The sequence below is a fragment of the Arachis ipaensis genome, chromosome B9 (genome assembly GCF_059453495.1).
Source record: "Arachis ipaensis isolate K30076 ecotype BB chromosome B9, ASM5945349v1, whole genome shotgun sequence".
NCBI classification, from domain to species: Eukaryota; Viridiplantae; Streptophyta; class Magnoliopsida; order Fabales; family Fabaceae; genus Arachis; species Arachis ipaensis.
The window spans coordinates 10,281,899-10,344,058 of record NC_142444.1 but is presented as its reverse complement, the minus strand read 5'-3'; the positions used below and the strand labels follow the sequence as shown (position 1 = coordinate 10,344,058).

Here is a 62,160-nt window from a genome sequence, read left to right as displayed (position 1 = left end):
CTCCCATTCAGGAGTTCAAAGCTAGTGTTGGACGCCCAAAAGGGAGCATTAACTCATGGCTCCACTCAAGCTCAGCCCAAACACTCACCAAGTGGGCCCGGAAAGTGAATTTTCGCACTACAAGACTAGTTTATCTTATTTTCTGTAATTCTTAGTTAGCAGACTAGTATATATAGAACAAAGATCACCCTTGTTAGAGATCTTTGCCCATTCGAACCTTTTATTATTATTTTCTGTACAGTATGAGTCACTAACCTCCTAGGTTAAGGCTAGGAGCTCTGCTGATTCTTATGGATTAATAATATTACTATTCTATTTCAATCTATGCTTGATTCTATTCTAAGATGTATCTTCGTTCTTCATCCTAATGGATTAGGAGTGTAACTTGACCGTCATTCCTATTCACATGGGTTCTTGCGAGTCCTTGATGGGATAGTATTGAACCACAAGCTTGATTATACATATCTTAGACGGCTAATCCACGACTTTGTTGGGGACTTCTCGAGACATCAGTTCAGCAGAGGTATGGGGCGATTAGGGCCTTTGTGGTATAGGCTAGAACCAAGATGCAGCATTCTCTGATCCGGAATATTTGACATTTTCTGTGGTGCTTTGAATAGGACCACCAAGGGAATGGACTGCTAGAGCTTCACCTCCGTTCAAATTGGATGACCACTGACCCGACGTTTGATTTGAAACAGAGGAGATTAATGACCGTTGACCCGACGTTAATCATATACAGCCTGCCATGGAATGAATCAATCAGAAGTTGGAGTAGATGATGAGAAAAGTTAATCCAGAAGGAAGAATCATCTCCGAAGTCTCAACGGTTCTCATACCATTGATTTCACACCTATTTAGTAACGTTTTATTTATTTATCTGTTTTGTGTGTTTCTTGTGATAACTATATTTTCTATCCGCCCGACTAAGGTCTGCAAGGTAACCATTGCTTGCTCAAACCAACAATCTCCATGGGATCGACCCTCACTCTCCTGAGGTATTACTTGGACAACCCGGTGCACTTACCGGTCTATCTGTGCGAATACTGCGGACCCAGTTTCACGCATCAGTCATCGTCCCCAGCAACCCCCTGCTGCATAATCTCTTGCGAGACCGTCTGCGAGCTGGGAATAGGAGTCACCAGAGGAGTCAACTGGGAAGATCCCTCAACACCAACCTCCAGAACATCAAGGAAAGCAGCCTTCAGTTGCCACAGAGTCGTCAATTCATCAGCCATTCCAACTACAATACAAAGCAAACAAGAAAAATGATAAGTTACAAGATCGGTTAACCAATAAGGGAAAAACTCAAAGAAAAACAAGAAGACCTACCAACATAAGATCTTCCCGCCTCGGGATCCCCCATCACGTCGCGAACGTTCAGTGGTCGGTCCCCAAATAGCACCCACAAGACGTCGATGATCTCCTTACTTTCTGGAGACAGCCCCTAATAAGTCACCCTCGTCATGTAGGAAGCCTCGGCCCCAAAATTCCAATAAGGGCAAATCAGGCGCTCCTCCTCCGGTGAAAGCCAAAAGGGGCGACAACCCTCAACAGGATGAACCTTAAAATACTCTGACTTGAACCCATGAAAAGAATCTTCGAACAAGTAAAAAATTTGGCGATTCGTCTGAGCTCGAGAAGAGATGTACCCTTTCCTATGTTTCCCTTCCTTATGCTGAATAGTCAACAAAAAGAGAAATGAGAAGACTTCAACCCGAGCTGGAATCTCCAAAAATTTACACACCAACTCGAATGACCAAATAGCCGCTTAGCTATTCGGATGTAGTTTAGAAGGGCCATTTGAAACTAAAAAAAGGCATCCGAATCCCTATCTTAGTAAACAATGGTACATGCACCCAAATCCAATCCAAGACATGAGGGGAATGCAAGTTGAGATAGCAGACCCTCTTGTTTTCGTTGGCGAGCACCAACTCGTACTGACCCGTTGCCTCACCACCTCCTAACACGGCTCCTTCATCACAAAGCCTCTGGAGGTCCTGCTCATCTAGTCGAGAAGGCATGCCCGAGACTTCAGACGTTACCCAATGGTAACGGTTCGGCACGCCCCCTACCAAAAAGATAGGACCCGGATTCTCCTGGACTCCCCTCCGTCGCACCATACCTATATCCAAATAGGTGCATCGTTGTCAGCCCACTACCTAGAAACACAGAAATAAAAAAATCTGCTACCCATATCAGACAACTACCAAAACCTCTGTTGAAAACCTAAAAGGCTACACCTAAAACGTAGTAACTGTCCCCTATATTTCCCTTCTTCGCCATGAAGCAAACAAACCAAAAAGGACAATGCAAGAAGTAGGAAACAAGTAAACAAAATCAAAGAGACGAGGAAGATGGAAGCACCAACCTAATTTCAGAAAGTAGTAGCAGAACGAAAGAAGAATCAAACGCGACGAAGCCCTTCAAGAAAATCAACCAACTAATGAAACAGAGCACTGGAGAAGGACGCAGGGAATGTTCGCACAGAAGTAGTTAAAATGGAGAAAGAAGGAAAAAAAGGGCGGTTATGGTAAGAAGACGAAGGGAATAAAAAGAAAAACCCCAAACATTTCAAATAGCAAAAGACAAAAGGGTAAAAAAGAAAATACGCAACCTCTCTCTTCTCATTAAGCATCATTATGACACCTTGAAAATCGCAACGGACAATAGAAAAAGCAACATGCAGGAGACAGGACGGCGGACGGTGAAGAGCCTCGCGGGTTCCCAAGGTCCTCAACAAACACGGCAATCACGCCACACCCTCCATGGCGTAAAACCCGTGAGACCCCATCACAACGAAACAAGCTTATTCAGCGATGAGACTAAGCAAGCATACTCTGCTGCTCAGGGACAACTGTTCCAGACTTGATCCTTGGGTCCCAAATTAGAGCATATACGACCCGGTTATCCGGCGGCCCAGAACGGCCTGGTAGCCGCAAACCCCTAACCAACACTCAAGTTCAAATATTTCTCTCATCTTAAACCGATAAAATAAGATAAGATAACAACACAAACTATATAAGGGAGCCAAAACCTCCCCCAAGTACGTTACACACATTTCTAACCCTCACATGTGCCTCTTAGATCCATTCTGACTTAGGCGTCGAAATGTCTTTGCAAGTACCACCTCTACCACTCCAAGAGATCTGACTCGTCATCACCAAAGCCAGCTAATCTCCATCCTATCTCAACTCGTATTAGTGACATCTTATATAAAAGCTAAATTCACCATTTATTCCATAAATTACTCATTTAATTTGATATTTGTAATCATATAATAATTATGCACTCATAAATCTAATTAAGTTTGTCATAAAAAAGAACACTGTTAATTTTTTAGTGAAGTTACATATATTTTCTTATTGATCAGAAATAAATTTACTCAAGTAATCTAATTAAGTTTGTCATACAAAAAAAAAACAATGTTAATTTTTTATTGAAGGTTATACATATTATTGATTAGGAGAAAAAATATTTATGGCTCTAATATATGTTGACTATATTGATAAATTTAACATGAATTATGCTCCTTTCTATATTAAATATATAAGTAGTGTTTATTTTTAAATTTTGTTTTTCTACAAATAAATATTCATTTAGAATTGATTGAACATCACTCCTTTTCTTTTGTCAGTTATATCTACTTATATATAGTCCTTATTAAGAGTACTCTAATCAATCTTAAAATAAGTGATGAGAGAGAACAAATGGATAAAATAAATAGAGAGAGACTCATTAATTACCGAGTTAAATTAGTATAGAAGTTAATTTTGTAATCCTTTTATAATTTCCATAATTCCAACAATTTAATTTTTTTAATTTAATTGAAAAAATTTTAAGATGAACACTTATTTGAGAGAGGAAAGAGTAACAACTTGTTTAGTTACTTTTTTATGTATTTAATTTGAATTATTTAATCTAACGTGCTTTTGGTAGTTACACATACATTATTTGATAATGAAAAATTGGACCCTTATTGATAAATTTCTAATAGCAAAAATGCTATTGTTAGTGTTTGCTGTGACTGTTTCATTCATTTTCTAAAGCAACTGATCTAATCCTAATAATCATGTTTAATTAAAACTAATGAATATATAATGCTCCAAACGATAAGAACATGATGCTATAAGGTACATGCACAATTATTTAATACGTAATGTCATTTTCCTATATTGATTATTTAATGACAAATCAATAATAATTGGTGATGTTTAATTGAATACTACATACTCCATATGACTATAATGCCCCACTTTTTATTGTTAATGTAAATGTTAATGTTGAATTAATATATATATTTGTACTTAAAATTATTAGTGACAAAATTTTATTTTATTCTTAATTGGCAAAAACATATACACAAAAATTATAGTAAAATATGCTGTGTATATTTAAATTTTAACCAAAATTTTATTTTTTTATTTAGTAAATTCTTTTATATATTATATATGAACCATTAAGAGTATTATTCTAAATAATTAATAACAAAAAAGTGTATGTATTCTTAATAATAACATCGGGTGAATATTTAAATGCATGCAATTATAGTGACGGATCCAAAAAATTAGTAGTGGAGGCGAAATATATATAACATATTAATATGATAATAATTTTTATAATAAAAATATTATATTTACATAAAAAATTAGCTATTAAATTATCTACTATAAATTTGTGTATAAATACATATATCATTTAACTTATTTTTAATGTGTATTTTGTATTTCAAAATTTGTATTTTAAGATTTATTCTGTACAAGTGATTATTTTATGTATACGTAGCATAATTGTTGTTATAATTATATTTTGTTATTGTAAAATATAATAAGGTTTCAAAATATCTAATTACAAATTAAAATACTAAAATAATAGTTTAAATAATAACATATAATTTAAAATTTAATTTTTTATATTTCATATTTTAAAACCTTGACAATATAATTAAAATGTCTTTTTTTTTGTATATGTCGTTAAACAATCATTTAAAACTCAACTTTCATACAATTAACTCTCGACGATATTCATATTTGAAAAAATTCATTTAATTAGTGTAGTTATTATGAAAAAAAACTAAAGCTAATTTTAAAACAAGAAATACAAATAGATAGATAATATTCTTTCGAGTCGATTTTTAAGAAAGAACATCAATCTTATTTAAATTTGAAACTTGATCATTATAATGGATATCTAATATGAAGTTCTCAAATTGGCTATTAAGTATCGAAAGTTGAATAAAAAATTATTGTAGGGTCAAATTTAATAATTTAATGAGGGCAAATAAATATTATTATTATATACTACTCAATAAAATTTCAAATTGTAGTGGGGACACTTACCTCCACACCCTAAAAAGTGGATCCGTCCCTGCATGCAAAGCTTTAATAATGACGGTTTATAGCTAGTTATTAATGGATTGTTTTGTATTCAAAATGGAGTTTGAATCTTAGATTGTTTTATAGCAGGATTAACTCATTTACTCTATTAAATTCAAATTTTTGTGAGAATCAAATTGGTCAATAAATTGGTGAAATGACCGGTTCAATAATTTAGTGGTCTAACCATAATTCAATTGGAATTTAATTGATTTAATTCAATATAAAATAAAATTATAAAAAAATTAATATATAATTTTTAATATTTAAATTAAATAAATTTTTAACTAAATAAACACAGAAATCACATACAGTATAAATTATATATAATAAAATAAAACTTCAGCCATAAAAAAATATACCATCAAATTTTTTATAAATTCTTATGAAGTAGATTTTCTCCAAAAAAAAATGCTTGTTGTAATTATTAGCGTCAATGTATGTAATTTAGTTTTTCAAAATCAATAAAATTATTCTAAAAAATTTAACAAATTAAAGTACCATCAACCATTAATAAAATTATTTTAGAAATAATAAAAAAAAGAATAACAAAAGAAGCAGCAACCAGAATTTTAAAAGAAACAGCAACTAAAATTTCTTCTGTTAATCAATAGAGTTACATAGTTAATCAAATTGAAATTTTTTTTACAATTACAACAAGCAAAATTTATTCTATCCAACAATCAGAATCCAAAATATAAAAACAGCAAATCATAATCATTATAATTAATAAAATAAAAAGATAAATTGAACTACCGAAGAACTCATGAAAGAGGGAGAATAACATAATTAAACTGTGTCATTTTTCACGATGGCAGAGAGAGACGGCGAAGAGTCCACAACGACAAAGAAGAACGTTTGCACTTCGCCGTGAGCTCGACAGAGATTTGGGATAGAAAATAGAGATGGGCGAAGACGACGAGGACAGAGACGAGTTTAGGGAAGCCGACGACGACGAGGACTGAAATGGCTTGACGACACGACGAGGACAAAGACGGTGACGCCAACAACGAGCGAGCAGACCTGGCGATGCAAGGAGAAGGGATCCAAGAGAAGAAGAGGGGCGGCCAACTACAACGAGGACAGAGGCGCCGGGCTTGACAACACCACGAGGACAGAGAAGATGACATTGCTGCTGCTGATGGCGGCGCTGGAACTGAGTTAGGGTTTTCTTGGTTTTCTTCTGAAAGAGAGAGAGGGGCATTTAGTTAGGGTTTTAGAGATAGGGGGTAGTCGGGTAGGTTTTATGTGTGGGGGGAGGGGTTTGGTTTTTTATTTATTTATTTAAACTTTTGAAAACTATCAAAAAATTGACCGGGTCATCGGTTAACTGTTGGTTCAACCGATTTTTTTTATCTTTTTTTTGTTAGATGATTTTTTACATCAATCGAACCGGCCAAAAGATTGATTTTTTATTAATCCGGTCAAATTGGTCAATCCGATTTGATTTTTTGAACATTGATTATATTGATAGATTTTTGTCTCTAAAATTGTATTCATTTAAATTTTAGAATAAACAAACTGATTTTAATTAACCAAAAAATAATGAGTAAAATAGATTAATATGCAAATTAAAAAGTTAGTCCATTTAATTTTTTTAATTGAATAAATAAGTCGACTATTTTATTAACCTAAGTTGGTTAATTATATTTTGATTATTGTAACATGTTTATTTTTCACTGAGTTAATACTTAAAATGACCCTTAAAATTTAACCCCCCGATTTAAGTTAGCCTTCTAATTTTCAATTTACCCAAATTGTATCCTGAAACTTTAAGGCCAGACTCAAGTTGACCCCTCCGTCCATTTCCGTCACTAAAAATATGATGTGGTACGATTAAACAACGTCGTTTTGTTATTTGTGCCTAAACAACGTCGTTTTACTTCTCTCCCCCCTTCTCTTCTTCTTCGCACTACAAAGGAAACGGGAAATAGCGGCGCTTCTTCGAGTGATTTGCGGACCGCGAAATGGGATTCCAGCGGTTTGTTAAGCGTCGCCTATTAGGGGGTGGTTATATGATTTTGCGGCGGTTCTCAGGAACTGCTGGCACAACCGCCGCAAAACCCAAGATTAGCGTCGCAGTGTTTAGCGGCGGTTTAAAACCGCCGCGATCTGAAAATCTGTGATCCACACAAAATGTTCGGCGGTTTGAAACTGCTGCTGTTTAATGGCCACGGTTTAAAGACTAATGCATTTACCGGCGGTTTGAAAACGTTGCTGTTTAACGGCCAATGTTTTTTGAAATGTAAATGGCGGCGGTTTAAAACCGCCGCTATCTCCTAACCTGAATTTTCAAATTTCTAACGGCTAGTTCGCAACCGCCACTATTTTCCGGTTAAATAGCTGCAAAAATACTGTTTTGTACACTGGCAATCCACGCTGTTTTTTATTTCAATGTACATTTTTTTTCGTTTTTTTTATCGTTCTTAATATTAGTAAATTAAATTATTTAAAATCCCGAAAAATAAATTGCAGGGTAAATGACAATAGCAAAACCATTAATTTAATTAATATAATTATCCGAATATCAACAAAGTGTACTCCTTACTAAGAGTTGCATAATCAACAAAATAAAAATGTATATCTAAAAGAAGAAAAGGTTCCACAATCCTAAGATCTACTTTCTATTCTGTCCCTCCAACGCACTCATCCATCCGGCGACGTCTTATGGCAGCTTCCTACCTTGCCCTTAAAGTAGACATATCAAAGCATTCTCCATTGCCTGCATCCTGACCTTCCCAGCTGCTACTTCATCTTCCACTGCCTGTCTTTTGGTCTTCTCGGCTGCTACTTCATCCTCCACTGCCTGTCTTTTGGTCTTCTTGGCTGCTACTTAATCCTCCACTGCCTTCCTTTTCAATTTCTCTGTTGCCAACTCTGCTTGTAGTTCAAGCAGCACCCTTTGGGTCTCCTCCCTTTCAAATTAATGAGTAAATCTCCCATCTCCCTCTTCCTTCCTCCTCTTTTTCTCACCCTAGTTGCCAGCACAATCACCAAACAAAACTCCTCTCATTTAGCAACATGAATATTATCATACTTGAAAATTCCCTCTTGTAATAGTTAAATCCAAACCATGTCTAAATCTCCCACTACCCTCAATTATCCTTTTCCAACCCCATCACCCTCCACCACCACCCTCCTCACCTTCCCTTCATCCACCACTCCGTTGCCATCCCACCACCCCTTCTTCATTTTTCTCTTCTTTCACCTCCTTAGCTATAGAATACTGCAAAGAAAATTGGACCATCTATAGCTTCACTTGCTTGCTCAATTAGAAATTAAAGAGCTAAATTGAGTCAAGAATCAAATTTCAGGAATCATTTTAAATAGGAGTAAGTATTGTTTTGGTCCCTAACGTTTAGGATCCGAATCAAAACCGTCCCCAACATATTTTTTTATTTAGAATCGTCGTTAACGTTTTATTTTGTATTAAAATCGTCCTTTTGAATAAAATAATTTTTTAAAAGACAATAATACCCCCAACTGCACTACTGTTCATTTTGCATTCCCTACCACCACCGTTCATTCTGCATTCTCCACCACTGCCACCCCCCTTATTTCCACTATCAGCCATCCGTTCATTTTGCATTCCCCACCACCACCATTTATTCTACATTCTTCACCACCGTCACCCCCTTATTTCTACTATCAGTCATTTCTTTCCACAACAACAATAACAACAGAACATACATTCAAATTCAAGAATCCATTATCAACAATAACATAACATTCAAATCAATAATAACACAACATTCAACATTCAAAGAATATTCAAATGACATAATGGTGGTGCTACTGCCACCACCGTCAAAAGAAGAGAGAATGCAGAGGGGGAGATAGAGAGAGATCGAAATCGTCAATCAGAGAGAGAGAAAAGAGAAGCAGAGACTTAGAGAGAAGGAAGCATCGCCCGATCCTGCATAAGCAACTCGCGGAATGAAGACCTTATCCATCCCTAAGTTCTTCCTCCTTTCTCATCCTTCGCTACCGCTTTCCTCCAGAAGCTTCTACTCAGTAACTTCCTTGAGAAGCTTCTAGAAAAAATGTTTCCAGAACCGTCTTTCCTGGATCTGGTACTCTTGTGTGGCAATGGCTTAATGGCCTTGATTACAGTTTCCGAAGCTCTCTGTAGAACCGACAAAGAAGAAGAAGAAGAAGAAGAAGAAGAAGAAAGCTTGGAGAGAGAGAGAGAGAGAGAGATATTGCAGAGAAGGAGAAGCAGCACTGGTGTGGATCTAGAATCTCAGATCTATTTTTGGGAAGGAGGAGTTGGAAAAGAAAAGACTTGTTCTTTAATTTACATATGTTTCTTAGTAATTTTTTATTTTTGTCAAGGGTAAATGTGTCTTTTTATTAATAAAAAATGGTTTTAATAATAAATGAAACATTAAGAATATTTTAAATAATCCAAAATAAGATTAGGGACGATTTTGATTTTGACCCTAAACTTTAGGATCAAATCAATACTTATCCCTTTTAAATATTAGTTATTTTTCACCATTATTAATATTAGCACCTTCTTTTATTAGAACTTTGGTGCAATCACACACTTTAAGATATCTATAAGAGGAAAACGTGTTTAGAACTTTCTGGCTATAATGGATCTGTTTGGTAAATGTTGGATATGGTTTCCCATTTATGATAATTGGCTTCTTAGACTTGTTATATAAAAGAACCTTAACGTTATAGATATTGAATATGTATGACTCATCAAATGAGGAAACGAAAAGAGAGAGATAAAAAAGAAGAGACTAATAAGAGCTTTTTAAAAGAAATTAAACCATGCTAATTTATTGGTTTCAAATGGCACTCGGAAACCATAATTGTGGCGATATAATGTTATTATTGATGATTAACTATGGATGTATTAAGTGTGAGTTTGATATTATTATTGTTGTAAAGTGGCATTTAACTATTTATATTAAGTTTATGCTAACATTTGTGTGAGATAGAAATTTGACTAAAGACTAACAAGAATCATGTTTTTACAAGGGATTTTGTTGGTTATTAAAAAAGTTAGGAACCAAATTGACTTATTTAACCAAGTTTAAGGACAAAAATAACTATTAAGTCTAATTTAATGAGAATAGTCATTTTAATATACCAAAGATTCTAATTTTAACAAAATAAATTTTATATTAATTTAGTTTTGATAAAATCAATTTTCAAATTAAATATTTGCTCCATGTGATAAAATGACCTAATTATTAATTTATTACTTTAAATGATTAAGCTATTTTGTCAAAAACAAATGTGAAGTCAAAATGGCTATTTATCCCAAATTAATTTATTATTTTCTTCTTATTTTATAGATACTTCTATTTTATTTAATTGGAATAATTCTTATTTTGAAAGAAACAATATCTTTAGCTTAATTATTTTATACAAATACTGTTTCATTCAGAATTTTGTTTTGTACATTTTGCTGTGCATATATAGTATTCCAAAACATAATTGTGGCAGTGTATATTATTTTCTGGCAAATAATGAGTGATTAGATGCCACAACTGTTTTGTCTCTGTTCATATTCAGCCCCATATGTAACCAGAACTGGCTGCAGTAATATCATATATAATATCTTTCATTTTTTAAAAAATATAGAATCACAAATTGAATGTGATGTCATGATTAATTGCAAAACCCAATTCTTGTCATTTTCCCTTTATCTGAAGCTTTAATTTGTTCCATCAATTCTCTCACAAATTGAATATATATTCTTATTCGTATTTAAAAAGTTTAATTATTCTACCGATTTCTATAATTTTATCAAATTTTTAATTAGATCTTTATATTTTTTTCTTTTCAATTGAATCTCTATATTGTATCAGATTTTGTAGCTAAATCCCTACCATAACAAAAATGTTAAAATTAACAGAATATTCTACTAAACTATACAAAATATTCAGTCGAATGTTAGGTATATCCGTTTTGTTTCACGGAATATTTCGTCAATTCCAACATTTTTGTCACGACAGGGACTTAATTACAAAATCTGATATGATATAGGGACTCAATTAAAAAAAAGTATAAGAACCTCATTGAAAATTCAGTAAAATTATAAGGACCGACAGAGTAATTAAACCTATTTTAAATTTAATCTATCATTTTTTTCCATTAGTATTAGGTGAATTATTATAAATAATCTCTCTTACTTTTAAACACTCAATTAGTCCGAAAACATGGAGGGATCTATTTATATGGTGGTAGGACCGTGGCACATGCCCTAGCTAAATTTTTGTAGTTTTGGTTAGCAATTTATAATGATTTAATTAATTCTAATTTCTTAGTAGATTCTTCAACGTTGGAATGTATATCTTAATATTTACAATTTATGATTTTGATGAAAACTACATCTTAGAATGAATTGAGGCATATGAAGCCACGAAGGGAAGGAATAATTAATGATTAGTCCTTGATAATTATGGTGAGAAATTGCGTGTTAATGTGGTACTTCTTCAATTATAAATCACTAATAATATTATTAGCAAGATTACTTGTAATTTTGTTGGAACAAAAAATTAAATTAAGAGTAAGATGTATGTGTAATTTGTGAGATGCCATGTTTCAAAAATTGAAGTTTTGGTATCTATTTGGTTCTCTCTTGTTTCAGAGTGAACAAGAAGATACCCACAATAATTATTGAAGTTTTGAAAGAGAAGTCAAACCAGAATTATTATTGACAATATCTATATATCTATCATCATCTATTTGGATGAGGATTATATTCTCAATGATGCTTTCCAGCTATATATGTTGATTTAATCAATTAATTAATTAATTATATTTATCAATTAAAATCATAGTTGGATATGTAAAAATAAATATTTTTAAAATTAAAATATGAGTCTAATTTTGATATTATATTTTTATGTTGTTCTTTTCTTTAAACACTTTTTGTATATCATTTTATTTTTTTATTATTTTAAATTAAAAAAGTTACTTTTTAGTTTTTACGGAACACTATATTTCGATATATTTATCAACAACATATCAAGAATTTAAACTGACCATTTTTGTAAATGGTAGGAATATATTTGAATCATGCATACTAATGGTCAACATTTTTGTAGCAAAAAAAATGTAGTATCGTCATATTTACATTTATGTAATTAAAGATGATAAAAAAAATATATTTGTATCAGAATATTCCAACTTTGTATAAAACAGTATCGTCACGTTTATCCCATGAATAAGATTCAGGTGAAATTGTAGCTAATTATGATTAACTTTGTAACCAACTTGAACTTCAAAGGAAGAATATTCTGATCAGCTATAAAAGATCATACTCTGAATTTATAATAATGGCACCCAAAGAAATAATGCAAATAAGCAACCCTACCTCTTGGATCAAGGGAGAAGCGTTATATTAAATTTTGAAGAGGGACTAAAAATTAATTTGTAATAAAAGGAGATAAAAATGTAAGGAAACTAGCTAAAACTAAATATTTTTAATATATATATTATATAATTTATTAATTATTTTATTAGTCCTTATAATTTTATCAAATTTGTAATTAGGTCTTTGTATATATATATATATATATATATATATATATATATATATATATATATATATATATATATATATATATATATATATATACTTTTTTGAATTAGGTTCCTACATTACTTTTAATTTTATAATTAAGTCATTTATAGTGTAAAAAATATTAGAATTAATTGAATATTTTTTTACAAATTGAAGGTATTTATATTTAAAAATCTAATTAGATCTTTGACATAAAAAATTTAATTATAAAATTAAAAGCATTATGAAAATTTAATTAAAATATATATAAAAATCTAATTAAAAATTTAGTAAAATTATAAAGATTAATAGAATAATCAAATTTTTTTATATAAATAGTTAATAAATTTGGGTGTTGATGTTTTTTAATTAATCACCTAGCATACGGTTAATGTTGGATTTTGTGAGTGAACTTATATGATACAAGATTTAGTCCATTTTGTTAATATTCCTTATTCCTAACAATATATAGTGCATAGATCCAACTGTCTATAATTCCAATACAAGACAAATTCTTTTCGGAAAAAAAAATGGATAAGACAAATTAATGTGAGATAGGACTAAATTAAATTAATCTATCTACTATTTTTATTGTCTAGTCTTTGAACAATTACTTTGCGCGTGTAAAAAATAAATATGATCAAAGTTAATAGGAAAAGTTTAATTAATTATTTTAAACTTTAATTTGATTGTAAAACATTTTATATGATTATTTTTATAAGGTCATCTATTTTATCTTAGTTAACCCACCGAAGTAGTTGAAATTTAGGGTCTAACATATATATGTAGACTATTTTAATTAGTGATTAAGACACAAAGCAAGAATTATATTCTACACAAACCCGTTTAATTTATTTTTCTATTCTTAATTAAAAACTACAATAATATAATACTCTATAGATAACACGGATTGAGATAGATTCCACTAAGAAACACTTGTAGGACAATGCACGTGTATCTTAGAGAGAGAGAGAGAAAAAGAGCTTGAGTACAAATTAAAGACTTGAATATAATGGACTACTATCTTTGAGAGAGAAAGTAGAGTGTGTATCACAACAAAAAGACTTGAATGGAATAGCTTAAGTCATGGGAAATCATAATTTGGAAGAAACATTCTCTTATATACATTGATTTTATATTATATTATATTTTTTGTTTAAGAGCATGTTTGATATTGGTGTTAATGGATTTTGTTCTTTTGAAGTAGAGTTTTTTATAAAGTGGATGAATTAAAAGGTCAATTTTTCACTAGTATTATTCTAAAAGGTTGGAATTGTGCAAAAATTATTTCTTTAATTACGCTTATTATTTTATGATTCACTTCATTATTTCATTAGAGCTGTCAAATCTATTGATAGTATTTTATTTGGATACCACATTATTATTTTGTTTAATTTAGCTAGCTAGACATATTATTAATTACTATTGTATTTTGAATCAATTCGTATTAATTAATTTATATATACATATATATATGTGTGTGTACATCTATTTAGACTATCACTGTTAAGATTAATATTAAGTCTATAATCTAATTAAAAAATTATACTATGAATATGAATATAATGTAATAATATAAATATGTATGATGTAATTTAAAATTCTATTTTTTTAGCCCTGTTTTTAAAAATTTTTATTCCATTTCTTGATACAAATTGGTATCAATCACTTAAAAGGTATATTTGTTTTATATCTATTATCAATAATTTACAAAGGTAGAGTAACAATTTTTTTATTAATAATATAAATTACTTGCAATCAAGGCGGTTAGGATAAAAAATTAATATAAAATTCAAAGGGTAAACTAAAAATATAAAAATAATAGAACAAATAAGTCTTAACAAAATAAAGTATGAGATTAAGAATAATATTTTTCAAGACTTATTATAAACCCAATAATGGTGCAGTTTTTCAAAACTTTATTTGGTTATTCTTTTTCAAAAGTCAATAAACAAAAATATTATGAACACACAAAAATAGACTATATTATAATATTTGTGTTAATTTTGTTCAGAAAGTTATGAATAGTACCTTTAATTTTTCCTACTATTTCTTTAACCTACCTTATCTTATATATTATTCTTTAAAAAAAATAATTAATATAAAAGACAGTACAAAGACATGTTAGTGTGGCGTGGATCCTTCTTTATTGTTGTTGTGTGTAAGGGTCACATGGCATAGAATTTCAAATATTATAGAAAAAGAAAACAAACAAAACCCAAAAACAGTGATCCCTTGATTCCGATTCCAATTCCAAACCCAATTACCAAAAGAAGAAGCAAAGATCAGAAATTATTGAATATGGAAGGAGTAGTAGGAGAGAGAGGAAGTAATAGAAGTAGTAGTAGTAATGATCCCATTATTATTCCAAATAATAATAATTATGATCTCCAAATCTCATTCACAAACACAATGGGTTTTGTTCATTTTGAAGATCACAACCAAGTTCTTAGCTTCTTGACACCTTCTCTTGCCGCTCCTCCAACTCTTTCTCATCACTCTCTAGAAGATGTTCGCGGCGGCAGTAATAGTGCTACTAATACAATTATTGCCGCCGCTACAACTTCTACAGCCACAGCCACAACCACAGTCGGGTTCGGCCATGACGAGCTTGTTCCAAGAGCTACTTGGAAAAACGATGACCAGGTGGTGGATCTATATATATAACCATGATTTTTTATTTTTTTTATTTTTTTATTTTTAGGTTATGGAAGAGAGAAAAGAAAAAAGAGAGAAGAAACACAATACAAAGATTAATTAAAGAAAGGCAGAAAAAGAAAAGAAAACATTACAAATTATAATGTTCAAAATTAATAATTAATAATTTTGGTTATATCTTTGTTGTTGTTGTTGTTGTGTCCTTATCAATTTTAGGGTATTGTTTATATATATATAGATATATTCTCGATGGATTTATTAGTATATATTATATGATCGATCACTTATATGTTAATTAAGATGACGATGATGTTAATTTTTCAGGTTAGAAGCATGGATCCGAAGGGTATGAATAATAAGAATGATGAAAATTGCACTGGAAATAGTAGTGATGGAAACAACTCATCATGGTAAATTTATATCTTCTTTTATTTGAAACTGAAAAGGTTTTAATATCTCTCTTTCTCTTTCTCTTTCTTTGTTAAGTGCATGCACGTAAACACACACAATGATTCCAAACAAAGAAGATATTATTCTTTTTAGGCTTCTGAGAATTGAAGAATCTGAAGAAGAAGAAGAAGAAGATAGAGTCTATGGTTTCTAGTTTATGGAAGCTAAGGGACTATGCTTCTTTAATTTCTTTAATTTTAATTTCCCTTTTTTTTTCCTTCTAAGAGGTTTGTTTTTTTATACTCCAAATTATTGTAACCAATATTAATTATCACTTGTTTCTTCCACTACACTTACTATATATTCTCTATATCTATAATACCCTTCTTTTTTTTTTTTTTGCTATTTTTCTTTTTAAAGCAATTTTTTTTTTCTTTTCTTGTTCATATGGAAGGTATTTCATTTTCATTATAATCACCTTCTTTTTTTGAAGGACACAATATCATCGTTTAATGATCTATGTAATCGACTTCACTCTAATTACTGATTAAGTTGCTATTACTTGTTCTAATATTGTGATTTTTGCCCTTGTTAATGATGTTCTTAAGGATGATTAGATGATCATATTTAGATATATAGTATGTGCATGGAGCAGTTAATTAATTAATTAAGAAGATTATATTATTAGAGATGTTATTAATTAAGATTGTTTTGTATATGAGATGGTAGGTGGAGGAATGGAGGGTCAGAAAAGGGGAAGGTGAAAGTGAGGAGGAAGTTGAGAGAACCAAGGTTTTGTTTCCAAACAAGAAGTGATGTTGATGTTCTTGATGATGGTTACAAATGGAGAAAGTATGGCCAGAAAGTTGTCAAGAATAGCCTTCATCCAAGGTACATTTTCATTCTTTTATTTAATCATTTCATTATTTAAGGATAAACTATCTTTTTAATTTATCTTTAATGTTTCTCATTTTTTTTAAATACTTTTAATGTTTAATTGTATTTAGTTTTATTTCTAATGTTTTTGGTTTGTATTAAAATTATTTCTGAATGTTAATTAACTCTCTATCTAAATGTTAGAGACAAAATTAAAAATATTTAAAATAAAATTAAATATTAAAAATATTTTAAAAAAATTATAAATTTTAAGAATAAAAAGTATATTTTATTTATTATTTAATTTCTTTCTCTTGCTTCTATGCTATAAAAATGATTCAAATTCATGTATGTTAATTGAATTTCATGTGAGAAATTAAACACTTCTTGAGTTCTTGTTTTTAGAATCCCTCCATTAATGAATGATATAATTTAATTTATTTTTTTTTTAAATCTCTATCATGAAATGCAAATGTTAAATCTATAAAAGAATGAGCGCACTTGCTACATCATAGGCATTAAACACGATGAAATGAAGGTAAAATGTCTATTTTTTGGGGGGAAAAAACAATTGTGTCGGTAATGAATAATAATAATGATCATGTGGATAAATAGTTTGTTAATTGTAATTAATAAACTTTTGTATATATAACACTTATATAAAGTTAAAATCTCATATTTATGATATCCCTTTCTCTTAAATATTTTTTAAAAATAATAGTTTTATTATATATAGGGAGAGAATCTTTCAGCTAAAACTGATGAAGGAATGAGACATACTACACATCATAAGATCTCTGTACTACACTCCACACAATCATTCTTCAGAGTGTAGGGAATATATTGACTGATATGGCATAATTAAAACTGAACCTAAGGCTTATATTCTCAGATGCATATTGATTATTTTTGGGAAAGAAAAAAGAGGAAAAGACATATTGGAGAGAATATAGGCACTGCTATATATACATTATCATTATATTTTTGACTACCTTCAATTCCCCTTTTTATTATTTCTTCCTCAATTTCCAAAGACCCAACTAATCTAAGCTAAGTCTCATGCTAAATTATCAATAATGTTTTGAAAGAAATAAAAAATCAGTCAAACTATAGAAATTATTTTTATATGAAGATGAAAATGGTATTTTGATTTATTATTGATATTTGAAGTGTATTACAATATTGTGGATATACAGAAAATATGTCCAACACGTATTCTACGTGTTAGCCAAAATATTGACACGTGTCTAACACGCACCCATCCTGTGTGTTAGTTCTCCACCTACAAAATTTATTTGCCTGTAAGTTTTTCAAATATTCTAATTTTTAACAAAAATTACTAATATTTTTTTCATATAAAAAATAGCTGTTAAAATAATTTAAAATTATTTTATTTAGTATTTATTAATTATTTTTAGAATAATTATATAATTTTAAATATAATAAATATATAATTACAGATATTATGTTTATAAAATTATAAATATTATATTATATAAGATACCTTTAGATATGGTATCTTTATTATTATCGGTGAATTATTATGTGAGGTTTTGAAACTGAAAAAGGCTTCACTTACATTAATTAGTATTTACTAATCTTAGCTTTAATTTAAAGTAAATAAATAATTTCAGAAGTTTAATAATAATTAACGTATGCTATTTATATATACAATGTTGGCAATCTTTTGAGCTTCAAATTACCAATCCATTATTAAGTGTATGTAGCTAACATTAACTAATTAGTGGAAGCGAGCACCAAATTGAGTAAATATAGTGCGTGAGTTGCAATAAGTTGATCTTATTAACACAAAAACTGAACAATATTTAGATGTAAACAGATTTTTCTATGACTTTAATGCATCTGTTTATACTATTAGTTAAATTCATGAGTTGTCACATCTTTTTATTTATGATTTCTATACTTATTATGAGATTAGGTTAAATGTTATGCTTAGCTAAATGAAAAATAACTAAGTTGAGTTGGTTTAGTAGTTAATTTACTAGTTCGCTTAAGTAAGTGTTGGGATTCAAATCCTTCATTGTGCATATAGCAATCCATTGGTTAGTGACAAACCTTTAAATGGAGCTCCGATCTGCGACGAATTAGTTCTTGACATGTCGGGTTGAAAATATTATGGGAAATTAAAAAAAATAAATGAGAAATGCTAAATGAATAAATTATTTTTTAACTAAATTTAATTAATTTTTTTCTGTTTTTTATGTGTCTCTTTCTTTTTTTTTAATAGGTTTTTACTGTGCTAATAAACTATTGGACCAATTTAATTAAATTTAATTACCAAAATAACTACATATAAATAGTGTCTTTTATATATATAAAATGTTGTATGGTTTAACCAAAATGACATATACAAGTATTCATTATTTATATATGCTCAAATAAATCAGAAAATGGAAGTCATTAAAAAAATCCACGTGTTTTGAATGTTTGAAGTTTAAAAATGTTCCACCAAAAATGAGAAAATAACTTAAATATGTTATCAAATTGAAAAATATTGTGAACATTTTATTTTGTTCCTTAGCTTACTAAAAAAAATTGAGATGGGTCCAAATATTTCAAAAACATTTTGGTTTAAGTCCCAATTATTGATCAATTCTTTTGTTTGGTTTTGATTCCATCCACGAAGGTAATATATTTATTTTAAGTTTCCCAAAATTTTTAATTTAGCTTAAAACACTTCAATAATATTTCAAACTTCTTGAAACCAATTGAAAAAGTGTATCAAAATAAGAATTCACAATATTTTATCCAGAAAATAATTTTAAAAAAATTTCATTGGACAATTTTAATTTAACAGTATTTGATTATTTAATTAATTAACTCCACATTTAAGTTCTTTAAGAACTAAATAATATTTTGGTCCTGTGAATTTTGGTTTATATATAATCTAGGAAGTGGAATCAAGTTTATAATAGGCATATATTATTATTACATGTAACTATTTCTAGAGGAAATTAAGGGAATAAAACAAACCAAACCCAGAATAAATTAAAAAAAATATAGGTAAACAATTAGTTTAATAAATAATGCATGCATACGGTAATTAATCTCCCTCTTCCACTTGTGATTCTCGTGATTTCTGAAGTGTAGTGTGTTTTTTATTTTATTTGGTCAATATTAAAGTCTATTATTCACATTATTTACGAAAATTATTGTCTACCTAACAAAACCCTAAATTAAAAGAATCAAACTTTCTTAAGATGTTGTATGTGACTACCTTAATTACATAAATTTTCTTATCTTACCATTTTCAAAATTCCAAGCCAGAAGTTAAACTCAAATTTTCATATTACGTGTGCTAGCTTTGTTATTATATCAACTTAAATTATATATATATTATTAAACAAGTTTTGTAGATTTATTTAGTTGAGAAACTACAGATGACTACAAAACTTTAACAAATTGCTTTAATTTGTAGAATATAATAAAAGAATTATAATGTCTTTACCTAATAAAAAGGATAATTAAATTAAATTTTTGAAATGATTTTGGTTTTCTTATACGCTTTAGAGCTCTAAGTTAACTTGTCATTTTCATTTATCATAATTATTAAGTAATGATTAAATATATGACTGATGAGATTGATGACTAGTTAATTACTATTTAGATCATTGAATCATATCATATATAAGTTAGAAATTTATTAATTAAAAACTTGGGCTTCCAAATATATATGTTCATTCTTATTACTTGAAGAAAAGATTCAATCAATAATTTATAATTTTCATGAAATATTTAATAGAAGATTTGTATTCAGTTTGTGTTTTTATTTTTATTATTTTTTATTTTTTAGTATTTTATGAAGAAAAAAAGAAAAATAAAAATAGAAAGATTCGGTTTTATTTTTTTAACAAAAATCAAGAAAAAATACTAAAAATGAAAAAATAAAAATAATAGATGTGAAAGCATGCTAAACTATATATATATATATAAAATACATTATATTAATATGATGAAATCTAAAGTTACTTAGATTGAAGGAAACTAATAATATAGAGTTAGAAATTAAAATGTTAATAATGTTGCTTGCATGGCAATATAAAGATGAACCAATGCAAAGTAATTTAAGTTGTTTATCCATTACCATAAACTTAAGAAAGTGCTTTTCTATCTATATATATTGATTTCAGTTAAAGACCATAATTACTGAATTGTACTTAAAGGTATGTACTTAAATAAAAGTGGTGTTAGGAAGATGAAAAGTTTTTAGGAGAAGACCAATATTAGTAACATAGTTATACATTAAACAATGATATTGATGATGAGACTATATGTTTGTTTAACAATAGAAATCTAAACTTTTCATCATCATGAAGGGATGTATCAGTACCAAACTTGATTAAACACTTTTTGTTCGTTTTTGTAATGAATATAAGATTTTTTTATATATGACAATTTTGCCCTTTCTAGTAAGCACCCCACGTGGATTTTAGATTAAGTGGATGGGAGGATGATATATATTTTTAGAGAAACTTATAATATATAAATTTTTTTTATCTTCAATTTTAGGTTAAGAATTTTTTTTTCATATGAATATTTTAAATATATTATGTGCGAGTTATTCATATTGTTCAATTTATTCGGTCAAATTATATACTTATGTTTATAGTACATAGTCAAATAATCGATTGGGTTGATTGAGTGGGTTAATTGATCCGATTGCTTAAATAAGTGTTTGAAAATTCGAATATCATTTTGTATATACAATAACTTATTAATTAATGACAAATTTTTAAATGGAGTTCAGATCTACGACAGATTTATTCTTAACCTATTAGATTGGAGAATATCATAAGAAACAAAAAAAATACATTATCAAAATAGTTTTATAAAAAACTTTAAATTAGCAATATATAAATAATTAAATTCTTATTAGTATATAAATTAATTAAAAAAATTTCTAGTGATGTTGTAACTTATCAAACAGTTAACGAGTCTTAGATCATCGAAAAAATAAAGCGTCGATTAGTCAAAACCGTCGCAAAATCATTTGAGTCAAATCTTTATCTATCTAAGTAGCTAGGTGACTTATTTCACCATTTAAAAATAATTTTTTTTCTTAAAGTGCTGTAAAAAATAAAATAAATAAATGTGATGTATATGTGATGTGAATTTTGTGATTGATATTGTGGCAGAAGCTACTACCGTTGCACACATAACAATTGTAGGGTGAAGAAAAGAGTTGAAAGGCTTTCTGAAGATTGTAGAATGGTTATTACAACCTATGAAGGTAGACACAATCACTCTCCATGTGATGATTCTAATTCTTCTGAACATGAATGTTTCACCTCTTTTTGAACAACAACAACATTATATATATATATATATATATATATATATATATATATATATATATATATATATATATATATTTGTTTATTTCAATATAATTATTAATAATAATGTAATAATTATAATTAGCTGTGACAATATAGATTATGTATTTTATATGCATGTAATTGTTATAAGTATATAGTTAGGGTTCAGCTTCTGTTTCTAGAATGAATGAATTAACTCATCAGTTGTTGTTTATGTTGTTTATAAAGAGGTTCTCCTTTTTGTATCCATGTTTTAATTTTATTTATTTATTTATTTATGGAATATTATGACGATTATTCTTTTTCTTATTCTTCTGTTATTATAATATAAGACAATCTAGATAGATTTTTTTACTTTCAATATTTGAAAAAGATACAATAATTTTACAACATTATTTCTTTTGTCATTTTAAGTCTTTTATTCGTTCTACTATCTTCTTAAAAATAAGAATTTATTAAATGATCTTATGATAATTATTTCTAACTTCATTATATGAAACAAATATATAATGGATGAGAGTTATAAAAATAAATAAATAGGCACTAACTGCCTATTTATATTAAATGTGTCTAATAATTATATATAAATATGAAGTCAAGATGATACATTTCATATATTTAACTATGAAGTTTTTTATTTTTTAAAATATCGTATTTTTAAAAAAACATTTTGTAAAAAAATTATGCAACAAATTAAACCTCACATATCACCGTTATATATATGTAGGGAGCCACTAAGATAAAGATATTTAAAACATCTTTTTTTAAAGATGTTTTCTAATAATTAAAATTTAACACATATAATCAATTAAACTGTGTTATTTTTATCAAAATTAGGTTAGACAAATTAATTTGACCAAAAAAATAGTGAATTTTTTTTTTGGTGACTAAAAAAAAAATAGTGAATTAAATCTTGAGTTGGTATAAATTAATATTATTTTTTTTTTAAAAAATGACTACAATATCCTTATTATAGAAAATGACTAAAATACTCTTATTATATATATTAATTTTAAGAATCTTAAATTCTAGTCCTTTATTTCTTTTTATTATATAAAAAGAAGTATATATATATATATATATATATATATATATATATATATATATATATATATATATATATATATATAAAATAAGAGTATTTTAGTCATTTTCTATAATAAAAGTATCGTAGTCATTTTTCATAAAAAATAATAATAATTTAAACCGATTCAAAATTTGATTCACCATTTTTTCGGTCAAATTAATTTGTCTAGTCTAATTTTGATAAAAATAACACAATTTAATCGATTATACGTGTTAAATTTTAATTATTAGAAATCATATTTAAAAAAAATATATTTTAAACGTCTTTATCTGAATGGTTTCTTTATATGTATATCTCACGCTCACTCTCTTTGTGCGACCTTTAAGAAAGAGACTATGTCATTTGAATTATAGTTCACTTCTTTTGTTTAGATTCTACCCTTTACTTAGATTAATATTTGGCACAAATAAAGCAAAGATTCCGATGAAAATCTATAAAATTTATGAGTCTCGTGACAAAATTTTATTGCAATAATTAAATTAATATCGATCTAAAAAAGAAAAATATCCAAGAACGAAATTAAATAAAATATTAGAGAGACATCATAAATTAATTTTACAATGAAACAAAATTAAAATAAAAATTTTAAAAGAGACTAAACTAAAATTCATATATGATTTATATGAAAAAAAATTAAAATTTAGGGGCCATGGTCCCTTACTCATAGTGAACATCTGCCCTGATGAAAGTATCTATTAATATAACATTGCGAAGATTAAAATAATATTCAAAATAAGAAATATATATATATATATATATATATATAAAATTTTTGTGATATATATATATATTATTACTGTATGTAATAATAGCAATTATATATTTTTTATGGTTATTAAAAAATTTTTATCAACAATATATAGTCGTTGCTAAATTTTTACTGACAAAATATAAAACATACTAAAATATATTAGTAATTATTTTTATTATTTTTAAAAATAAAATAAAATAATTATTATAGTGTTTAAAAGTATTGTTTAATTTATTAAAAAAAGTTAAAAATTAATATTTAATTTTAAAATATAAAAATAAATAATTATTAATATTTAAAAGATATTACAAAAATAAATTAAATAAAAATTAGACACTAAATTATAAGCACCATAGAATTTATTATCAAATAAATCGACGCTATTTTTTTTTGGCAGTAGTAATGTGCGTCTATTAATAACATGGGCCAAGATCCTATGGGCCAAGGTCCTGAAGAATCCTACGATTCTAACACCAAAAGAGAAAAGGCCATAAAAGGATGCACATGCATTACTTGGGTTTTTGTTTTTTAATTTCTTGATGATCATATCTTTGCCGCACGTGCATCGCACTGTCACAAAATACTGTGGGACAGGTCGCTTGCTTCACCTTGAATATTCTTTAAAATTATTAAATTGATTAACTATTAACTTTGACACTACTTGTTGGATTGTCGTCGGAAGTTCTTGATTATTGGAGAGATTTTGATGAGAAATCAAATGAGATAAAATAAAATGAGAAGACACCACACCCAATTCAAAATCTTAAGATAGTAAGTTAATGGGTCTCTCATCTTATAAACCTCTCAATCTTCCTTACTTTTTTTTAATGTAGGACTAATTTTATACACCTCACACTTGCAACATTAATAATATTATGAAATCAACAGGTATTAATTAACTAGGTGATTTTCTATGTACTAATTAACTATTTATCTCCTATGTATTAGGAATTCATCCCACAAAATTTACCCCTACATATTTTGAATTTTAAAAAAATAAAAATAAAATTTAAATGAATTCATCTCCTGTAATTTGTTTAAAATAAAAATTGAAAAGTGAATTTATTCCTGCAAATTTTTATAAAACTAAAAATAAATAATAATCAATTTGTATATGTAGAATTTGTCGCCGTATTCAGCCAGAAAAATCACCTCCAAAAGCTATATTTTAGCATTTCATAAAATTCTTTATCATATCAATTTTTCTTTTACCTGCATGACTTGATTGACTTTAAGGTAGTAAATTCGTAGTTTTTATGTTGACTCGAAAGGTCGATGTAAAATCGTAATTCGTAAAATCGTAAGACAAAACGTAAATATAATTCGTAAATTTTGTAAGTCTCAAATAAATAAAATCAGTGAAATCACACATAATTCACAAATCATAATCAGTCACAACTCTTCACAACTCAAGTTCATACAATAACACTAAATTAAATCCAAATAACAAATAAAACACCCAAATTGTTAGATGACATTCTTAATTCTAAATATATATCCTAACAACATATTAGATTCAGAACCTAAGCGGCTAAGCCCACAGCAAAAAAAAAATTGTTTTTTTAATTTAGAACAAAACAAAATAGAACAAATTAAAAAAAAATTACAGAGCAGAACATATGTATGCTATATCATATACGCTTAATGGCTATAATATATGCTAGCAAACCAGATTAATAACTAAGCAAAGAAAATTGAAAAAATTAATAGAATTCGTTTAAATTAAACACAACAAAGCTAACACAAACACCACAAACACAAACACAAAAAAAAAATGAGGAGGAGGAGGCTAATAGTGAAGCAGTCAGCGACATCCAGCAATCCGAAAAGAAGAGGAGAGCTGCAGCAGCATGACCAAACCACCCATGGTGCTTGAGTGATGGTGAAAGGGCAGCAGTGTAACCAAGCTACACCGATGCTGCTTTAGCAGTGACAAAAGGAGAAGAGAGGGTTGAAAGAAGAGAACGAGAAACATAGAGAATTGACACATCAACCACCACCACTAGTACCCATACTTTGATTTCGGAATTGAGAAGAAGAGAAAGGCTTCAGATGCAGAACGGGAGAGAGAGGGGATAGGGAAACCTAGGGTTCCAATCCTTCTTAAACACAAATTGGGGCTTGAGCTTGGGCTTGGGTTCGGGTTGGGTGCTTACTGGGCTGTGCAAAACTGAAGTTATGGACCAATTTTCTTCATGAGACGTGGATCGTCGGAAAACTCTCGCTTCCAACGAGTCTGCGATTTTCCTCGGCGTTTCTGCACGGTTGCAACTCCACCAACACAGATAGCAGAAGCGCGACGGAAAGATGGACCAGAAGCGTAGAATCGTGCGCTTTTGCGAGTAAAAACGCGATTTTGTCTACCTTGATTTGACTTCTCCAAAAACCATAACACTTAAAATAATTCATATATGACATATATAGAATGAGAAAGTATAGGGAGTTTAGGGTTTAGGGAGTTAATGGAGTATTTGTACAATATGTACAATGGAGGTTTAGGGATGTTCGATTCGGTAGGATATCAGATGTTTATTATCCCTAGTATCTGGATGGTTATTCTGGATAGTATGGGTGTATTGTATTTGATAAATTAGTAGTATTCTATCCTGGATATTATTTTTTAACTCATATTGGGCCAAATAAATAGCCCATTATACACATTGTATAAATACTCTATTGGTTCTTTAACAGGATTCATATAGAATATTAGATCATCAAAAAAATATTACTACCAACAAGTTATAGTTCAAATGACATAGTCTCTTATCCTCTAATTTCGAGTTCAATCTCATTTCTAATTTGAAAAAAAATAACTAAATTATCTAGTATAATATATGTATAATAATATCATTATTATTAGAAAAAAATAAAATAAATATAACTCAATTATTTCAATTTCTATAATGGGCATATAATAACCCCTCCCCCCTCTCTCAATCATAGTGATTAAGTTGTATATATTTGGTTCACCATGTTGCAACTATTATATACCTACTACTTCAGTCGCTCATCATATTCTTAAGAAATGTTACAACCTTTAGTATTATCATCACTAAAATAATTAGAAGCCGCAATATAGCCATTGTTTTGCTGCTCCTCACATGGACGAAGAGGAGGATAACCCGAAGTATTCGCCGCCATGCTGCGACCGCCCGGAGGAAAAGGGCACGGCGGAAGCATAGGATATTGCGCATGCCCTAAAGAGCTTCCCATGCCGGCCGGGTTTCCCGGAGGAAAATATGGCGGCGGATAACAAGAGAATGTAGGCATGCCGCCGGGACAGCCAGATGACAAAGGACAATTTGGGATATTTACAACAATTTCAGGCATATTTTTAGAAGAAAGTTCTATTTCTTCTTCTTTATCTTCGTCGTGACAATGTCCTTCTTTCTTTTTACCCTTTTTCCATGGGTTGACTTTTTCCCACAATGCCTTTGCCTTGTTCTTGGTGGAATTGCATGATTTATGTCCTCCCATTGTTCTATTATATATAATCCAAAGTAAATGGGTCACAAATCGTTTATTTCAGTGAATAAGCATATATCTATTTTTGCATTATACAAAACTTCATTATTTATTTATTTAAAATAATGGGAATAATAAATTAAAAATAATTGAATTTTAGATTTTTTATCTTAACAACTCTGATATTATTTTAAAAAGTTAACTAGTATTCAGCATATTTTTTGTAGCGTGCATAATGACAATTATATCTAAAATTGACAAATTTTTATATATGTTTCTAAGTGTTTTTATTTTAATTGCAATTATTGATAATAATGGTGATTACTTTAATTTTTAAACTAATAGTGGACAATAAAATACAACAATCTCCATTATAAGGAGAAATTAGGAGATAAAATATGTTAGACAAAAGAAATGAGTAGTGAATAATTAAGACACGAGAGTAAATTAAGTGTAAACAGCAAAGAAAAAGGCCCATAAATCATCATAAAGGGATAAAAATAAATTTTAACTTAAAAACCAAATTTAATTTGGGGACGAATATCAAGCAACCCATTTAGAATGCTGTTAATTTTCATAAATTTAATTTTAGTTACAATCATGCAAATATTCATTCATCTTTTGCAAGTTAATATATAGTAGCGATACACTATCAATTTGTTAAAGATATTCTACACGTACATTTAATTATATATTATTATATAAAAAACTATATTTTATAAATATAAATAATGGTCATTAAAAAATAATTAAATAATTACGTAATATATATATATGGCTTAACTATAGAAATTATTCACTTGTCTAATTAATATTAAGAGAAAAAGACAAATAGGTTTTTGACCTTTTGCTCCGCAAACATTTTCGTCCCTAACCATTGAAAAATACTTTTAAGTCCCTGACCTTCACAAAATTTGGACAGATCAATCTCTGACGGAGGCATTTGGACGGATCAGTCCTTGACGGAGGCATTTGGAAGGAGGGACTGATCCGTCCAAATTTTGTGAAGGTCAAAGATTTAAAAGTATTTTTCAATGGTCAGGAACAAAAATGTTCGCAGAACAAAAGGTCAGAGACCTATTTATCTTTTTCTCTAATATTAAAGACAATTTGCTTACACTGGTTTTATATCCTACGAGAATTATACGTGACATTTAGTTTACGAAGGATTGTTCAGATTATATATTTGCACAAATTTAATTAAAAAATAAAATTTTATATATATATTATTAGTTTAAACTTTAAATTTTTAGAAGAAGTGATTTCATTACATAGTATCATAGCTTCCATGACAAAAAAAAAATATTAGAGTTCAATTCTTATTATTTCCAAAAAAAAATATATAGCATAAGACAAATAAAAAAATATGAGTTTATAAAAGAAAAAAATAGATTGATACGAAAATACTGTTTTTATAATTTGATTTAAAAGTTTAAATAAAAAATTCTAAAAACTCAAACAATTCAACTCTTCCAAATCTTATTGCTAATTTTCTGTCATGTAACTATAAGAAAAATTGCTTGCTTCCAAAACAAAATATATGAACATTCATAAACAGTAAAAATCATAGAGTTATAAGAATCTTGCCTTAGAAATAGTGAACAACTTCGCTCCTGTGTTTTTCTGACTTTTGCTCTTCTTCTATATATGATATATGATTCTATCTAAATTAAAGTGCAAGCAAATTCAAATTCTCGTTTTCAATGCTAAATTTGATATTTATAATCTTCAGGGTTTTATTTTAAATGGAAATTATCAATAATTATAGACTAAATTTATTTATTTTTATCATAAATCACCATATTATTGAGACATTATTGCCTATGATTACTTTGGGATATTCTTTTATCGAAATCTTTAACACACCGTTGTATTTTTCTGCCAAATTTGACGTAATAAAATCACCTCCTAATGCTAAGAAAAAAAAAAAAAAACAACAAGCACTTGTCTTATTTTAATTATTTAGTATTTATTAATTATTGTAATAATTAATAAATATTAAATAAAATAAATTATGGCTATTTTTAATTAATTTTCTTTAATTATTAAACATTCTCGTAAAACCACAAATGTATCATTTATTTCTAAATCAAATCACCGTAAAAAATTATCAGTAATTCGATGATAAATATAATTATTAGACAATCATGCGTATAAGTTTATATTTCACATGTTGTTTTATTAATAACATTAATTTGATTCCATTAAAAAAAAGGGTATTAGGTAATGATGACATCCGTGTCAAAAATAATAACAACATCCGTGTAAAAGGAAAAAAAAAAATGTAACTATTATTAAGTAAATATCTTTATTTTAATTTAAAACCGATAATATCAACAGACACTAAATTACATCCTTTATCTTAATAATAATAATAATTATATTATTATTATTATATTATTATTAAATTAAATTAAATAATATCTTTTGAATATGAAAGTAGATCGATCCTCAAATTCAAAAAAATATTCAACCATTGATTTAATTTGGTCCTATAATTATTATTATATTAGTATTATTAAATTAAATAAACAAATTGGTCATAAAATTTATGATATAATTTAAATTTATTTTTTAAAATTTGGGTAAATGGACAAAAATATATATCGAAAGAATAAGTTTTTATATTTAAGTCCTAACCAAGTCGAACCAAGTATTTTAAAATCACGCGCACAAGTTTATTATCGTCGCTTCTTTATTTTCTTTTTCTTCTTCTTCTTTTTTCAAATTTGCGCACGCAGATTTAGGGAGCTAAATTCATCGGGTTAGCCCGTTTACCCATTTTAAATGGATAGACTTTATCTCTAAAATTAAGCCCGTTTAAATTTCGGGTTAAACAGGCTGAGTCCGATTAACCTAAAAAAATGACGGGTTAAACGGGCTAGCCCGCGGGCTAAACGGGTGACCCGTTTAATTTTTTTTTAACATTTTTTAAAAAAAGTTGCACTTTTAACTGGTATTTCTCCCGATCCGACCCGAAAATTCGATCCATCAACTAAAAAAATATTATTGTTTAAAGGTTTTTGACTTAAAAGTGGTATTTTTTGTCAAAATATTTTTCAAAAAATAAAATAAAAGAATAAATGGACTGGCCTGTTTAACCCATAGGGCTGACCATAAACGGTCCGGGCTAAAAAATTGTGGCCCGTGAATAAAACGGGCTTAAACGGGTCAGTCCATTTATCCTGCGGGCTTAATGGGCCGAGCTAGCTCGTTTGACAACCTACGCAGATTTTTCTTCTTCCCTCCTCCTCCTCCTCCTCCTTCTCTAATACTGCGTCTTCTGCTTCTTCTTTTCCATTTTTGTTATCTTTCTCTTTCGTTATCGTCATCACTAACAACACAAATATTTTGCTAACATCTTTATTGGTTATAATTTTTTCTAGTGCCATTATTAAATAATTTTGATGTGTTTTTGTTGATAATTGAGTTTTTTACTGTTTGTTCAAATCTGAACTAATTTTGGTTTATTTGTGAATTAACTGAGGTTCACTTACATACTGTTAAGTATTGATCAAATTTTTTCTCATCTCCTCCTTCTCCACTAATGAAACTGGTTTTTGTTGGATTTTGGCCAATTTGATTAAATTTGGTTGTCAAAAAGACTTGGAAGTGTAACAGCTCTCATATAAAAAATATTTGATAACAAAAAAAATTAGTTAAAAACAGTTAGAACTTACTTTATTTAGCATTAATTAATTATTATAACAATTAATGAATATACTAAATAAGATAAGTTTTGATTTTTTTTTGTCTCTCTAATATTACCAAATATATATAAAAGAGTTTGAAGTGGATAAAAGTATACACCCACTACAACATTTTCAAGTTGAGGCAACATTTAAAAAGTGTTGCCTAAAGGCTGACAAAAAGTTGCTTTTGATCAATGGCAACACTTTTGGGCCTAAGGCAACGTTTTTTGTCGGCGTTGCATATGTAGCCGTTGCCTTAGATTAAGGCAACACTTTTTTGTTTCAAAAGCAACGCTTTTGAGAGCAACACTTGGTAAGTGTTTCCTTTGGTTGAAAACAACAACACTTCAAATGTGTGTTTGAGACAACACTTTTGTAGTGTTGTCTCTTCTCTCGTATTTTGGTCACTACTAAAAAGTGTTGCCTATTTGCAATAAAATGCAACTCTTTTACGTGTTGCTTATAAGTTGGAATTTGCAATCCTTTGAAGTGTTGTCTATTTGCAATAAAATGCAACTCTTTTACGTGTTGCTTATATAAGTTGGAATTTGCAATCTTTTGAAATGTTGCCTATTAGTTTTGAATATACAACCCTTTAAAGTATTGCCTTTTCTTTTGGATATGCAACCTATACAAGTGTTGCATTTTCTTTTGGATATGCAACCTATACAAATGTTGTTTTTTCTTTTGGATATGCAACCATACAAGTATTGTCTAATATTCAAAATATGCAACTAATAAAAGGGTTGCCTTTTTGATAAAAATAAAAATTATTTTTGTAATAAAAATATAAAAAATTAAAATTTACAATAAATTTTTTTGTTCATACATGTGTAATTATTTTAATTAATAAATAAATTTGTGCACAATAAAAAATAATTATAAAAGAGACAAAATAACTAATAATAAAATTCTAATTAAAATAATTATAAAATTCTAATAACCAATTTCTCAACCACCTTATCATACTCCAACTCCACCACAGGCTCCTTCCCTTGCTCATAACAACCATCATCTAATCCTCCATATGTTCTATCACCAATTTCTCAAGCTCCTTCGCCTGCTACCCACAACAACCATCACCCAAACCCTCCAAAAACACCATCACCACCCAAACCTTCCAAAGTAACAACAGGAATGCTATTTGTATGACCTAAACTTGTCAATAGGAAGGATATATAAACAGGTGTTAAAATAGAGCAGAAAAAAGAACAGTAGAATCATCAATACCTGCAAAAGAATGTCAAAAACGAGAATCTCACCAAAAATACGAGCAGTGATAATCGAACAGTGACTAGCGGTGATGAACGCGAGCAGAGAGGATCGAAGCTCGACGAAAAGAGAAGTAGAGGATTGAAGCTCAACAAGCAGATGATCGAATCTCAACGAGTAGAGAATCGAAGCTCAACGAGGAGAGGAGTAGAGGATCGAAGCACATTGATGAGCAGAGAAGATCGAAGCACATTCACGAGAAGAAAAAATCGAAGCTCATTAGCGAGTAGAGATTGAGATCGAAGCTCAATAAAAAAATGTGCATCGTCATCGAATGGATTGAAGAACAACAGAAGAACGAAACATTTGGAATGGATTGAGGATTTTGTGATTTTATTAATTGAAATATTTTAGGAATTTTGTTAGGGTTATGGTTTTAGGAACGAAACATTTTAGAATGGATTGGGGTTTTCTTCTCCCTCTTTTTCTCTTTCTCTGCACACCATATAGTTTATTTTTGTTTTTTAAAAAATATTAAAAAATTTTAAGCAACACTTAAAACGTGAAGTTTAAAATAAATCTAAAGGCAACTTTTAGAAAAAGTAATATATTATTTTTATAATAGTTATTTTTGTATATTTAATATAGCAACATTTGATAAGTGTAATATATAAATATTATAAATGTTGCTTGTTTAATTTATTAAAACAACGTTTTTTATATGTTTTTTAAATTGATAAAAAAAACACTTATTAATAAGGTGTTGTATTAGCTTTATTTTTTTGCAATAAATTTTAAGTGATGCTTTTAACCATTTTAGACAACACTTTTTAAGAATTATTTATCGCACATGTTGCAATAGCTTAAAAATGTTGTAGTGACCAAAGTTCATAAATATTAAAATATAATTGAAAATTGAATTCGGTAGACAAAAACACACCCGATACCTTACAGATGATGTATTAACGATACAATACTTTCGTTCTTAAAAAATAATCTTACTTTAATGTTTATAATCTTTTGTATGTATTTTTGTTTATTTTTAACTCTTTTATGTATATTTTTGTCTATTTACTTCTTAAATTTTAAATATTTTAAATTGGATCTCAAATTTACTATCATAATTCGCATTACCCATTAATTTCATCTCCGTTTATAGTGTGTTGATTTTGTATATTAATTTGCCATATAAAAAAAAACGACATCTTTTTATACTTAATCTTTAATGAAATAACGCCATTTTAATTTTATTTTATAACTATCACTAGTGAAAAAGATGTATGTTTTATGCGAAGACGTCATTTTATTGAAGATTAAATAACAATATAAAATAATTTTGTTTTGTTTTATCCAATGTAATAAGTTAACGTGCTAAATCAGTATATTGTTAATAAAAATAAATTTAAAGACTAATATAAATTACTATTATAAAATTGGAGGTCCAATTGAAATCAATCAAAATTTTAAAAATTTATTTAAATTAAACCAAAAATTTTAAAAGTCAAATTGAATATTAATTCTTTTTAAGATAATAAGGAATTCATAATTTTGTTGCCAAATCTGTTTTTCTAAAAGAGTGGTTCTTCTCTTCATGGAATATATATAATATTAGTGTATCATGTCATGCACACAAAAAAATTTTATTTAAATTTTTTTGTTAAAATTTTTTAAATTTATTATTTAATAATTTATTTATTCTGTATATATTCTATTTATTATATAGAATATAGATATTTTGCACAATTATTTTGATATATTATTCGTTATATAGATATTTTTAAATAATTATTCATTATATAATAAATATTTTTTAGTAATTATTGAAAAGATATAAATTTATATTACAATTTTGTATATGATTAATAAAAATTATCACGTTACAATACAATAACATAGTTATAAATAGAATAACTAAAATAGAATGGTGTGAATTGATGAATAAAACAAAATCTATATTATTATTTTCTTAAATAGATAAGTAAGAAGAAATCAATTTAAAAATATCATAAAGTTTTCGTCCAACCTTACCTATTATTCAAAATCTTCATTCACATTATTATTTAATTGATTCTCATTATATCTCGGTTAGACTTCTTAATTGATTCTTTATATATATAAAATCCTTAATTTGATTGCATTTTTATTTTTTAATTACATATCGTAACTTCAATAAAAAAATACATTATTGTTATAAGAAATAGTTAAAGCAGAAAAAATTATGACAAGAGGCATTGTGGTTCTAAAATAATGTTCATGAGTTATAAATAAAACATGCTATACATAATAATGTCTATTGAAATACAAGAAAAAAGTAATATAGTTATTAAAAAAATATATGGTATAAAATCTTGTAATTATTAACAAAATTCACCATATAATAATTAATTATTAACAATTATCATCATTAATATATATTACTTTTTATAAATAACATTAAGTAGAGAGATGTAAAAAAAATTACGATTTTACTAGGTAGACAATAACTTTCGTAAACAATGTAAACAATGAGTTTTAAAATTGGTCCAATAAGATAAAAGCACACTATATTGTTCACTAAATTTATTATCTCCCTATACTTTTCCGAAAATTAATATCAAAACATCCTACATTAGCATGTTTGACGCTAGATATATATATATATATCAATTATTTTTAATATAATTTTTTTGTTTCTCACTTGTCTGACGACAAATTAAAAATTAGTTCATTGCATATCTAAACTCCATTTAAGAATTTGTCATTGACTAATATGTTATAGCATATACAAAACAAAATTTGAATCACCAACACTTATTTAAATGGATTAGCTAATGAACCAACGACCAGAAAAATCCAAATTAATTTTTTAATATAAATATAAAAGATATATAGAAAAATACTTTTCATAAGATTGAATTAAACATGCATCAAAGACAGGAATATCATTGAATTATTGAGAACATACAAGTCCCTTTATTTGAAGACTATTTGTCTTCGTATTTTATTACAGTTCCACACAAGACAAAGACAAACTAAAGATGCAAAATATATAACTAAACATAAATGCATAATATTAATTAAATTCTTATTTTATTTTTATTTTTTAAAAATAAAATAAGAATTTAATACATAACATTATCTAATTTTCTCCATCCCAAAGATTTTCAGCAAATTCGAATCCAGTGGGACCGTTCTTCACCTTGCGCTCTTGTTTAATTTGATTAATCTTTTGATAATCATCATTTGTAAGTGAAAAGTCAAATATTTCCAAGTTCTGTTTGATTCTCTCTTTGTTGTAGCTCTTCACTGCAAAAGTTACACCTTGTTCATAGAGCCATCTAAGACTTATATGAGCAACTGTTTTTCCATGAGCATTTGCAATTTGCTTCAGTAGTTCATTGTCCATAACATGATTACCACCCCAAAAGGAATCTTTAGCTCCCAAAGGAGAATATGCAGTTACCACAATACCTTTAGTTTTGCAGTATTCTCTTAAATTCTTCTGCTGCCAGCAAGGATTCAATTCCACCTGTTGGTGATTGGTTTAGTACGTATTTAGTTTAGTAACTATTAATAAATGAACAAAATTAAGAGTAGAAATTCTTTTCGACTTTTGATAATTTGTTTTGAAAATTTGTAATTCATTTTCAACCATTTAAATAAGAGTCCCAATGACTTATTTGTACAATGTGTACAATGAGTTATATGAGTTATAAAATGAACATCTCCCATACTATCTAGAATAACCATCCGAGTACTAAGGATAATAAACATCTTCCAAAAAGCTGATAAAAAAATGTAACACTAATGATTATATCTCTAATATTTCCTAAACCTTCATTGTATACATTGTACAAATATTCCATTGGCTCCTCATATTTTTCCTTTAAATAATTGGTCTAGACGGATACTGTATCAAAGTCCACTTAGACCAATAATCATTTAAATGGTTGAGAATCGAATAGAGCTTTATTTTTTAATTATAACTAGTTGTTTTAGACTTCGAATAAATCCAATGTTAGATTGAAAATGTCATTTATCTAAAATTAATATTTATGTGTGTAATTATATATAAAAAAGCTTAATTACTTGATTAACCGCAGGAGGGATACTAGCAAAAGAGAGGAGATTTTCAAGCTTTTTGCAAGAGAAGTTGCTGACTCCAATTGATTTAGTGAGACCCAAGTTTTGGCATTCTTGCATTGAGGTCCACACACCCTTCAAGTCAAATGGCAACAAGTCATCTTCATCATAAGGAAATTTCTTCAGCTCAAGCTCTGTAGTCAGTGGCCAGTGGATTAAGTAAAGGTCCAAGTATTCTAATCCAAGAGTCCTGCGTGCATGCATCAAGATATAAATTAAGATGTTGACACGTGTTATATATAAACTCAGGTGAAGTCGACTTCACGTAAAGTTGATATCTGAGAGTCGTTAGATGAAAATTTAGTCAAATCAGTCCAATCACTTAACAGCTCTCAGGTATCAACTTTACGTGAAGTCGACTGCACCTGAATTTCCACCGTGAAACAATTAAACTGCATATAAATTATTGAACGATTTTCAATTATCATATTCACATGAAAATATTAACACTCACATTAATGATTTTTTTTTAATTGACATGAACATATATTGATACAAGGTAATTAAAGAGTCATAATGTATCTTGATTCTTACTTAAGTGAATTTTGTAGAGCAGGAAGAACAAGATGGGGATGATTATCGGACAACCATAACTTGGAAGTGATAAAAAGTTCATCCCTAGAGCTTATGAGACCAAGTTTAAGGGCTTCAGCAATGGCCTCTCCGAGAGCTTGTTCGGAGCCATAAATGGAAGCAGTGTCAAAGTGCCGGTAACCGAGCTTGATGGCCTCAATCACGGCTGCTTTGAGGGTGTCGCTGTCGTTCGACATGGCGGCAGTTCCAAAGCCGATGACCGGCATGGTGAATGATGATTGTAGGACAACATTTGGGACCACTACATTTGTTGTTAGAGACATGATGTTTGCACAAAAAGATGTATGTAAAGGTGAAGGTGCAACATCTCTTTTATAGGGTAGAATGGTAATTAACCGTTGCGGATGTGCATGCATCTATTTGGCATTGACCAATATAACATAAATTAGTTGCCTTGTTAGGAGATGCTCACGATCCGCGCGCACATCCGGCAATAATGAATTGCCTTATTAGGGACTGCTCAAAATCCGGACGCATTCATATCCCATGCATACCACCAACTTCCAGAATGTTATAACAACTTAACAAATACGGATACTTTGTCGAATTGTAAAATTACATTATTTTAAAAGTAAAATTATAAAAAAGTTAATTTATTTAAAATAAAAGTAGTGTGATTAATTGTAATTTACTTAGATGTGATTAAAAAATAATTGAATACTATGTACAGTAAAAAATTGATATTATTGAAGGATAAAATTAAAATTTATTTTTATGTATTGTTTTTGTCTCCAATGTTTTCGTCCTATTTAAATCTTTAACGTTTCAAAATCGTCTCAATTTTGTCCCGCCACCAATTCTGTTAACGGATCCCTAACGGCAGGACAACATTGAGTAAATTTTGAAACATTAGGGACAACTTTGGGACTTGCCCCAAACGTTTGGGACAAAAACGATACAATACTTAAAATTATTTTATCAATTTGATTATGTTGAGTCACCTGAAAGACTTTTAATATTTTACTTTAAATATTTTTAAATTATCAGACCGATTAACCATCAACTTTTAATACCACTTGTTGGGTCACCGTAGGAAGCTTTCGACTACCGTAGAGACTTCAGAGAAGAACCAAGTAAGAAAACATAAGATGAAAAGACATCACATCCAATTCAAAACCTTAAGGTCGCACAACTAGAAACTTGTCCTCGTCGGAAATTATTTACCGACAGATTTTTTTCCGTCGGTAATTTACCGACAGATTTTCCGTTGATAATTAGAGACCAACGAATTTTCCGTTGGTAATTAACAACAGATTTTTGGACGGTAATTAGAGCTTTGGAAAACCATTCCAAACCCTGAATATAGATAGAAAATTCGTCTGTAAATCCGTCAGTAAGGTAAAATTGAATTTTTTTTTTATGTTTTTTCATTGCAAAATAATCATGTCTACAAAATAAATATAAATTTAATAAATACAAATTTTTATCTAATTTGTATTCGAATATTTATAATATTTTAAAAAATAAACAAATTTATCGTATTATCAAACTAAAAGAAAAGTACTATAAACAAGCAAGTCAATATAATTCAAAACATAAACAAAATGTATTGATACATCAATATAATTTTCAGTATATTGTTCAACCATACTAAAACTATCAGCTATGGTCTTCTGTGTCATCTTCATCCTCATCATCATCATAGTCCTCATCCTCATCATCATCCTACTTGAAAGCCCTCCAAAAAAAACTCTTCATCATCATCGTCAATAAGAAAGTGGCTCTGCACATAAAAAAAGTACTATGATATAAGAAAATAATCTTGTTCTTAAAATAATTTATATGATTTGCATGATATATATATATATATATATTACTTTTACCTTCCACTCCTTAAACCAACTAAGTTTTATATATAAAGAATAGCTTTCCAATCTCATAAGTCATAACATATCCAGGGAAAGTCCTATATACATATACACTAGATAAATGCCAGACGTCTGATCCAATCCAAACAATAAGTTATGCAATGCAAGCATTACACACCAACCAAATAATCCAAACAATAAGTTATGCTTCACCGTATGTACCTTAATTAGAAGCTAATATTAGCAACACATCCTAGTTATCCAAATTTGATGTGAGTTGGAGGATATTAATCTCAATAAGAAAGAAAAAGAAGTCAAATATAACATACTAAGGTAAGTAGGGTTATAAAATTATTCACCTTTATGCCAATTCAAAAGAGGGTGCAACCAGTGACTAAAAACAACAACAATGTATAATTGCATACAATTAATTTATTGATTGGTTTTGAAAAACTGTTTAAAATAATTATTTAATTTTAAGAAAGCAACCCAAAAAAAAAAGCTCCATCCAAAAGCTGTCATGAAAGCATTTTGGTTGGAGTTATATGAAGCAAAATGGTCCCCAAAGCAATGGTTAGCAATTTCATGTAGAAGTACTAAAAATATCACACTCCAAGCTATTGCATAGTTCAAAGTTAATCTTGTTCAGTCATAACTATAAGAAACTTGCAGCAAAATCCCATTTGCCAAGTCATGTAGGAGGCTGAAGGCTCTTTCTTCCAGTATAAATAGAACTCGAGATACTTCCACTTACTCAAAAACCAAAAAATATAATAGGAGAAAAGTTCAAAGTCATGTAGCCAAAAAAGGGAGAAATCATCTTGATGGGACAGATCCATTTTGAGTTTTGAACTGTTCAAAGGAGTAGAATACAAATAAGAATTACCAGAAAATTAATAAAGGAGTGAACATTTAAGATAAATAAGGATTCTCAATTTTTTTTAACAGAAATTGAACTAGGCAAAGCAATTACAACTAGAATGTGAATACAATATACCTCTAGTACACATATCTGCGCAACATTATCTCTAAGTCCCAGCTTATTAAACTCAATGCATTCTTCATATAACAAATTGAACCTATAGTTAGGATAAATGTGATTATTAATTACTGCATGAAGAAAATTACAAATAAAATTGATGGATCCTCTTTCCGTGCCCAACCCACATATTCAAGGGGCATTAAATAAGTGCAAAATGAAATCTCATATTTAATTGGTGATCCTTAGAATTGAAATCTCATATCTCATATTTAAGTGCCAAGAAAAACTTAGCAAGGGATGCACAAAGTTAATGCTAACCTTCTCAAGAAACGACGCAGGGTAACATTGGTAAGTCTGCCCAAATGATGTCTCATGATATTCATATCCATCAAAAAACTGTGACAAGTGTAGAGCAGAGTAGATAGATAAATTAAAATTATACCACAAGACAATATCATCATCAGCAATATCAATATCAATAAAATCTTGTTTCACCAGTAATGCTGTGAGCTTATAGAGCCCAAAGGGAACAGGGCAGCTGACTTCCATGTGCTGATAATATTGAAACTTAAATCCAAGAATCTGTGAAGCATGAGACTGCAAAAAATAATAATAATAATAAAACCAGAGTATTAAAACTTGTCTAATCAATATCAGATATTGAAATAAGAAAAACTTAGAACAATAACCTTGGGAAAAATAGGAATCAGCTCTAGAAACACACTGTTATCGGGTTGAAGTTCAAAACACTCAAGAACCTGATCAACAAATATCAATAGCGAGGTAAAACATAAAATGAGAACATCAAAGAGAGCAGCTGCTAAATACAATAAAGACATCAACAGAAATTCAAAAGAATGGCTGAGGAGGCGGGCCTAACCTTGTCCTCACCTCAGCCATGAGTAAGTCCTTGGGTATCTGCATAAGAAAAAACATTCATTAACTATATAACTTACTTTCTATGGACAAGTTCAACTTAGGGCCAGTTTGGCTAAACTTCTTAAATAAGTTCTTTTGAAAAAGGAGCTTAAAATATAAGGACTTTTATTAATATTAACTTTTAAATAAGTTATTTTGAGTTTGGAGAGTTATTATAGAAGTCCTTGTTTTAAAGTTGTGCATTAAATAGAAGTGATAAAATAGCTTTTGAAAATAGGAGGAGTCACATTTTTTAACTTCTTCAAAAGCTCTTAAATAACTTTTTGAAAAGTTAAAAGTTTATCTAAAAAATTGTACCAAACACATTAATGTAACTTTCTATAAGTCAAAAGTTGAAAAAAGTAACTTTTTGGTGTTTCCCAAACGGACCCTTAGTTACATAACTATAATTAGAGGAATACCCTGCAACTTGGCCATTTGTGTGCCATGGCCTCCAATCATCTATGATGTAGTAGTTTAAAGATCTTATCCATGCTTCAGTTGCCAAGTAAGGAATCAACATGTCATGATCGTCGCTGTTATCAGTGAACGGTAACCTTTTTTACTGAGCTTCACATAATATGGAAAGCAGAACTGAAAATAGTCTGGCACATTCATTTAGTGAAGCAGAACTGAAAATTCAAAGGTAAGCAAATGCATGCTCAGCATAGGAATGACAATTTAAGATTAAAAATAACTACTCAAATCTCAATGCCGTTTACTACTATAATCAGATTGATGATGACTTCATATATAGCAAGAAGGAACACCTACTACATTGGAAAATAAATAGTGTGTGATAAAACAGGTAGGGACGGTTAATACTAGAATAGTAGAATTCATGGTGATAGAACATACTCTTCATTTTGGCTATGAACAGCAATGGTAGGAAAGAGTGGTCCCTTCATGTCCTTGTAAACTGTGCCAACAACTTGCCCAATTTTACTGACATAAAACACAAAATCTTGTTATGTAACAGAAACAGAAAGAGAAATGGAAAAAGAAAAACCTAGTGGTTGTGGAAATTACTGACATAAAACACAAAATCTTGTTATGTTGATATTGCTCACCCCGTTGCTGTTGCTGTTACTCTCACTCATCGCAAACCCTAGCTCCCTTGATTCTACACGATTCTTTGTTTTCGGTGTTATCTCTAATTCTATTGTGCACGCAATTCCATTCAATTACACAGTAGCGGAATCAATAGTTTCGTCTCCCTCCCTACGCCCCTAAACCTTTCGTTTTAATTCGTCATTCTCTCTCTCTCTCTCTCTCTCTCTCTCTCTCTCTCTCATTTTCTTCCCAATTCCTGTTTACCAAACAAGGCCTTGGAAACCGTCTCTCCTATTTCTCAGCTATCCAGAATCAAAACCTAATCTAATCCTATTTTAACAACCTAAAAATCCACTAATCAGAAAACAAATCTAACTAAACTAATTACTAAAATCAAACTAACAAAACAAAATTAATTGAACTCAACAGAAATTAAAAGAATTTTGAAACTAAAACCTGGAAGCAGAGACAATCAAAACAGGGCAGAGGGAAAGAAGATGCCCAGGTCTCTACGGTTCGAACAGGGGAAAGAGAGAGGTGGAACCGCGGCTGACGGTGGAACCGATTTTGGTCGCCACAGAGCTAGGGCTGCGCGAAGGTAGCCGCGGCATTGACTGGAGGAGATGATGGCTGTGGCACTGAGAAGATATGCGAGCCAGAACTGAGGGGGATAAAAGGAGAGAGAGAGGCGCCGCAGTGGTGGAGCTTGAGCTTGCTTTGTTCTGCGAACGAGAAAGAACGAGAGAGACAGAGGCTGTGTTCTACTGGTTCAGTGTTTAAAAAAGAGGAGAAGAAGGAAAAGGTAGCTGCTGCGGTTAGGGTGGCCGGCGGTGGCGCTGTGGGTGAGAAAAGGAGAAGAAGAAGCTCGTGCGATGACGGAGAAGGGGTTGTCTTCCTTATTTTTTTCAGTGTCCAACTAATTCATTAAGCTTCTCACATTTTATTTTTGGTGACTCCTCCTCACATTTGCGGCTCATTTTTTTTTATATGATTTATTGGTGTGAGTTTAGCTGAATTATGATCATTACAGGTGAATTACCCTGTTATGACAGCGTTGAGTTTGGAATCTTGTGGAAAAGAAATCGGACCCACCAATTTCAAGCAATTTGAGGAAAGAACACAAATCGGTGGGACCGAATTATGTGAGGTTGTTGAGCTAGAAATCAGTGCAACCGATTTGTGGGTTAACAAAGAGGAAGGAAATCGGTCCCACCGATTTCAAGGGAGAGGAAATTTTTTTTAATCCGTGAGGGGACCGGTCGGACCCACCGATTTCTGATGCGCACAAATTTCGATACGAACACGGTCGGTCCCTACGATTTGCCTGTAAGTGCATTCCTAAGATGAAAAATATCACAGAAGTCGCATTCAATTCTTCGTAACCGTCCCAACTGTTCTTCCTCTCCTCGTCCCAGCTGTTCTTCGTCTCCTCCTCTGATTTTTCTTTCTTTTTTCCTCTCTGTTGAAGTAGAATAAATTTCTGGAATAGTGAGTTTAGTCAAGTACGTATACTATTATGGATAATAGAGTTGTGTTGAAAATTTATTATTACGGGCAGATTTTATTGGAAACATATGAGGGGGTTCAATTTGTGTGTGAGAATCCATTAGATGTTATTCCGTTCACATTATCATTTGAGGAATTGAAAGGGGTGATTTGTGAGAAGATAGATTCTCAAATATTTAGGAGAGTATCGTGTATTTTGTACCGGTATCCGTTATCTGTGTTTGGTGGGTTCGTTCAATTTCAGACGAAGTACGTCACAGATGAAGCGAGTATGCATGAAATGTTTTCATTGTATATGGATAATCGCCACCGAATGTCGTGCATCGAGTTGTATATTGAGTTTGAGCAATCCGAAGCAGACCGTAATATTGAGTTGGAAGATTATAATAGTGAAAGCGAGGATGAATTTGAAAGTAACTACGAGATCGTTGGTCCAGGTGAAGACGAAGATGAAACTGGCAGTGATATGAACGCAGATGTGGCAGAAGTTGCAAATGCAGTAGCAAACCCGCATCCGTTTCAGGATCCTTCTTTCATGCGGTCGTTGGATTTGGAGGCTATGCACGCACCGGAGTTTCCGCAATATATGAATTCAGGTGCGTAAAGCTAGATAGACATGTGAAACTCTGATGTAGCTGATAAATAAGTCAGATGTGTAACATATGTGGATAGTCATTTGTGACCATAGCATTTGATTTTTTTTTATTAATAGGTAGTTCTTTATTATGAATTGTATTCAGTGGTTCTTTGCGTAGATAGATCAGCGAAAAAAAAAAAGACTATTATAGGCTTATATAGTTCTAGTGTGTTTAGTATTTGAGTTGTAGTAAGTAATTTATTACTGAGGACATAATAAAGGATTTCTTTCTTTTGCTGTATGCAGCCCTTCCTATTGTGGCGGATGGTGAGTTCACAGTGGGGATGGAATTCAGTTCAAGGGAGGCAGTAATCAAGGCAATGAAAGATTATACCATCCGAAGAAGTGTAGACTATCGGGTATATGAGTCGGAACCCACGACATTCTATGCCAAATGTACAGAATATGGCAATGGTTGTGACTGGTTGATCAGGGTAACCAAAATGCAGAAGAAGTACTGTTGGGAGATAAGGAGGTACAATGGAAGTCACACGTGTACCAGGTCAACTATTTCTCAAGACCATTCGAAGTTGGATTCGAAGACAGTTGCAGAAGCAATTAAGCCGTTGGTAGAAGTTGACCCGTCTATAAAGGTGAAATCAATCATTGCTGAAGTCCAGTCAAAGTTTAACTACACCATCAGTTATCGCAAGGCTTGGTTAGCAAAGTAGCAGGCGGTGGAATCAATTTTCGGTGGTTGGGAAGCATCGTATGAAGCTTTGCCCATATGGTTTGAGGCCATGTGTCAAAAGGAGCCATCTGCAGTGGTTCACTTTGAAACAATGCCTGCTTACCAGGGGGATGATTTGGTTCCTGATATACGTGTACTGCATAGAGTCTTTTGGAGCTATTATCCTTGTATAAGGGCCTTCAGACACTGCAAGCCAGTGGTGCAGGTGGACGGGACTCATTTTTATGAAAAATACAAGGGTTGTTTATTGGTTGCAGTCTCACAGGATGGTAATAACAACATAGTACCTATTGCATTTGCCATAGTGGAGGGAGAGACTTCGGATGCATGGTACTTTTTCCTGAGTAACTTGCGTCAACATGTGGTGACACGTGATGGAGTGGGACTTATCTCTGATCGACACGATTCTATTAGGTCAGCTATTGAAAGAAGTAATGGTGATGGTGCCGGTGGTGGCTGAGGACCTTCTGGATTCTCTTGGAATACAAGGTCGACAATTGCAAGTGGTCACCATATGCCCCTCGGTACCAATCCATGTAACTTTCCAATTGATAATGTAAAGGCACCAAGTCATCAGAGAGAATGTGACTATACCGGTTGGTCCACTGCATCACCCAAGAAGAGTGGGTATTGGCCCAATCTTCATTCTTAGGCCCAGTTAGAACTTCGCCGTGTGATGCACCTAAATCCTGCTCTAGAGTAGGAACACCCTGTCTCATACCAAATTGCCTCATGACTCTATCAATTGCATGCCACTCGATGCATTCAAAGGATATAAGTGGCACTCTGGCACTCCAAAGAACCAAATTATGATGGATGGCTAAAGGAATCAAGTCTGGGTCAATGTCTCCAATGCCATAAGGCTGCCAAACAAACTGGACACATGGAACAATTCAGATGAGTACCCAAAAATTAACTCACTTAACAAGCTACATACGGTATTAGTATTTTACAACATACCTGTCCTTCTTGTAGATCATCTAACAACCTCCTGTAATTCTCAAGCAAAGTGTATCGGTAGCCATAGTTTTCACGCTCCCAGTCACGCCACCTGCCATCCGACAATTAATTAATTGACTTATCTTGTGAAAAACAAATTACATTATCTAGAACTTCTTTTAATGCATACAATAATCACAATTACCTGTTTGCAATTGAAAACAACCGGGAATTGCCGGGAATCGGCGCTAGAAATGGTAGCTGGATCCAAGCCCAAGTAAGCAACAACGTCAGTGGCCCGTCAATCTTCTTGCAATCGACACGAGTTGCCCTACAAAATAACCTATACAAGTGTGCTAGGCATGCCGAATCCCAGCTAAACTATATGATTCCACCAAAATTACGGAGCAAAGGTAAAAATTTCCAATGCACTGCTGCACCAGACTTATCTCCAAACATAATTAACCCAAATAACAACATTATGTGACACTTTACATACATCTGAATGTGAACATCATCATTCAACACTATACGATCTTTCAAACCCCTAAACCACGTTAATTTTATAAAGCTCCCTCTACAGTCTGTCTTCCTCGGTGCAACTCCAAATTGGTGCAAGCACTCGGCTTCCAATGCCTCAAAACTACTCATTGTCGGTCCTGTAACTGGAAGTCCATTTGTCGGCAGACCGAGAATCATCGCCACATCCTCCAACGTCACGGCACACTCACCAACCGAAAAATGAAACGTGTGAGTCTCAGGCCGCCATCTCTCAACCAGTGCATTAACCATTGCTGACTGACATTGGACCACTCCAATCTGAGAAACATAATAAAAGCCAGTCTCGCGTAACTGTGACTCAACAATTTCATTGTATCGATCCGGCGGCTTATAATGCTCGCACATTAACATCCGTGAACCCTACAATATCAAATCTCCGTTATAAGTACCATCATAATATAACTACATTATCAAAAACACAATTATCCTAACATGTCCATTATAACTAACTCCAATCATAATTGCATTGAAGCATACACAGTAAATGATACAACAATCTTTCAATTATTAGTCATCATAAATAAAATAATTTATTATATTGTTATTATTATTATTCATAATTACTCATTAAACTCAATTACTAACACTAATAAAATAATAACAACAACAACATATCAATATCTTGGTCTAATATGTTATGTATACATCTCATTCTCCTTCCTCATTCATTCATTCATTCATTCATTATATATATATATATATATTACTAATAAATCTACTATTATCACTAATATTATCAATAAATCAGATTATTAAAAAAAAAATATCCCAGCTAATCTGGATTTAATTTATTCTAACTAACTTTTTTTTTTTATTATTATTATTATTATTATTATTATTATTATTATTATTATTTCAAACAATTCTATTATTATTATTATTATTATTATTATTATTATCATTATTATTATTATTCCTAACACAGCTTACTATTAATTAATTTCTTAATCTAAATTTATTTATTACTAATTTATTGTCTAAATTTTACTGAATTAAAATTCAATTATTTGTCATCATAAATAAAATAATTTATTATATTGTTATTACTATTAATCATAATAACTTATTAAACTCAGTTATTAATACTAATAAGATAATAACAACAACAACATATTAATATCCATTCTAATCTATGATATACAGATTTTCTTTTTCTTCCTCATTCATTCCAACTCAACGGTTAAAAAATTCCAACCATTTCAGACATACAACATACAGGATTTATTTTTTAGTTTCTATTTCTAACTACTTAACAAACAACACATACATGATTAGATTAATTTTTATTTAGTGCCATTATAATATACATTACTACTAACTAAAACCTACTATTATGACTATTATTATCAATAAATTAGAATATTAAAAAAAATTAAAAACTTACATAATCTGGATGCCCAAGATAGTTGACAATATGAAGTTTCGGTTGATTTACTTCTTTAATTTTTCTTTTTTTTTGGCATTTTCTTCAAAATTTTTTGAACCTTTCTTGTGGTTCAACAATGGTAAAGAAAGAAGGGAAAGAGGTGGGGTTCAGAGAGGAAAGTGTGGGGTTGAGAGAGAGATTCACGAAGAAGAGTGAAAATGATATGTTGGGGGGAGGGGTTTACATCACTTGCATTGGGAGAAGGAGTGTCACGGGCCAACCAGGACCTGCGTGCATGCGTGACACCTGGCTATTGTCCTCAAATCGGTGGCACCGATTTGCGACCCATCTCCACCCTGAAATCGGTCCATCCGATTTCTGCCCACCAAATCGCTCCGTCCGATTTGTTTTACCACGCCGTCACATTTCTGTAATACACCCTAAACCTTCATAACGCTGTTAGACTCCATCAGAATCCCCATATTAAAATTAAAAAACTCCACATTTGCTACTTAATAAATTTGACTATCAAATCTGTCATTTATTTCGCTCAATTTGGTTAATTGAACTCAGTTTTTATTTTTCTTATGAGTGTAGAGATTCCATAAAAAAAATACAAATTATATTAGACGTCAAACAATATTTTATTTTTATTTTTATTTTTTTAATTCTAATGTGCAAATAAATCTATATATATGAATCGGATTATAGTTTTATCAATATTATGTTTATTTTTTTTATTGCGAGTTTCTTAAGTTTTTTCAAAAAAAATTATATTCTCTAATAATTATTGAAAAATTTTAAAAATATCTCTACATCTCTATTTAATAATTTAAATTTTATGAATTAGAATAGATGAATTATAATATAGAATTAACACTTTTATAAATAAAATGTCTAAAAATTTACTATTGGCTAACTATAATAAGATTAAATAGTTTATACTTTATAGGATATTTAACAAGTTCACCACAAATCTGTAATGCCAAAAAATAGATAAATTTCATCATGACATAAATTTCTAAGAGAAAAAAATATAGTATATAATTAGCTAAATATATATATATATATATATATATATATATATATATATATATATATATATATATATATATATATATATCAAATAAATACTAAATACACATTAACTAAGAATCAAATTAATACACACTTGCATGTAATTTGTAGAAGTTTTAATTCTTGCCATTTTATTGATGAATCAGGGCCAACTGATCAAGCATCCATTTAGCGAGTAAATCCCTAAAATGGTCCTCCAAATTGGGCCCATGCACCAATGTTGTCTCTCAGTTCTTAAATGCTCTAAATGCACCCTCTAATTTGAGCTCCGTGCGAAATCCTAGTTCTTCTACCCAATTCCGGCATGACTCAGCAGCCAGAGCACTGAGCTGGCGGTTCCAACGAAGCCACTACCATTTTCTCTTCTTCCAATCCTCATTCCCTTTCTCCTTTCCTCAAGCATTGTAACCATTTCCTTCTCTTAGTTCACCAGCCTTCAGATCACTACCTCAGAACCACCACCGCAACCCTTCTCTTTTCTTCTTCATCTCTTCTTTTCTCTTCTCCTTTACCCATTGGCCTAAGGCTGAACCACCACCGCGAGCCACCATAGCTTCCACCATCTGCGACCACCGCGTCCAACCTCCTCCCTCTACCCTCTCCTTCCCCGTCAGGTCCAGAGACGTCGAGCTTTCTTCTTGGCGAACCACTTCCGTCGAGCCCGAGCTTATTGTCACTGCCAATCTGCCATTTTCATCACCCTCTTCCACGCATCGAACCCTAGCCCTATCGCAGCTTCCAGCATCTCCATCGCCGCCACATCTTTCTCTCCCATTTTCTCTTCTCAGCTAAAGAGCCGGGTACCTTCATCTTTGTTCCTCATCACCGAACTACTGCTGCCTCCCCTCGTCTGCTTCTCCTTGTCATTTCCATCACCCACGATGACTAACCCTCCTCTCCTTCGTCACGTTTCGGTTTGCCTTCTTTCCCTATCTGACCACCCCAACTTCCCCTATTAGTTTAGGTTTATTTAGAATTTAGTTTTAATTTTCACCAGTTTTAGGCTTAGTTTAGTTTGATTTTCTGTTTTAATTGATTTTAGGTGGTTATGATAGGTTAATTTAGTTTGTTGGATTCTGATTGTTACTGAAAGTGTATGGAAATATTCTCCAAGCAACCTTTCAATTTTCTTCCATCACAAAACAACACCGTTCTGATTTATCCACCCACTCCAATGGACAGAGGAGAAAAGAAAAGAAGAGATGAAGAAGAAAAGAGAAAGGGTTGCGACGGTGGTTCTGAGGTAGTGATTTGAAGGCTGGTGAACTGAGAGAAGGAAAGGGCTACAATGCTTGAGGAAGGGAGAAAGGGAAAGGAGGATTGGAAGAAGAGAAAAGGGTAGTGGCTCCGTTGGGAGAAGAGGAGGAACGATGGTAATGGTGGAGGGTGATGAAGCCTACGTGGAGGTGGAACCGACAGCTCAGCACTCCGGCTGCTGAGTCATGCCGGAATTGGGTGGAAGGACCAGAATTTCGTACGGAGTTCAAATTGGAGGATGCATTTAGAACATTTAGAAATTGAGGGGCAATATTAGTGCACGAACCCAATCTAAAAGACCATTTTGGAGATTTACTCTCCATTTAGCCTAAAAACCTATTTTCAAATTTTAATTATGTTGAATTAGTTGAATGTATCATTATTTTATATGTTAAAAATGTAAAAACAAACTTATTATATATGAAAAAGTACAATTGATCCTTTAATTTCTTAAAATACCGGAACATATAATTGTTGCGGCTTCTTGTTGGTATATACATGCATAATAATAATTATCATCTTTTAATATGATATATGTTAATTATTTTTATATTTTGTTAAAAGTTTCATAATTTTTTTTTTCTATTAATAGGTTAGTATTACTTACAAATGGTACATCATTTAAAATGGTAATATAATTGAAGGATGAAGTTGAATCAGCCATATATATTAGAAAGAATTATTACAAGTGAAAATAAAAAAGTAAGAGGGACACTAATGCATCATAAATGTATTACTACTAGCTAGTTATTATAATATCGGTAATGACAGGAAGATAATAATAAATCAGTTTAAATTAAATAGCTCAAATTTATTTACAATAATTAATGAATATTAAATAGTATAAATTTTATATTTAAATTGATTTTTTATTGTCTCCTAAATATTATTGTTACAATATATTGTTAAACAATAAAAACAACTTTAAATATACTTTACAATTTTAATAATACAATTTTATCACAAAGTACATACATCCAACATATTACAAAGATAAAATTAAAATAATTTTAAAATGAAACCTTGATGAATACATGTCAAATTATTATAACTATTAACTTATTATTGTCTATGTAACAGTCCAGACCACCCGCTAGCATGATATTGTCCACTTTGGCACACACAAGGTCTCACGGTTTTGCCTTTGACGATAGGGATGATAGCCGAAACCCCCACACTCGCTCGTCAAAACGCGTCATGCTAAGGAGATGTATCCACACTCTTATAAGGCATGCTTCGTTCCCCTCTCCAACCGATGTGGGCCCTTACAATCCACCCCCTAAGGGAGTCCAGCACCCTCGCTGACACATCGATCCGGGTTCTGGCTCTGATACCATCTGTAACAGCCCAAATCACCCACTAACACGATATTGTCCGCTTTGGCACACACAAGGCCTCACGGTTTTGTCTTTGACGATAGGGATGATAGCCGAAGTTCCCACACTCACTCGTCAAAACGCGTCATGCTAGAGAGATGTATCCACACCCTTATAAGGCATGCTTCGTTCCCCTCCCCAACTGATGTGGATACCTCTCCCTAGCATGACGCGTTTTGACAAGTGAGTGTGGGGGTTTCGGCTATCATCCCTATCGTCAAAGACAAAACCGCGAAGTCTTGTGTGCCAAAGCAGACAATATCATGCTAGCGAGTGATTTGGACTGTTACAGTCTAAGTAATAACACACATTCAAAATTTTGTTGGAATAACAAGTCCAATCATATTATCTACCTCAGAAACCTGTAAATTATATATAGAGAGAGAGGTGTAATTTTAGTAAAATGAAAAATTAAAAATAAATAAAATTTGTTATTATAATCATTACACACATATATACCAATTTAAGAATGGGTACCTAATAATACTTTAGACTAAAACCGCAAAGAAAAAAGAATTATGGGATCAGAATTATAAATTACTAATTTTGTAAAACCAAAATTATACCGAACAATTTTTGTTTTTAAATTTTTTTAATATGTATATTAAAAACAATGCTTTAACAAATCATTTACAACAATGAAATATAATCTTAGCTTATCATATTTATTTTAATGAAAGAAAAATAAGATTGATGATAATAAAATATTCTTTTCAAATATTATCATTTAAGACAATAAAATAAAAATATATCAAATTTTTAGCATTAAAAAATATAAGAAAATATATTTAAAGAAGTATCATGTCAAATTTAAAAAGTTGAATATAATTTGTTACTTTATTTAATAATTATCGCTACTCGGTGTCAACCATGTATTGTTCTGGGATACTTCCAACTCAGATGCTTTGAATTCAAATACTTTGTACTCGGATACTTTAAACTCGGATACAGATACTTAATAGACAAATGATTCACCATCGTGCCACAACTTCAACCACAAAGTTAAACTTTTAAAATACTATGTTTAAGAATTTGAATTTTCTATTGAAGAAAATTGTACTCCAAATTGCTAAATAATTTGTGGTAAATATAAATCCTAACATGATATAGAACCATAAATAAAATTTAAAGTTGTCATCATCATTGTCATAATTTTCTCTTATCTATTTTTCATTTGGTGGTTCCTCATCTTGTGGGCATATCCTTGTGAGTGAAGATTTACATGGGTTTAAATTTTTCATATAGCTCAAATTTTGAAATTTTTGAAGTTGGATCCCTGATGGAATTTTGCCTTTAAAATTATTACAAGAGAGATTCAGTTCTCTAAGAAAAGACAAATTAGACGTGACATGAGAAATTTGTTTTAAAAATAAGTTACTTGAGAGATCAAGAGATTTTAATAATACCAAGTTATTCATATCTTGTGGAATCATTCCCGTCAATTGATTGTGGGATAAATTCAAAGACTGCAACGGAGCGAGCATAAACAATACTATTGGTACCAATCCGGATAGATTGTTACTTGAAAAATCAATGGCACGCATTGAATGTGTATAGTTGAATTTAATATCCTAATGAGTATAGTAAGATTATGAGTGAAGACAAAAATAAAGTAGCTTTTATAAAAAAATCTTAGGGGATAGTAACATCAAATGAATCGAATGATTCATTTTTAAAAATCATGCTTGTCATATTGTAACAACAACTTGAAATTGATCTTGATAAATTATTTTGAAAGATTCAATATATTGAGAAAATCAAGTTTGTATATTGTAGTGGGAATATTACCACTAAATAAATAAGATTGTAATTGAAGCACAATTATATTTTGTTCCACCTAATTTGATATAGTTCCTGAAAATTCATTTTCACTTAGATTTAGAACACAACTTTTCACAATTTCTTAATGAGAGGCAATATTTCAGATAATCTATTATTGAATAGACTAAATAAAGTTAGATTGGACAAAATACCAATTGAGTGAAAATTTTGGCCTTTAAGATTATTACCTTCCAAATTAATATAATGTAGTGATTTTTAATGCATCCAATAATTCAGAGTCTACCTTGATAAAAGAATATGAGAAAAATCCAAATATTTCAAAAAAAAAATTTCTTTTGTCTTGTGACATAAGAAATGAGAAATAGATCAAAACAAAGAGTAGTTGGATAAATATAAAAGAGTGACATTTGGTAATACTAGTGACACATTATCTCTCAAATTATTACAACTCACCGTTAAAATTTTGAAATTAAGTAACACATTCGAAATGTTACCATTGATTGAATTGTTATGCAAAACAAGAGAATGAACTTGATCAAAAATTAACTTCTAGAGAGAACATACTCTGATACCACTTATTTGGCCACTATGGTGAGTTTTCAACCACCGGAGAGATTTTGAAACCGAACCGGTAATCGAACCGGTGAGGTTACTGGATCACTAAGTCACTGGTTCAATCGATGGGTCACTGGTCAAATCGGTTAACTCGGTATAATTAAATAATTATATAAAATTTAATTTTTTTTATTATTAGTATTTTTATTTTTGTTTTTATAAAAATAATTATCATTTTTAAATTTTAATACTTTATTAATTAGTTTATATTTATTTTATTATTATATTATTATAGGTGAAAAGTCACATAAAATTATTTTGTTGTGAAGTTGATATTTAAGAATCGTTAGATGATTTGACTAGTTTAACTAAATATCATATAGCGATTTTTAACTATCAACTTCATATGAAGACAAAAAATAAAATAATATATTAAAAAATAATAATAATAGATATCATATAATCATGAAAAGAAAATATAAATTGTAGAGGAACCAAGTGAGAGAACATACTCTGATACTATTTATTGGGTCATCGTGGGGAGCTCTCGACCACCGGGGAGACTTCGAGGAGGAATCAAGTGAGAGAACATACTATGATACCACTTGTTGGGCCACCCTGGGAAGCTCTCGGCCATCGGGAAGACTTTGAAGAGGAATCAGGTGAGAGAACATACTCTGATACCACTTGTGGGGTTATCGTGCGTAGCCCTCGACTACAATGGAGACTTCGGAGAGGAACCAAGAGAGAGAACATACTCAATGAGAGACATTTCTCCAGATAATCTATTATTGAATAAAATAAATGAAATTAAGTTGGATAAAAAACTTATTAAGTGAGAAATTTGGCCTCTAATTATTGTCTTTCAAGTTAACATATTGTAATAATTTTCAATGCATCCAACAATTCACAATCTTCCCTGATAAAAGATTATGAGCGAGATCCGAATATTTTAAATTTATTTATTTTTATTTTGTAACATAAGAAATGAAAAATGGATCTAGACAAAGATTTGTTGGATAAATTTAAAAGAATAAGATTTGGTAATATTCGAGACGTACTAACTCTTAAATTATTGCCATTTAGCATTAATATTTTGGAATTAAGTAACACATCCGAAATGCTGCCATTGATTGAATTGTTATGTAAAACAAAATACTGAACTTAATCAGAAACAAAATTCAGAATTTTTTTATTAGTTCTATTGAGATTTTTGAGTTCACAATGTTTAGAAGTGACATAAAGAATTGTGTATATATCCATGAAGAAAGTTTGGAGTTCACAGCATCCAATATCAAAGTTTGAAGTTGGAAAAAAGAAATTCATTTAGGGTCAAAGTTAAAGAACAATAATTGTGAGTTCAAACCTAAAAATTTTAGGTTTAAAAAGGAGTCAAAATTTTTGTTTAGAAATATTTTTTGTAAAAAAATTTGATTTAAGTGATAACCTAGTCACAGATGACAGATTTTTTAAACTCGTAGGTAAAAGACCAAAAAAATGAATTTTCAGAAAGAACTATGTCTTGTAATTTTTAAATTGATCCACCCAATTTTAAGTAAATTCATTGAGATCATTGTAATAAAAAAAAAAAAGGATTCAAGGCCTTGAAAGTGTAGAAATGTCCTAGAAAGTTAGTCTTGCATCGAATTTTTTAAAAAGTGAATAGCTGAGATACCAGAATTAAGATTGAAAATCCAATTCGATAATTTAGCTGGCATAAAGCGATTGGCGGAAAGATAAAGGACTTCAAGGGCCGTAAAATTAGCATATTAAAGGAATGGATAGATATCTCGAAATCTCCTCAAAATATAACTCTGAAAGTGAAGGAAGCAATGTCACTGACTGTAATTGAGGTTATATATTAAATAGTATTTTATTTTATTAATCAGGTACTTCTTAGGTACTCATGAGGTACTCTGATGTATATAGATGGTTAGATAGAGTATGTCAATTAGGGTTAGAGTGTCTAATATTCTTGTATATATATGGATAATAGTAATGAGATAGGTAAGAAAGCTTTTTATCCCTCAGCTGCCTCTTTCTCTCTTTTCAGAGCCTCCCTCTCATATGGTACTTGCTACACTAGTTTACCATTCAACTCTGCAGGTTTGAACAGAGTTTTGTCATGGTGCGGTGAACGTGGAGCCTGCAACAAAGTGTGAATCTTTCACCACATATGAGAACTTGTAGTTAGAGTAGCTCGTAAAAGGTAGATCTGTCCTATTTATTCATCAATGGCAACGAATGAGGCAGAGGTGATGAATCCAGATACGCAGAGTTTTACTGCAGTAGATTTTCAGAACTTTGCAAAGATGATGGCTCAGTTTCAAGCTTTCCAAGCCACTTCTAGATCTAACACCAACCTTCTTCAAGATCCTTCAAGTTGTTACTACCTTCACCCAAGTGAGACACCTGGAATCGCTCTCACAACCACTCCACTTACCACATTGAACTACCACACCTGGTTGAGATCTGTGTGGATCTGTTTAAAATCGAAGAATAAAATTAGATTCATTGATGGCACGCTACTCAAACCAGCTCCAACGGATTATTCATATGATGCTTGGGACCGTTGCAACACGTTTGTGCTATCATGGCTACATGGATCATTGAGTCCAGAAATTTTGCAGAGTGTACTGTGGTGCGACAATGCACACGAACTGTGGAAGGACCTCAAACATCAATTTTATGAGGGTGATTTATTTCGGATTGCTGAGCTTGAGGAAGATCTGTTCAGCACAAAGCAAGGTGAGTTATCCATCACCTCTTACTATACAAAACTAAAAGGGATTTGGGAGGAAATAGACAAATTCAGACCCATACCAACTTGTGCTTGCTTGAGTAATTGTAGCTGTGGATTAGACATAATGAGGCAATATAGGTTGCAGTCTTATATGATTCGTTTTCTTAGAGGTTTAAATGACCAATATGCAAGTGTGCGCTCCCATATTATGTTGCTTAAGCCCTTTCCAGATGTGAATACTGTTTTTTCTCTACTTCTTCAATAAGAGAGACAAATGATGCATCTCATTGAACCAGATTCTAGAATGTTAGTGAATGCTGTTCACACTAAATCTATAGGTGAAAGAGAGTCATACCAGATTAGCCAAGGCAGTGTCAAATTTATCAATACTGGAGGTGAAAAAGGCCAATTCGGGACCAATAATGTCAAAGGAAGAGGAAGAGGGCGTGGTAAAGGTGGCAGAAATACTACTAGAGGAGCTCCCAAACTTTGCTCTTATTGTGGAAAACAAGGTCACTTGGTGGATACATGTTACCAGAAGCATGGCTTTCCACCACATTTGCAACCAAATCACTCTAATGGAGTACCTCTTTCAGCTAATTCAGTAAACTCAGTGGTAGTTGCGAGTAATGCAGAATGCAACCCCACAGTTATCCAAAATGAAGGCAAGATCAGTTTGGATGGGATATTCTCGAATAGACAGAAAGAAGCACTTATTGCACTATTCCAGCAACATAAAGAACCTCTTCATGATGAAAATTTGGCAACCATTCATGCTCCTTCAGCCGGTATATTTCATCTCATTTCTCTTTCCGGTTTTGAATTGAATTCTCAAGATTGGATTTTAGATACAGGAGCAACTGTTCACATTTGTTTTAGTCTTAAACATTTTTATTCTATTAAACATATTAATTCAGTTAAAATTATCATGCCAAATGGTTCACAAACTGTTACAACCTTATGTGGAACAGTTTTCTTCTCAGCTGATTTTTATTTGACTGAGGTTCTATATATACCAAGTTTTAAATGTAATCTCATTTCTATTTCAAAAGTTACTAATGCCTTATCTTGTTGTTGGAGCGACCTACCTTGAGGATGATTGGAATTGCTGATCAAAAGCGAGAGTTGTATACAATGAATATTCAAGCAAAGATGGCTGTTAACTTTAGCAAATTAGAAGAAAAGATTTTGAATATTATGACAGAAGAACAGGACACTTCACAAAGTGTTCTTTGGCATTATAGGTTAGGCCATATTTCTTTTAGTAGATTGCAACAATTACGAAAAATGCATCCATTTATCTCATGTCCAAACAATGATGTACCATGTGATCCATGTCATTTTGCAAAACAAAAGAGGCTACCTTTTTCGAATAGTTTGAGTAAATCTGAATTTCCTTTTGATTTGATTCATGCTGACATTTGGGGGCCTATTGCCACACCATCTACTTCTGGCCATAGATATTTTTTAACCATTGTTGAGGATAGGAGTAGGTTTACTTGGATTTTCTTTATGAAAAATAAATCTGAAACTCGCTCTCTTTTAAAGAATTTTGTTGAAATGATTTATACACAAAAGGGAATCATGGTAAAAGCCATTAGAACTGATAATGGCCAGAAATTTTTGATGACTTCTTTCTATCAAAAGAAAGAAATTTTACATCAAAGAAGTTGTGTGAAAACACCACAACAAAATAGAATTGTTGAAAGAAAGCATCAAGATATTCTAAATGTAGATAGGGCTCTCATATTTTCTTTTAATCTTCCAAATTGTTTTTGGCATTATGCAGTGGCTCATGCTATTTAATTACATAATTAATAGAGTACCCCAAGTTACATTTAAACATAGCCCATATCAAATTCTTAATGGCAACATTCCAGAATTAACATCTCTAAAGGTTTTTGGTTGTTTAGCCTTTACTTCTACTTTATATGCTCATCGAAAGAAATTGGATCATAGAGCACGAAAGTGTGTCTTTCTTGGATATAAATCAGGGACAAAAGGCTATATTTTACTTGATATTAAAACCAAAGAAGTTGTTATTTCTCGAAATGTTGTTTTCTATGAATCCTATTTTCCTTTCAAAGAGATTTTTTTTTTCAAATGATCAATCTTTAGGCACTAAAAATTCGTACTCTCAAAATATGTACTCTCAAAATTTTAATGCTTCTCATCTTGAAATGAATTTTCATTTAGATCCTTTTTGCAGTAGTGAAACATCAAATAAATTGCTTAATTTGGACACTCTTTCTAATTTCAAAAATAATTCACTCACAAGATCAAGAGACTTGCATTCTAATGAAGAAATTCTCATTTCTGAACCTCATGCACCTGCATCTAACTCTCCTAATTCTCACTCACTTGAACTTGCATCTCATGATTTTTCTTCTGGTCAACCTTCCATTTTTGAAGCAAATAATTTTGAATCTTGCTACATCATTAACTAATCCAAACAGCACATCTGATGCTAATGAACTTAGAAGATCATGCAGGCAAAGAAAACAGCCATCCTATTTGCAAGAGTATCATTGCATGCAGGTCAATATTTCGGCTCAGCAATCTCCAACTTCCTTTGAAGTGAAGTATCCAATCTCTGACTATGTATCTTACAACACATTGTCAATAAGGCATAAAGCTTTTTCAGCTACTATATCCTGCACCACAGAACCAAGAAGTTATGAAGAGGCCATCCTCTATGATTGCTGGCGTAAGGCAATAAGTGCCGAATTGAATGCTCTTGAGGGGAATAAAACATGGAAACTGACTTCTCTTCATTTTGGAAAGAAGGCAATCAGTTGCAAATGAATTTTCAAGATCAAGTTCAAACCCAATGGTGAGGTAGAACGCTACAAGGCAAGGCTCGTTGCAAGAGGCTTCACTCAAATGGCAGGTTTTGACTACTTTGATACCTTTAGTCCAGTCATCAAACTCACTACTTTAAGAATGCTTTTGGCTATTGCTGCTACTAAAGGATGGTATGTCCACCAGTTAGACGTTAATTCTGCTTTTTTCCATGGAGATTTACCAGAAGAGGTGTATATAAAACCTCCATTAGGATTGGCAGTGCCATCTGGTTCAGTTTGTAAGTTGGAAAAATCGTTATATGGCTTGAAACAGGCTAGTAGACAATGGCATCAGAAGTTATGTTGTATTCTCGTTGAAGATGGATATACTCAATCAAAATCAGATAGTTGTTTGTTCACTAAACTATCTGATTCAGGCTTCACATGTATCCTTGTTTATGTGGATGACCTAGTTTTAGCAGGAGATGATTGGAGAGAAATTGCAAGGATTAAACAGCTCTTGGATAACAAATTTAAAATTAAAGATCTTGGCGAATTAAAATTTTTTCTTGGTTTGGAAATTGTCAGAAGTCAGCAGGGCATTGCCATGTATCAACGCAAATATACACTTGACTTACTTGATGAGTTTGGGTTGATGAATGCAAAACCAGCCTCCACGCCAATAGATTATACAAGTCATCTATCTAAATCTTCAGGAACTCCTCTTGATGATGTTGCACCTTATAGACGGCTAATTGGACGTTTAATTTACCTCACCAATACACGGCCGGATATATGCTTCGCAGTTGGTAAGTTGCTCTGCATGTGCTTCGATATCTTAAAGGTGCTCCTGCCAAGGGAGTGTTATTTTCCACCTCCAACAATCTCACACTCACTGCCTTCTCTGACTCAGATTGGGGAGCTTGTCCAGACACTAGACTTTCAGTATCTAGATTTTGTTTCTTTCTTGAAAAGTCATTGATTTCTTGGCGAAGTAAGAAGCAACACACCGTAGCTCGCTCCTCGGCTGAAGCTGAATATAGAGCCATGGCTCTTGCCACTTGTGAGGGAGTGTGGCTCTCTTACTTGTTGAAAGACTTTAGAATACCTCTCTCTCGTCCTATTGTTATGTACTGTGACAATCAATCCGCTCTCCATATTGCTGCTAATCCAGTCTTTTACGAAAGGACTAAGCATATAGAGATTGATTGTCATACTATTCGTGATAGAGTTCAGGAAGGACTGATTAAGCTTCTTCCAGTTTCTTCAATAAACCAAGTTGCTGATATCCTAACTAAGTCACTGTCACCTAAAAGTTTCTTCTCTTATAATGGCAAACTGGGTCTCATCAATTTTCATGTGCCCCAGCTTGAGGGGGGATGTAATTGAGGTTATATATTAAATAGTATTTTATTTTATTAATCAGATACTTCTTAGGTACTCCTGAGGTACCCTGGTGTATATAGATGATTAGATAGAGTATGTCAATTAGGGTTAGAGTGTCTAATATTCTTGTATATATATGGATAATAGTAATGAGATAGGTAAGAAAGCTTTTCATCCCTCAGCTGCCTCTTTCGCCTCCCTCTCATATGGTACTTGCTACATTAGTTTACCATTCAACTCTGCAGGTTTGAACAGAGTTTTATTAGTCTCTTTTTGAAGATTAATTCTACTGAGGTCGAGATACTCCAAAGAAGAAAGATTGGAAATCCCATAGAGTATATTATCAGCTTTAAGATTGTCATTATTTGACAAATTAAGATGGTGAATGTTGTTAGAAGAGTTTTTACGCTGATCATAATATTGGATGATGTTGATGTCATTATTGTTCAAATCCAAATAACTTAGAAATTGAAGATCAAACAAAGCAGAGAGGTTGAGTTCACTTGTTAGGCAACACAATTTGTTAAAATTATTATCATAATTAGAAAAAATTGTTGGACAATGGAGATTGAGCTCTTTGACTTTGTCGATGATGTTATCATAATTAGGCAACAATCTTTTCTCTCAATGGACCATGAGAAAAAGTAAGTCAAAAGGATCAATGACTCCATATTTAAATGTGAGCAATAAGTTCTTGTCCTATTTATCATAAAAAAAGACTTTGAAATTGCACGTAGCTCTACATAGTAATAATAAACAAAGTAAAAAAATTTGAATATAGTATTAAAAGTCCATATTTTAGTTTCAAAGTATTTAATCTAAAACATAAACTTTTGAGATGAACTTGAAAAAATTTTAATTTAAAAAGATATATATATATATATATATATATATATATATATATATATATATATATATATATATATATATATAAAAGCTAAGAAAAAGTGCTGCAACTGCAAAATTTGAGATCATAGGAATAAAGATTATAAGTGAAAATAAAAATGCAGTAGTTATTGTAAAAAATCATAGAAATAATAATACCAAATGAATCAAATTATTTATTCTTAAAAATCATGTTTGTCATGTTGTAACAACAACTTAAAATTGGAGCACAATTATATTTTATCCCACCCTATTTGATATAGCTATTGAAAACTCATTTTCACTTAGATTTAGAACATGAATTTTTTCACAATTTCTTAACAAGAGAGGTAATATTTCAGATAATCAATTATTGAATAGACTAAATGAAGTTAGATTGAAAAAATACCAATTTAGTGAAAAATTTAGCTTCTAAAATTATTACCTTCAAAGTTAATATATTGTAATGATTTTCAATGCATCCAACAATTCGGAGTCTTTCTGATAAAAGATTATGAGAGGGATCGAAATATTTCAATTTTTTTTGTCTTATGACATAAGAAATGAGAAATGGATCGAGACAAAGAGTTGTTGGATATAATATAAAAGTGTGTCATTTGGTAATACTCGTGGCACATTACCTCTCAAATTATTACAACTCAGCATTAAAACTTTGAAATTAAGTAACACATTTGAAATGCTACTGCCATTAATTGAATTGTTATGCAGAACAAGAGAGTAAACTTGATCAGAAACTAACTTCTAGAGATAACATACTCTAATACCA

The 62,160-nt window shown here is 30.6% G+C and overlaps 4 protein-coding genes across 4 annotated transcripts; 1 reads left to right on the top strand and 3 right to left on the bottom strand.

Annotated features, from left to right (window-relative positions):
- Positions 1–15,043: 15,043 nt before the first annotated feature.
- LOC107614964 (uncharacterized) lies at positions 15,044–22,150 on the top strand. Its single transcript, XM_016317089.3, has 4 exons — positions 15,044–15,549; positions 15,886–15,971; positions 16,681–16,842; positions 21,984–22,150. The coding sequence occupies exons 1-4, from the start codon at positions 15,205–15,207 to the stop codon at positions 22,144–22,146; spliced, it is 756 nt and encodes a 251-aa protein (XP_016172575.2). The 5' UTR covers positions 15,044–15,204; the 3' UTR covers positions 22,147–22,150.
- Positions 22,151–35,268: 13,118 nt separating this feature from the next.
- Positions 35,269–37,394, bottom strand: LOC107614963 (NAD(P)H-dependent 6'-deoxychalcone synthase-like). Its single transcript, XM_016317088.3, has 3 exons — positions 37,030–37,394; positions 36,442–36,685; positions 35,269–35,881 (listed from the first exon to the last, which is right to left on the bottom strand). Exons 1-3 carry the CDS (start codon positions 37,350–37,352, stop codon positions 35,492–35,494), a joined length of 957 nt encoding a protein of 318 aa, XP_016172574.3. The 5' UTR covers positions 37,353–37,394; the 3' UTR covers positions 35,269–35,491.
- Positions 37,395–38,543: 1,149 nt separating this feature from the next.
- Positions 38,544–42,832, bottom strand: LOC107618983 (uncharacterized). Its single transcript, XM_016321177.3, has 8 exons — positions 42,307–42,832; positions 41,656–41,742; positions 41,220–41,429; positions 40,771–40,797; positions 40,569–40,637; positions 40,375–40,476; positions 40,198–40,275; positions 38,544–38,812 (listed from the first exon to the last, which is right to left on the bottom strand). The coding sequence occupies exons 3-8, from the start codon at positions 41,244–41,246 to the stop codon at positions 38,750–38,752; spliced, it is 366 nt and encodes a 121-aa protein (XP_016176663.1). The 5' UTR covers positions 41,247–41,429; positions 41,656–41,742; positions 42,307–42,832; the 3' UTR covers positions 38,544–38,749.
- A 2,440-nt stretch (positions 42,833–45,272) lies between these two features.
- On the bottom strand, positions 45,273–49,190 carry LOC148543704 (serine/threonine-protein phosphatase 7 long form homolog). Its single transcript, XM_088498670.1, has 6 exons — positions 49,140–49,190; positions 46,123–46,544; positions 45,829–45,954; positions 45,645–45,735; positions 45,406–45,559; positions 45,273–45,289 (listed from the first exon to the last, which is right to left on the bottom strand). Exons 1-6 carry the CDS (start codon positions 49,188–49,190, stop codon positions 45,273–45,275), a joined length of 861 nt encoding a protein of 286 aa, XP_088354796.1.
- Between the last annotated feature and the right edge of the window lie 12,970 nt (positions 49,191–62,160).

Bases quoted from the DNA above. Each gene is read 5' to 3' on its own strand.
- LOC107614964 (XM_016317089.3), top strand. From the start codon at position 15,205: ATGGAAGGAGTAGTAGGAGAGAGAGGAAGTAATAGAAGTAGTAGTAGT. The intron at 15,550-15,885 runs GTGGTGGATCTA...TTAATTTTTCAG, and splicing joins CTTGGAAAAACGATGACCAG to GTTAGAAGCATGGATCCGAA. The intron at 15,972-16,680 runs GTAAATTTATAT...ATGAGATGGTAG, and splicing joins GATGGAAACAACTCATCATG to GTGGAGGAATGGAGGGTCAG.
- LOC107614963 (XM_016317088.3), bottom strand. From the start codon at position 37,352: ATGTCTCTAACAACAAATGTAGTGGTCCCAAATGTTGTCCTACAATCA. The intron at 36,686-37,029 runs GTAAGAATCAAG...GCATGCACGCAG, and splicing joins GCTCTACAAAATTCACTTAA to GACTCTTGGATTAGAATACT. The intron at 35,882-36,441 runs GTAATTAAGCTT...AATCACCAACAG, and splicing joins TCCCTCCTGCGGTTAATCAA to GTGGAATTGAATCCTTGCTG.
- LOC107618983 (XM_016321177.3), bottom strand. From the start codon at position 41,246: ATGGCACACAAATGGCCAAGTTGCAGG. The intron at 40,638-40,770 runs GTGAGGACAAGG...TTTGTTGATCAG, and splicing joins AGGACTTACTCATGGCTGAG to GTTCTTGAGTGTTTTGAACT. The intron at 38,813-40,197 runs GTTAGCATTAAC...TTTTATGTGCAG, and splicing joins CTGCGTCGTTTCTTGAGAAG to AGCCACTTTCTTATTGACGA.
- LOC148543704 (XM_088498670.1), bottom strand. From the start codon at position 49,190: ATGGTGGAAGCTATGGTGGCTCGCGGTGGTGGTTCAGCCTTAGGCCAA. The intron at 46,545-49,139 runs GTAAAGGAGAAG...TTGATATTGTAG, and splicing joins GTTCAGCCTTAGGCCAATGG to GGTTCACGGATGTTAATGTG. The intron at 45,560-45,644 runs GTATGTTGTAAA...CCATGTGTCCAG, and splicing joins ATGATCTACAAGAAGGACAG to TTTGTTTGGCAGCCTTATGG.